This window comes from Pipistrellus hanaki (assembly GCF_964339955.1).
Source record: "Pipistrellus hanaki genome assembly, chromosome: 18".
NCBI classification, from domain to species: domain Eukaryota; kingdom Metazoa; phylum Chordata; class Mammalia; order Chiroptera; family Vespertilionidae; genus Pipistrellus; species Pipistrellus hanaki.
The window spans coordinates 1,685,630-1,736,520 of NC_140520.1; the positions used below are offsets into that span (position 1 = coordinate 1,685,630).

The 50,891-nt window shown below is 56.9% G+C and overlaps 1 protein-coding gene across 1 annotated transcript; it reads left to right on the forward strand.

The window, feature by feature from the left end:
• The first annotated feature begins 8,663 nt into the window (after positions 1-8,663).
• PLPPR4 (phospholipid phosphatase related 4) lies at positions 8,664-25,922 on the forward strand. The gene is made up of 7 exons (XM_084865341.1): positions 8,664-8,768; positions 14,911-15,096; positions 19,648-19,777; positions 21,400-21,595; positions 22,114-22,171; positions 23,008-23,181; positions 24,419-25,922. Exons 1-7 carry the CDS (start codon positions 8,691-8,693, stop codon positions 25,784-25,786), a joined length of 2,190 nt encoding a protein of 729 aa, XP_084721467.1. The 5' UTR covers positions 8,664-8,690; the 3' UTR covers positions 25,787-25,922.
• Positions 25,923-50,891: the final 24,969 nt, after the last annotated feature.

The window sequence follows — 50,891 nt, forward strand, 5'->3', positions numbered from 1 at the left end:
CTTCAGAAGCGGCCACGGCTGATCCTTTGAAATGAGAGCCACGTGGACAGTGCACACCCATCAGGAGGCAGAGCTGAAAGGACCCTCATCCTCATAGAAATCATACACACACCACACCACACACACCATACACACACCACACACATACCACACACCACACACATCACACACATCACAAACACAGACACCATAGCACACACACAATACACACACCACACACACATGCCACACATGCAACATACATGTGGGCATACACCACACGTGCAGACACACAGACGCACACACAGGCGCAGAGAGGGCGCAGCTTTCTGAGCCTGAGCTGGCTGTCATGCCACCAGTGCCCCTTTGCCAACATGGTCCGAACGTGACCCGTGGACGTGCCGGCCAGCGTGCCGGCTCCCTGAGCCACCTGTGAAGCCTCCGGACGGGGCCCAGCCCCGCCCGCTGCGCCTGCGCCCCTGCGTGCTCGCGTGTGAAAGGCAGGCCTGCTGGTCTCCACCACCCGTCACTCCAGGCCGTTGGGGTCCCCCCCACACCCCACCCTCTACCCCACCCGAAGGCACGCCCAGAAAGTCAGGGAATGCCACCCTCACTCAGGGCCCTTCCCCGGGGCGGGGGCCACAGGCCGCGTGGGCACAGGTGATGGGGTGAGCGACCTTCGAGGGGCCACCCCGAGGGGCCCCTTCTCCCACCCAGGAGCGTGGAGAAATCACTCAAACCCCGGCCGCCGGCCGCCCTCCCCGGAGCGGGCCCCTGTCCTGGGGCCGCAGGAGCCGCTGCCCGGCCACAGCCCGGCCGGGCACAGCCAGCCTCCCGGGCACGTGGCCGCCTGTCCTGGCAGCGGGCGGGCGGGCGGGCGTGGGGCAGGGCAGCACCGCCACGAGGGGAAGGCGTCTTGAGTCTCTTACCTGGGCCTGCGCCTGCCGCTCCCTGGCCGCTGCCCAGTGCCAGCCCCGTCACGCCCGCGGGTGCCAGGCAGCGCCATTAATACTTAAAGGGGGACGGACAGGGAGGGGGGACGGGGGCTGGGGAGTCATCTTCTCCTCTCAGCGGCCGGAGTATCGTCTTTCCTGCTCCAATGACTGATCATCGCTTCGGAGCCGAGGACTGAAAGCCGAGGCCTGAACAGCTTCTCCACGTGAGCGTGGGCATTCAGAGGGAGCGGGGCGGCCGCTGTGGCTCAGCGGGGAGCGTGGACCCTGGGGCCAGGAGGTCACGGTCTGATTCCCGGTCAGGGCACAGGCCCGGGTTGCAGGCTCCATTCCCCGTGGGGGACAGGGTGCAAGAGGCAGCCAACCCATGATTCTCTCTCATCACTGATGTCTCTATCCCTCTCTCCCGTCTTCTCTCTGAAATTAATAAAAACAGTTTCTTAAATCCCTTTAAAAACTCACAGGATAGTTGGATAAAAATGGTGACTCTGAAGAAAAAGGAAAGTTGGAAATAAAAAGAGGGTATTAGGAGATGCCCGCCATAGAAGGAAGAGAGAGAATCGGGGAAGAATCCTTTTTTAAAATATATATATTTTATTGATTTTTTTTACAGAGAGGAAGGGAGAGGGATAGAGAGTCAGAAACATCGATGAGAGATGAACATCGATCAGCTGCCTCCTGCACACCCCCTACTGGGGATGTGCCCGCAACCAAGGTACACGCCCTTGACCAGAATCGAACCGGGGACCCTTCAGTCTGCAGACCAACGCTCCACCCACTGAGCAACACCAGTTTCGGCAGGGGAAGAATCTTTGATCATCTAATTTTATTTCGATATTTCTCTGATGATGTTTATGTCTTCTCCAAAATGGAACCTCGTTGTTCAGGAGAACAAAGGCAGCAGCTTAATTGTCTTTTTATGTCCTAATTCTGAAAGTGCTGTTTCCCCCCCAGTTTCCCAAGCGCAGCCATAATCTCTGCCATCCAGCCTTTGATTGAAGGATGATGAAGCAAAATCTGCCACTCTTGTGTCTAACACGGTCATTACACGCTTGGAGATACAGTAATTGCCTTTTGTTGTTGTTTTTTCAAGTGTTAGTGATGTCTGGGCTATAAATAAATGGATGTTCTCTGCTCATAAACAACTTCCATCTGGGACCCAAAAGGAAAGTGCTTTTGGCCTGACATGGACGCACGCATTGCCAGCATCTGAGATTTATTACAGAGAGAGGCTCCATCGACGATTAACTTGTTCCTAGCCACATGCTCCTGAGCTTTCAAATAATTCAAAATGTCTTATGTACTCAGATGCCCTTTGTGCAAATATATCTTTATAGCAACCACTTATTTTTAAATTTATTTCCCACCCTACAGAAGCCCTAGATGGCATTATCGCCGTGAAGAAAACCTCACAGGTGATACACTAGAAGAAAAGTACGGTGACGACAGAGACTGCATGAAGGAGGGTACCCCCCACGTGTGGGGTTAAAAAAAAAAAAAGTTCAGTATTCCTATCAATTTGTCTGATTTCTCAGGAATCTGTGAGTTAACGGAACACCTGAGAGCTAGGACTGCCAACGGAAGTAAGCAAGCGTGTCCCCCAAATTAGGGCATTGGAAATAAATGCGTTGTTACGACAGCCCTCTCGATTGCATACAAAGCCCTCCGGAACCAGCTGAATCAAGGCTTCCACGTGGAAAATACAGGGGGAAAGCCAGGTGATTGGTATCAATTGGATGTTAATTGAAAAAAGCCATGTGATTGGTATCAACCGGATGTTAATTGAATGAGAAAATGTCCCCAGCGGCCTTTCACACGTACACACTTTTCATCGTGATTTTCACGTGTTCTAGTTCCTCGCTGAAAACAGCAGCGTATGGAGAAGTAAAAAAATAATAATAATAACAATAAAATTTCCTTTTTGAAAGTCAAGAGGACAGATTGGAAACCCAAGAAGGCAAAATCAGTGTTGCTTTCACCAAACCAGAAGAAAACGCAACGACACCGAAACCGGTTTGGCTCAATGGATAGAGCGTCGGCTTGGGGACTGAAAGGTCCCGGGTTCGATTCCGGTCAAGGGCATGTACCTTGGTTGCGGGCATATCCCCAGTAGGGGGTGTGCAAGAGGCAGCTGATCGATGACTCTCTCTCATCGATGTTTCTAACTCTCTATCCCTCTCTCTTCTTCTCTGTACAAAATCAATAAAATATATATTAAAAAAAAAACACAACGAGATTGCCTTGTTTCGAGGGAGAGGAGGAACCGGGGGGCGTGCTGACGGTGAGGAGTGGTGAGGAGTATGGCCGTCGGACAGAGCTGTCCACATGCTGTGGTCCTATCCGAGGCCGGTTCTAAGACCTTATCCACGTCCGCGGCGGCAAGGTTCCGAGTTACAGAACGCTGACCATGGAGAGCTGCGGTGGTCAGTAACACGATCTCAGATGAGGGAGGTTTAGGATGGAGCCGAGGCGGAGCGAGCCTGGGGAGAGAACACACACACACACACACACACACACACACACACACACACACACGCTCCGCACAGCCCTGGTGGGAACAGGGTGCCGATGGCCGGTCGCTGTTGGCTGGAGACCCTGGCGGCGGGGCCACACCTGGAGGGCTCGGATGAAGGAGGGGAGAGACGGCGAAATGAGGCAAAGGCTGTGCCATGAAGACGAGGGAGGCTCCCTTGCTCAGCCAGGGCCTTTGGGGAGCGGAAGCCCTGTCTCGGAGGGAAGTGTCCGGGAGATGGACGGGCCCGCTGGTGGAAGTCCGGCCCCCGGGGGGCCTGGCCTCGGGCTGCCCGCCCCCACAGCCCAGACACAGCGGGACTCCCACCACTGGTGCTCGAAACGGGAAATGTTTCTCTGACTCCGGGGGCCTTCTAACCCCCTGGGGCCTGTTCCAGAGAACAGCACCCCTCCTCCCGTGGAGGGCCGTCCCTCCCCCCCAGGCCATCCGTTAGCCAGGGGGCTCGCAGGCCCTCCGGGGAGCCTGTCTAGCGGCATCTCTGTCCTCCAGTTCCAGGGACAGAACAATGGGTTCGCATCTAACGAAAAAGCCAGTGATCCCTTCCTCGCGACGGGCTGAAAGGCAATTTCACAGCACCTGGCTCCAGAGCTGTTTCTGAGCACAGCTGGTCTGAAAGCTGTGGCTGAGCCCTGGCTGGTGTGGCTCCGTGGATAGAGCGTCTGCCTGCGGACTCAAGGGTCCCAGGTTTGATTCCGGTCAAGGGCACGGACCTTGGTTGTGGGCACATCCCCAGTAGGGAGTGTGCATGCGGGAGGCAGCTGATGGATGTTTCTCTCTCATCGATGTTTCTAACTCTCTATCCCTCTTAAAAATCAATAAAATATAATTTAAAATAAATGAATAAATAAAAGCTGTGGCTGAGCATGTACGGCCATGGGAAGGGTCCCCGGTCTATCTCCGGGTGAGTAGGGCAGCAGACAAAGTAGTGTGCCACGTACAGGGGGGGAGGGTGCAGAGTAGGTTTACATGTGCGGGTGCACGAAACAACTCATTCTCATGTCATTACGTATTGATTCCCGCATCACTTCCCATATGGACGGCTGTCAGCCTGTTTGCCCACCGCGTGAGACCACGTGATAGCAGAAGGACTCCTCAAATGATTGGTCTTTCGGTAACAAGAGTTGTGGTATTTTTCCTTTGTGACTTTTCCGGTGTGTGTGTGTGTGTGTGTGTGTTTAAGCAGTATTTTTGCTGTTATATTGAGGATTCATATTGAAATGTTATGTCCATAAATAATTGAATAGAACTAAACCATCCAAGATAGGAATCGTGTACAAGAGATGCGTTTATCCCTGCGTGTGGGTGATGTTTACAGAACAAAATAGTCCTGACACTCTAAGACCTGCCGTTTCCTCGGGGATTGGAATGTCTACCTTAAAGGAATAAGATGGATCCGGGACAACACGTTCGCCTCCGCTGAGGGAGAAGGACCGAGTCTCTAAGATCCGATCCGGAAAGCACGGGTGCGTCCTGGTCCGGGGTGTCCCTTGCCGATGGGCACGGAGATCAAATAAGGCCGAGCATCCCCCGCCCCCCGCTTCCTCCTTCCCCGGTTGCCATGGGCACCTCCGCGGCCCCGCCTGGCTCTCCCTGCTTCAGATCGGCAGATGGGGAGGAGGCAGAACGTGCTGCACCACACGCCCTCCTCCCACGCGGGACCGGAGCCCGCAGATGCTCCGGCATCCTTCACTCCGGCTGCCTCCGAGCCAGGACCACCGCGGACCCGCCCGCCGTGCGCAGACAGGGTGGTGGGTCACGTTCATGGCGACGGCGACCGCGCCATCTTCTTCCGAGACCATCACTCTCCCTCTGTGCCAGCCGGGACCGAGGGCGGCGGAGAAGACAGAGAATGGGATAAACTCCCCCTCGTTCTGAATTTCTTCTCCAGACCTTCATTGCGGTGCAGTTCATCTGCTCACCTATAAGTGAGCTTATAACCCGGGGTGGGGCAAACGCAGGGTTACAGTGTTTGTTTGGGAAAGAATACAATAATTAACAAATAATAATAGGCGAAACCGGTTCGGCTCAGTGGATAGAGCGTCGATCTGAGGACTGAAAGGTCCCAGGTTCAATTCTGGTCAAGGGCATGGACCTTGGTTGTGGGCACATCCCCAGTAGGGGCTGTGCAAGAGGCAGCTGATTGATGATTCTCTCTCATCGATGTTTCTAATTCTCTATCCTTCTCTTCCTCTCGGTAAAAAATCAATAAAATATTTTAAAATAAAATAAAAAATAATAATACCAGAATAAACCGTGTTTTTGCATGCTCACAACTGGAAACCGGCCTTTGCTCCCCTGTGTACTAGCCACTTTGAACAGAAGACGGGTCGTGACATGACATAAATGACTGGAAATAAAAATGCCCTCGAATTTTGACATCCCATCTCGGTCCCAGGGTGCCCGTCAGAGTCCTTGGGTTCCAGCAGCAGGAACTGGCGTCCAGCCGGTGTCAGCGGGAAGGGACGTGCTCTGAGGCTGTGTGACAATCTCCGGGCGTCGCCAGAGCCAGCGGGGCTGGGGGAAGAAGAAGGAGGAAGGTTGGACAGCCAGAGTCCGGGCAGCAGCCGACAGCGGGCACAGCGCCGGCTGCGGGATGAGTCGTTCCGATCTCCAGCGGCAGCCGGCGGTCCGGCCTGCGCTCCGTGGTCTGCCCGCGTGGACGGGCTCCCTCTCGGTCTGCGTTCAGTGCCCACCAGCTGGCGGCCCCGCTTCTGGACCTGGGCTGCCACCGCGGGCCAGGCTGTGATGCCCGCCACACAGGGGGCTCGTCTGGCCCATCCACACCACCGCTCACGGCGGGTCCCAGCGCGCGAGAGACGTGCCCCCCCGAGGACGGGGGTCACTGGTCACCGCCCTGGACTCTCGCTGTGTGGTATCAGATCCCAACACGCAGTCCAGGATGGGACGTGTCAGGATCAATGCCTTCTCCTGGGGGGGCGTTAACGCTGCTTGGGTTCACAGTGTTAAACGCAGTGAATTTTAGCCATAAAGAAGCATGAAGCGATGTCTGTGTCATGGCCCTTGTGTCCATGCCTCTGCTCCTTTGTTTCACAGGTTAAAGAATTTTGGCCTTTAGATTGGCACAGACGCCTACATTTCCACTTAACACTGAGGAGCCAATTCCAAAAAGAAATAATTCTGGTTTTATAGCGCTCCTTCTACTCCTACGTCAGAGACATTTCTCTGGAACCCAACTCACCATTCCTTGGTGCATGGGACCAGGGCCCAGCCCACTGGGCCACCCGGCCAGGGCTCGGCATGCTGGGTCACTGGCCAACAAGGGGACACACTGTTATTTTCGCCGAGCCCAGCATGTTCCTCACTAATCAGGGACCAGTTGGTGTCCGTGTTCCAATGGCATGGAGACCGGCTTCCAGCTGTTTCCCGGTAAAATACCGGGTCGTTCACTCTCATCGGCCGGCCACTGGGAGCACCTTTGGGAGGACTTAGCACAGATTGAACAAACGAAAGCTATCTGTGTCACGTGGCTCTTGCCATTTGATGACATTTCAAAGCCTCAGTTTTTCTCTGAATAACATTTGCAGAGGCAGGTGGGTGTCTGAATTTTAAATGTGGTATTAAAAATATCACTCTGCTGCCGTTTATGGCATATTAGGGGAGAGTTTTCACGTCTGTCAAGTCTTTTTTAAGAAATATCTTTTATTGATGTCAGAGAGGAAGGGGAGAGAGAGAGAGAGAGAGAGAGAGAGAGAGAGAGAGAGAGGAATATCCATGATGAGAGAGAGTCATGGACCGGCTGCCTCCTGCATGCCCCCCACTGGGGATGGAGACTCCAACCCGGCCTGTGCCCTGACTGGGAATTGAACCTGGTTCATAGGTTAATGCTCAACCACTGAGCCGCGCTGGCTGGGCAGCTATACACTCGTTGTCACAGCTACTCAAATGCCAGTGTCCTGCCCAGCAGCCCCCGGCATTCCGGAGGAAACGGGTGTTCCTGTAACATGGTTACAATGCAGCCTGGACTGGGCCCTGGTTGCTCAGTCCCCATCCGTGCTGCGCAGCCAAGGACCCCAGCGGCTGGCCGTCACCACACCCTGTGCCAGGAGAGAGACTCGGAAGCTGTGCTGCCCCTTTGCTGCCCCCGGACCCCCACAGGCCAGGCAAGCTCGGGGGCTGCTCCGATCCTCCCGGTGCGGGGCACCTGCCCAGGCTGCGGCAGCACCCTCGCTGGGACTACGGGTCCGAGTTCTCGCCCCCCAGTCGCATGCGCATCCATGAAAGGAAGAACGGGGAGTGAGGTGGACAGACTGGCGAAGGGTGGGCCAGGGCAGCCCTGGACGCCACGCTGGAGACGGAACACAGTTTGTGGGCCTGGAGCACCAGGAGCGTCTGAGCATGAGGCCCAGAGGGGAAGGGTGGGGGGGAACAGGATGGAGGTGACACACGTGGTTCCTCCGACCACTCCTGCCAGGGAGCGACAGGCACAGCCCACCCGAGTGTTCGGGGCGCCCTGCAAAATAAGGAAAATAAGGATCCCCCCACACCACTTTGCCCCCCCCACCACACACACACACACACACACACACACACACACACACACGCCGGCATGCTCAGAGGTTGAGCACCGACCTATGAGCCGGGAGGTCACCATTCGGTTCCGGTCAGGGCACAGGGGCACATGGGCATGCGCGCACCTGGGTCTCCGCCCGGTGGTTGGTGGGGGTGCGGGCTGGTGGGGGCGGGGCCAGGCTGTGCGCCCCGCACCCTGAGGCCAGCGCTCCTGGGGGACCGGGCGCCTCCTGGCAGTGCCCTGGCTCCCAGGCAGGCGCGGCGCTGCAGAATCCGGGGCGCGCCCCTTTCGGGTCCTGACGTCAGGTTCCCACAGGCGGAGGAGGAAGGAGAGAAGAGGAGGGGGAGGGAGGAGGAGAGGGAGGAGGAGGGAGGCGGGAGCCGGGGCCATTGCAGCAACAGTTTGGAGCGGGAGCGGGCCTCTCCGCGAGGATCGGGGCGCGGGCTGAGCGGGGAGGGCGCACGGAGAGGCGGGGACCGGGGCGGGGACCGGGGGACCGGGGAGACAGGCGGCGGGGAGACAGGCGGCGGGAACCCGGGGACCAGGCGGCGGGGACCGGGGGCCGGGGAGACAGGCGGCGGGGACGGCGGGCGCTGCGGCCCGGAGCTGGGATGTGACATCAGCGGCGGCGCAGGCGGCTCCTCTGCCCGCGGAGCTCGGCGCCCGGAGGACGGGCCGGAGGACGGCCGGCGGGATGTCGGCGAAGGAGCGGCCGAAGGGGAAGGTGGTGAAGGACAGCGTCACCCTGCTGCCCTGCTTCTACTTCGTGGAGGTAGGTGGCCAGGCGGGCGGCCCTCCCGGCGGCTCCAGGAGGGGGGACCGGGGCCGGGGCCCTGTGTGCGCCCCGGGGTGCCCATCCCCTCCCCCCACCTTCGGGGAGCCCCGGTGTGCCTGGGACCACCCCCCCCCCCGTCATCCTCCCCTCCCCCATCCCCGCCGCGGGGGCTGCGGGAGGAGGTACCTGTGTGAGTGCCCGGCTGCTCCCGGCCCCCGGTCTGTGTGCACAGCCTCCAGCCTCCGCGCTCGCAGGGCCACGGGCCCGTACTCCGGGGTTTGTGCAGGGCACAGCCTTCGCGGTGCCCCTAGGATTCTGCGGGGGGTGATCAGGAACTCAGATGCACACAGCCATCTCCCCCTCCCCAGGGCGTGTACAGAGCACCGGGCTCTGGTGGCTTTATCACCCCAAACACCCACAGACTGTAAAAGCCTTCCCCTGGCTTAGCCACCACAGTGCTCCCGTCTGCTTCTGACACCGGCCTGCCCTCTCGGCATCAACCGCTGGTTAACCTTTCCCATGGTTAGCAAAAAAATTATGCATGCACACGCACACGCATACATGGACAGTGTGTCTGCATGCACACATCTATGCCTGTCTGTATGCACACATCTATGCCTGTGTGCATGCATCTATGTCTGTATGCACACATCTATGCCTGTATGCACACATCTATGCCTGTGTGCACGCATGTGTGGGAGAGGTGACATCATCCGGTCTTAGGAGGTCTGTCCAAGTGCATTTGTCCTGAGCAGGGTTAGAGGAGCAGTGAACCTGCGGGTGGGTACCCTTAAGGAGCCTCACTCCCCGGGATGCAGTGCCCTGGGGGAGGGGAGGGGGTCGGAGGGGAGGGGAGGGGGGCGGGGAAGGGAGGGGGAGGGCCCTGGAGACTGACAGGTGCAGTCTCTCGGGGAGCCATTGCTCCGGTGACAGGGCGGGCGGGGAGATGCGGTGCTCGGCTGAGGGAATGCGGTGGCAAGGGCCTGGCTGTGCTCTGCGTGCTCAGAGCCGGCGCTGCACGGCGGAGGGAAGATGGTGCTGAATTATACATCCCCCGCCGCCGCCAGCAGCTCGGCCAAATATGGAGGCTGCGCGGCGAGGACAGATGGCAGACCCTGTGCTTGTTGCGGGGCTGACGCTTGTCGGTGGCGGGGCAGGGGCTGAGCCCCGACATTGGGGGAGGGACTCGGTCACGCTGTCTCCGGGGAAAGCAGTACGTTTGCAAGTGCTGTCTCACAGACAGGGTTAAGGGGACTCGGTGTTCAGGGGATTCGCTGGGAAGACAGATGCCAGTGGTTTGCATTAAGTGCCAGAGGAATGAAGGCTGACCCTCACCCACCGCCCTGGGGGAGAGAAATTGTCCTGTTTATTTAACGTAACTCACTGCCGCCCTTCCTCCGCCCATGAGGGACTGTGAGCCGTGCTTTAGGCGATTTTTCCAAAAGATAATAATTTCCTAAAGACACATGTGGGCAGCAGAAGACGCCCCGGTGAACAGAGCAAAGGACCCCGCCTGTGTGGCTCAGGGGGTGAGTGTCGGCCTAGGAACCAGGAGGTCAGGGTTCGATTCCCGGTCAGGGCATAGGCCCGGGTTGAAGGCTCCATCCCCAGTAGGGTGCGTGCAGGAGGCAACCGACCCATGATTCTCTCCTCATGGATGTTTCTCTCCTCCCTCTCCTTCTCCCTCTCCCTCTCCCTCTCCCTTCCTCTCTCTGGAATGAATGACACGTTCTTTGTAAAAGGGTAAGAGTGAAAGGATGGTACCTGCTTCTGGGTTAAACCCTGCCTGGCCCGCTGTTTGGTGGGAACGCGCTTTCGTTCCCGTCCGGACGGACTCCCTGAGTCTGGGGGGATGGGTTGATGGCGGGGGCCCATCCCCCGAGCAGAGCACAGGGAGGTCAGCCAGAGCTGCTGCAGGCGGATGGGAGCCTCTGAGAGCCTCGGAGCCCCGGGCTTCCAGGAAAATGCCCCCCTTCCCCTCGCCCCCAGCGAGGGCCGCAGCCGGGGTGAGCGCTGTGCCCTGGCAGGGCCCAGGCGTGCACTTCGGAGGCACCTGGACCGGGAGGGCAGACCCCGCGTCTGGAACGTTCTCAGTGAGCTCACCCACGAGGCGTCTCAGGCACGGACAGCGCCGGAGGCGGCTGCTCTCCGCGGTCGGACCCCGCACCACGCGTGCGCCGGACCCGGCGGCTGCCCTCCGAGGACGCCCCGCTCCTGAGAGCATCCGTGGGAGGGAGCATTCATGACGCTGTGTCTCGGGGTGCCGGGAACAGCCACAGGCCTGGCTTGCGAATGGTCTCCCTGAAACTTCCATGCAGGCTTCTACCAGCCTCAGACGGAGGTTAATGATAATGAGGACGATGGGAATAAAAATAAAAAGTAAAAGAAAGAAGCCCGGCCGGTGTGGCCCAGGGTTGAGCATTGACCTATGACCCAGGAGGTCACAGTTCAATTCAGGTCAGAGGACATGCCTCTGTTGGGGGCTGGATCTCCGGGGCTCGGGGGCAGGAGGGGGGCAGGTGTGCCCCAGGCACCGATCCACGATTCTCATCATGGATGTTTCTGTCTCTCTCTCCATCTCCCTTTTGCTCTGAAATCAATAAAAATATATTTTTTAAAACAAAACAACAACAAAGAAGTATCTGAGGTGCAATCGTTCCTGTTTACGCTGGAAGCGTGTTACCATTATTACAGCGTATTTGAGTACCACCCAGGCTATGTCTCAAGCAACCTCTCTCTTTTTTTAATATATTTTATTGATTTTTTACAGAGAGGAAGGGAGAGGGATAGAGAGTTAGAAACATCGATGAGAGAGAAACATTGACCAGCTGCCTCCTGCACACCCCCCACTGGGGATGTGCCCGCAACCAAGGTACATGTCCTTGACCGGAATCGAACCTGGGACTCTTGAGACCACAGGCCGACGCTTTATCCACTGAGCCACACCAGTTAGGGCTCAAACAACCTCTCTTGAAAAAAACAAGGCAGCGCCCCACTCCAGAGTGAAGTCTGCTGAAATCAGAACATCTCCTTTGCTCCTTTTTTTTCACCAGGAATGAGCAGGTGAGGGCTTGAAAAGGTTAATGAGTCCCCTGGGGACAGGGCTGATACAGGGTAAGCATCTCTAGAATCCCATCTACTAGAAAGCTTCCCCGGATCACCATGCTCAGAGTACATGTCATTCTCCTGCGACACGTGAGCACATCGGGCCGCTGTGCGAAGCTTGACCTAGACACCCAGCACCCGGGCTTCCTGACAGCACATGGCAGTCAGTCACATGCTGAAGCGGCTCTGAGGGGCCCTCCTGCTTTCCCCAGGGCTGGGCTCTGTGAGAACCACGTGCCTGGCTAACCTCAGGAGATCAGCCTGCCAGGAATCCCACCATCACTTCCCCTGACAGGAGGTCTCTGACAGACAGGAGGGGAAAGAGGTAACATGGGGAGGTTAGACTGCCGTTCACATCATTCGTAGTAAAAGAACTCCGCATTTCCCGTGGCAGTTTAATGTCATGTGCTCACACACGTTCTCTCACTGGATCCTCAAACCCAGCCCAGGAGGAGCTATGGCCTCTGCTAACAGGCTCGGGGGGGGGGGGGGGGGTTCCCAGGACTCGCCTCCCCCATGCTGGCCACAAGAAAGGATGGGTTGGAGCTGAAGTTTCTAACAATGAGTCCCTGCTTTCTGTAGCTTCTTCTAGAATAAAGTAGCTGAGAATTTATTCTCCCTGTAACTGCGGAATGGGGCGGCTTTCTCGTGGTGACGTGAGTGCTGGAACACGGGGGGCCAAGGGCAGACGTGCTCGTTGGGACCCAGTCCATGTTGAGATGTTTTTCCTTCCCACGAGCTGCACATTCTTCTAAGACTGACACTAGGCCGTGTGGGTGGAAACCAATGCCTTTGAAGAAAAGATAAACCAGGGTGTCCTTTGGGTGTAGGACCCAGATACAGGGCGTCCCCCAAAATGTGTGCCCGCTCTGAGTGGTTCTAAAGCCGGTGTTTATGAGCACACAGCTCATTTTCAGCACGCGAGAGAACCTGCAGAAATGAACTTTTTTTTTTTTTTTGGCGAACACGTTTTCAGAGGATGACGTGTGGTCCAGGCTCCGGGTGACAGAAGCAATGGCATTGCGAACATCAGGAATTATTCTGTATTCGGTATCTGGGTGCCCTCCGTTCCTCAGTGGCGGCCGGTTTGGCAGGGTGAACGTTATCATTTAGGTACCCCCATAAAGAGAAAAAAGTCAGCCCGCCCTTCAGGACAAGTTTTCTTTGTTCAAGGCTTAGAGCCTGGCTTCACCCAATATTTCAAACCAGTTAAAATAAATTAATAAATAAACTGAAAGGGAGTGAAAATTAAGGGAGTTATCAGTTGTTAAAGTGTGTATACATTTTGGGGGGATACCCTATGTTTCTCTCACTCTCAAATCAGTAAAACCATATCCTCAGGTAAGGATTAAAGAAAGAATAATAAAATAAAATGGACCACGCCTTCGCCCTAAATTATAAAATAATAATAATAAAATTGGTGTAAAAAAAAATCAGTCTTATCTAGCATATGTAATCGTTTGGATTGCATTTCTTTTATTGTCCCTGTTCTCGAAGACTGCTCCAGTGTTCTCTTTACAGAGTGCTCTGTTATTATTGCTCACGAGTCCTGAACAGATGGTAATTATAAGAGTCAGTCTTTTCTTTCTGAAACTGGTTTCCAGTCCAGGTAATTCTCCTCCCCTGTACTAGTGCAGAGACACAGTGTGGCCCATCCTGTTTTCTGAGACTACAGCACAAGTAGAGGATGAAATTCCTAATGCATGATTACATAAGCCTCTTTAAAAGACTTCTTAAATCTCATTTAAGTGCGATGGAAAGATGCCGGTATGATTTTATTGCGTTGCACATCTATTCCAAATTTTGCACATGCCATCTGCGAAATTTCCGAAGTTCTGCTATTGAGCATTTCAAAGATGAAAGATGTCTTTGAAGATATATATGTTGGAGGTAAACATTGTCATTTAATTCATTACACTGTCCAGCATAAGATACGGCACAGGAAAGCAATGGATCAAATCGTTTTTCCCCAAGCGGTACAAATATTTTGTTCGAATTCACTCTTAGGAACAAGTTGATATAAAAGACAGAGTAAAAGAGACTTTTTAAGACAAGTTAGAGAAGCAGACATCAGAAAGGAAGAAAAATGTGATTCCTAGTTTGAAAACAAATGAAAGATGAACACCTGGGTGGGAAAATGGTGTATCTGGGAAACTGGCAATTTCAAGCAGAGGCTTGTCTGAGGGAATTATTTCATTCAGATGTTACTTTCTTGTATGTATACTCTGAGTGGTTAGTTATTATGATCTCTGAACGCATAATAATCTGGCCACTCAATATATATATATATATATATATATATATATATATATATATATATATATATATACACACACACACACACACACAGACACACAGGCCCAGTGCATGACTTTGTGCGTGGGTGGGGTCCGGCCAGCCTGGCCAGGGCGAGGGGACATGGGTGGTTGCTGGTGGAGGGGACAATTTGCATATTAGCCTTTTATTCTATAGGACACACACTGAGTGGCCAGATGATGATGCGTTCAGAGATCCCCATCATCTGGCCACTCGGTGTATGTGCGTATGTGTTGGAAGGCTCTCTGATGTACAGTCACGGCGGAAATACAGAAATGGCGCGATCAGGCCCGAGCCTTCAGGAGAGTTTTAGGTGGGAAGCCGGGCCAAGACTGCAGCCAGCCCGCCCCAGGCCTGGCGGGGAAGACCAGGGGCCCAGGACCTCCCTCACAGGGCCGGCCGGGGCTCAGGAGGGAGGAGGTCACTCTGAGGGTCGCCAGGGGAGGTTCTGAGAAAGGGACGAGGGTGTCGCTGACCGTTTTAACAGCCACGACAACAACAGTGAGACTCACACGCGTGCACTGTCCTCCTCCCAGCTGGCGTGGCGTGTGGCTGAAGGCAGAGGCAATAGCGCTCATGAATGACGTGAGCTCCGAGCTGGGCAGACTGGGGCGGGGGTGGGGATGGGGGGGGGGGACACGCTTGTTTCCTGCTTCACGGTGGCAGGTTCCGTGTGTGACCTGCGGGCCCGTCACCCGGCCCGTGTCCCTCCCCCCAGCTGCCGATCCTGGCCTCGTCGGTGGTCAGCCTGTACTTCCTGGAGCTCACGGACGTGTTCAAGCCGGTGCACTCGGGGTTCAGCTGCTATGACCGCAGCCTCAGCATGCCCTACATCGAGCCCACCCAGGAGGCTATCCCGCTCCTCATGCTGCTGAGCCTGGCCTTCGCGGGGCCCGCCATCACGGTGAGTGAGCATGGTCCCAGGCTGGGGGGGTCGGAGCCAGACCCTGCGTGCGGAGGCCCACGCCGGCGTAGCCAATGGGCTCAAAGCAAAGGAAAGCGAATCCCAGCCCCAGGCCCGGAGGAGGGCGTCTCAGAGGCCTGGACGGCATCACGTGGGAATGCATCTGGTTTAAGACCACCGGCGTGGATAACTAAAGGGGATGTGGTTGCACATAGGAAGGCTCAATAACGGTTTCTAAATCATTTGGGGGGAAAGGCCTGTAACTGCTTAACCCTGAGTTGCTGGCCCGGGGCTTCTGGTCCGACATTCATGCATTTCCCACGTGCGTGTGGGCATCGGAGTGTGGGCAGCGCAGGGAAAGCAGGCGACTGTGTAGCCAACAGGTTAGACCCTCTCCTCAAAGGGGCATGCTGCCATCTCTTAGCATTTCCCTTTCCAGTAGATTGGCACTTTTCACTGGTTCTGAGCTCTGTGGCCACCAGCTCTAAAGAGGGCATAGCTCATGTCACACACACACACACACACACACACACAGAAAATGCTTCAGACGCAGAACAGGCGCTTGCATTTAAAAATATGTAACATATAAAATATATTTAAACAAAAATAAAAAATAAAAAATAAAAATATGTAACATAAAGAAATGCCCTCCCTGCTGGAACTGAATTAAAAGCGGAGTTCTTTCCAGGTTGCTAACAGACACGTTGTGAATAACACTCTTTTTTTTTTAATTCTCACCTGAGTATATGCTTATTCATTTGAGAGAGAGAGAGGAAGGAGGGGCTGAAGACCAAGGGAGAGAGAGAGAAAAAAAAAAAGAGAGAGAGAGAGAATGGATGTGAGAAAAAAAAATCAATCTCCAGTATGCACCCTGATCGGGGATCGAACCTGCAGTCTTTTGGGTCGATGCACCAAGCCACTGAGCCACCCAGCCAGGGCAATGGCATGATTTTTGATAAACTCATTCATAAATAAGACTGGCCAACCCTCCCCCAGAATCCTAATTACCGGACAACAAATACGTTCCCAGGTGGGTCCTATTCTTCCTGCAGGAGGAGCTGACTGCGTTCCTCCGGCGCAGGACCGCGGGGGAGGGTGTGTCTGTGAGCGGGCCGCACCCCTCTCCTAAGGAGCGGGCCATCCTGCTTCGGCGCGTCAGCAGTTTTAGGAGAGTCCCGGCATTGACCTTCCAGAGTCTGCGCTCGCACCGGCTGTGAATTTGTTTTCTAAAAACGCCCCCACATTAATAATCATAACGTGCTATTTGCACTGCACATAAATCACACCAAACGCTCTCCGCAGATGGAATTAGAACCTAATTTCCCAGAGAACCTCATCACGCTTAGGAGATCGCAAAACACTTTGAAAATCGATGAGCTGCTGGGGCGCCAGGGACTCCGGCGAGCCGGGGACTAACGAGGCATTTGCAAGGAGCTGAGACTCGGACGAACAGGACACGTTTGAAGTGCGACACCACATTTTTTCCCTGCCCCCTCTGTAAGGGCCTACGGGAACGCCACCCGCCCCTCCTTCTATCGGAGCAAAACGAATATACGCGTCCACACGACTGCACCCGGAGGCACGTCTCCTGCTTGGGGCGCGATGGACAGATCTGTCGATGGGTCTGTGTGTCCATGAGCCTGCCCCGAAGGCTGTTTTTGATATTCCCAGCTGAGGAAGTTGCTTTTCTGTATCCGGGTCTTTCTCCCCCGGCATGGTTTATTCAGCAGCGAGGAAAGCAAGTCTAACTGTATCTCCACCGCCCAACCAGAGCCATGCCCCTCCCTCCCTCCCTTTGCCGACACTTCCATGGACTGGGGACCGGGACCTCGGCCTCCTCTCTGTGCTTCTGCTTCTCTGGCCCCCTCTCGTGCCATGAGTTCTTCATATGCCGAGGAAGGGTGCTTCCTGGGGGTTCTGGGTCAACGTTTTCCTTCCTGAGCCCTGAGAAATGGCATGGACACAGGCAGACGCGTCTAGGATATATCAGGGAGCTCCCCCGCCCCCCCGCCCCCAAGGAGAAGTCCGTCTTTAAACCGAATTAGATCATCTGAAAACCCGTGCAGTGACAGAGAGACCAAGGGTGAATGGAAGCGTGAGAAAAACGTTGATGTTCTTAGAGAGAGGGACCGTTAGGTGATGTCAAAATGTGAACCAAAAGCCCTAGCTGGTTTGGCTCAGTGCCATGGTCGGCAAACTCATCAGCCCACAGAGCCAAATGTCAACAGCACAATGATGGACATTTCTTTGGAGAACCACATTTTTAAACTTAAACTTCTTCTAATGCCACTTCTTCAACACAGACTCGCCCAGGCCGTGGTAGTTTGTGGAAGAGCCACCCTCAAGGGGCCAAAGAGTGGCATGTGGCTCCCGAGCCGCGGTTTGGCGACCAGTGGCTCAGTGGATTAGAGCAGCAGCCTGTGGACTGAAGGGTCCCGGGTTTGATTCCAATCAAGGGCACATGCCCTGGTTGTAGGCTCCATCCCTGGTTAGGGTGTTTGCTGGAGGCAACCAACCAATGTGTCTCTCTAACATCGATGTTTCTCTCTGTCTCACCCCCTCCCTTCCACTCTCTCTAAAACGAATAAGATAAAATACATTTTAAAGGTTAAAAACAACAACACACCACTCTATCTATACTCAAGCCGAATAGCCGGAGAGTGGGGTGTTGACATAGGCGCTTCAGCATATCAAGCAGCTCTAACAGAAAACTCCTGAACCCCCCAGGCCAGGGGTCTTCAAACTACGGCCCGCGGGCCACATGCAGCCCCCAGGGGAGTCTGATCCTGCCCGCCAGGTTTTTTGGGCAGTGAGCGCAGCCAAGGTGTTACAGTAGGGATTAGTAGTTCATATAGTCCGGCCCTCCAGCTCTCTGAGGGACCGTGACCTGGCCCCCACTTTAAAAAGTTTGAGGACCCCTGCCCCAGGCCATTGGAGACAAGGGCTGCTGTGCTGTGTGGTGAGAAGCCATTTCCGCATGGCGTTGTACCAGCACGCTCTTACGTAACCTCGCACTCGCCGAGAAGAAGTGCATCATCAGTGCAGATGCGATTAAAAAGAAAGAAACAAAACGACCCACAGAACTGTTATTGAAGAAGTGGAAATGACTCAGTCTCTCTCAGCCCCACGGCGATGCGTTTCGGGCATGAGTGGGTGGTTTTCTCGCGATGATCAGTTTGAGACAGCCGTTATGCTCCTCCGTGCGCGTGGGGCACCAGGCAGAACACAGAGCCTTCTGTGTCTCCATGCCTACCTTAAAGAGACAACGTAGGATGGTATTTTTCAAGACGTATAATGAACTCAACGCTCAGTGATTTGGGCGGAAAAAAATCCTTTCGATTCTTTCTCTGTGATTGACCTTAAAAGCCTAGCACGTGTGCCTCATGATTTTCACACACATGTGGTTCCTGGCAGAGTCTCATTAAGGAACTTGATTTTTGTACAAATGCAGACCCCACAGAACCTACAGAATTAAATGGAGCAGAGCCAACATTGGAAGCAGGAGGCCATGGGGTCCCTATCACGAGTCTTTAAAGCCTGTCACCTTAAATAGTTCATAAAATGTATGCTCAGACCTGGAACTGGGACGTCTCCCTGGAAGAATCTATTTTAGCCCTGACCACGGTCATAATCCTTTTAAAGGGACATGACGACTTACACTGAAGGGCTGCCGGTATCTCATGTACCCTACTTCTCTCAGATCTGCACGTTTACACAAGTCAGTTCTAATTTCACAACCATCTCTTAGGCACAGTGACCCCAAATCCAATGACCTCTCAGGCACAGTGACCCCAAATCCAACAACCTCTCAGGCACAGTGACCCCAAATATTTTAGATCTTTTTTTTTTAATAAATGGAACTCAGGATTTCAGATCTTGCTTCCCCATACAGAGTGACCAACAGCCCAGACTCCAGGGTAACTAGCCAACGAGAATCCCCCAGGGAAGGTGAACTTTGGAAAATAAAAGAAATCCAGATCGCCTTACATTTTAAATAATTAAATACGATGAAATGAGATAAAAACCGAGCCCCTCAGCTGTGGCGGCTGAACCCCAGGTGCTCAGCCAGCACAAGTGGGCAGCGGCCCTGCCATGGGCAGGCGCAGGGTGAAGGGTGCATCCAGGCCGCAGAAACCCCCACAGGCCACTCTGTGCGGGCAGCACCCTGCTCCCCCTCGCGCATGCTCTCTGTGGGGAGACCCTCCTGGGCATCCCGGCTGCTTCATTGCTGTAATCTGCTGGTAAGCGCTCCTGACCCTCCCCGGTGCCTAGTCCACTCTCCCCGCGGGCATCTTGTTTTCCGGGGCAGAGAAGCAAAGGGCCAAGATTTCAAGAATCAGGGCAGAACCCGCCCCCGGGGGGTTCGTCGGTCAGGAGTCACTGGGTGAGCAACGGGCCAGGACTGGTGCTGCCACGTGCCATCCCGCCCTGGGCCAGGGGCAGGAGCTCAGAGAGTCCTCCGATGCCCTCCCCGGGGGCCTGGCTGCGGGAGCAGCGGGTCACATGGCCTCGCTGAGCCCAGGCGCCCACCGGCCCCTCTCGTCCCGGCAGATCATGGTGGGCGAGGGCATCCTCTACTGCTGCCTGGCCAAGCGGAGGAGCGGCCTGGGCCTGGAGCCCAACATCAACGCCGGCGGCTGCAACTTCAACTCCTTCCTCAGGAGAGCCGTCCGCTTCGTCGGTGAGTGTGCGAGCCCCAGGGAGAGGGAGCGGTGGTTTCCGACAGAAGGGTTCTGTTTACTGACAGACATTCGGTCTCAAAGGCTGTGATTTAGCATGGGCATGTCAGCGTGTTTTTGTCTGAGCTCTGGGAAGCATGCCTTTACTTTAAAATGGTTCCGTTGGGTCTGTGTTCATTTTTTTTTTTTTTTAATATACTGTTATTGATTTCAGAGAGGAAGAGAGAGAGAGAATCATCAATGATGAGAATCATTGCTCAGCTGCCTCCTGCACGCCCCCTACTGGGGATCAAGCCTGCAACCCAGGCCTGTGCCCTAACCAGGAATCGAACCGTGACCTCCTGGTTCATAGCTCAATCCCTGAACCACGCCGGCCGGGCTGTGTCCATTTTTAAAGTGAGAATACGAGTCAGCAGGCCAGTAGGAACGAACGGCTCCTCAGCAATGACTGTGGTCACATCAGTGATTCCGTGTCAATTGTCCTACAATGTCTTTGTCGGGAAAGTCCTGCACATCAGGTGCCACCTTCCAGCGCTGCATCGTCACTCTTCCTCCTTGGCTGCCCTCTCCCAGTCCCCCTCCTCTGTTCTCCGAGCCCCACAGAAAACCCACCAGCCTGGCTAGCCAGCCTCTGCATCAAATCAGCGTCTACACCTCCATCTCTCCTGGTTGGCATGGAAACCTCTTAGTGTCCTTTGAGTCACAGGTCTTTTTTTATCTGTAAGTGGGTTGGGAAGGGAAGCCACGGCTCATCACACCGACATGAACGCAGTACATCTGTCCCCAGTAAGTCAGGAGGAAGTTATTGAACCTGCAGCCTGCCATCTCCCAGGCCCGGGTCCCTCAGCGCCTCGTAGGTAATGAAACACAACGGTCTCCGCGCCGAAGGGGAAGTCTGGTCTGGAAGTCTAGACCGCTGATCGGCAAACTCATTAGTCAACAGAGCGAAGTGTCAACAGTACAACGATTGACATTTCTTTTGAGAGCCACATTTTTTATCTTTTTAATTTTTAAAAAAATATATCTTGTTGATTTTTTACAGGGAGGAAGGAAGAGGGATAGAGAGTTAGAAATATCGATGAAAGAGAAACATGGACCAGCTGCCTCCTGCACACTCTCCACTGGGGATGTGCCCACAACCAAGGCACATGCCCTTGACCGGAATTGAACCTGGGACCCTTGAGTCCACAGGCTAACACTCTATCCACTGAGCAAGACCCGTTAGGGCAAGAGCCAAACCTTTTAAACTTAAACTTCTTCTAATGCCACTTCTTCAAAATAGACTCGCCCGGGCCGTGGTGTTTTGTGGAAGAGCCACCCTCAAGGGGCCAAAGAGCCGCACACGTCACCTCCACATGTTCCCGGTCCTCTGGGGACAGGGTCCCAGGGTGAATGCTATTGGGAATTGGCCTTACTGAACCAGCCTGCCCGCAGTCCCTCCCATGGCTCCTTGGGAGATCCTCGCCGCCATTCCCTTGCCCTTAGGCGTCTGGTTAGAAGTTAGGGCTGCCCTCTGTGATCTCCTCGAAACAGAGGGAGCGACGGCCGCAGGTTGGGAGGCCGGCGGTGACCGGCGCCGCGCTGGCCGCCTCCTGGTGACAGCCCGCCCTCCGCCCGCACACAGGTGTCCACGTGTTCGGCCTGTGCTCCACGGCGCTCATCACCGACATCATCCAGCTGTCCACGGGCTACCAGGCGCCCTACTTCCTGACCGTGTGCAAGCCCAACTACACCTCCCTCAACGTGTCCTGCAAGGAGAACTCCTACATCGTGGAGGACATCTGCTCGGGCTCCGACCTCACGGTCATCAACAGCGGCAGGTAGGGCGGGGCGGCCGAGAGCCCGGATTTTTTTGGGGAAAAATCGGGACTTTTTTAAAAACGCCTCGGGACGCGGGACAAATTGTTGGAAATCGGGACTGTCCCGCCAAAAGTGGGCCGTCTGGTCACCTTAATTTAGGAACTTAGGGGGGGGGAAAATGGGAAGCTTTAAAGTCCTAGGCTTTATGAGCTTTGGCTTTCCACCGACATCATCCTGATGCCAAACAGCAGTCAGAATGTCTCTCCGTCCCTGCCTGCGTCCCACTGTCATTGCCGTGGGGCAGGGAGGTGACCCTGGCACGGTCAGCACCTGCTGGGCCAGGGCGTCCCATGGGCCTCGGCACCGGGCGGTTCGCAGTGCCCTCCTCACTCACGTTTCCCGGAAAACCAGACACGGAAAGGCACTGCTGCTCCTGCCTGTGGCCTGGGAGCTGAGCATCCGGCCACGCGGGGCTGTGCGCTGGCGGTGGGCGGCGGGGCTGAGACAGAGGCATAACGGGGCCGTCTTCCTTTGGCAGGAAATCGTTCCCATCCCAGCACGCCACCCTCGCCGCCTTCGCCGCCGTGTACGTGTCGGTGAGTAACGGGTGCTTCTCGGGGGTCCGTGCCCCAGAAAAGGCAGCAGTGAGCCTTTCTCCCCCCGTCCATCATGCCCCCGGGGAACGACAGAGCAGCGGCTGCAGCCAGGAGTCCTCCGACACCGGCCCCGAGAGCGGGAACCAGGGCTGCTAGAGACGGGGTGAGAGGGCAGCCGGGTTACCCACTGGGCCTGGCATCCCTGAGCTGAACAGTGGGCTCCATGAGAGGGGGGCTGTGGACTGCGGAGGCCGTACATTCTGAAACTGAAAGCAACCGTTACATCTACACACACGCAGGCAAGCACGCACGAGTTTGAGCTGCTTTGTTCCCGTAACTGGGAGCTCTAAGTCAGTGTTGATTGGACAAGTGCTCTATTATGAGTTGCCAATCATTGCTCATTAATACACTGGTTCATGAGACAGCTGAACTGGAATGATGACAAACTAGAGGTCCAGTGCAAGAATTCGCGCACAGGTGGGGTCCGCTGGCCTGCCCCGATTGGGGCCGATCTGGGGGGCAGGGCTGTGAGTGGTCGGCCGGCTGGCCCTGCCCCCTGATTGAGGGGGCAATTTGCATATTAGCCTTTCGTTATAGAGGACTAGGGGCCTGGCCCAGGGGAGGGGACATGGGCAGTTGGCCAGCCTGCCTGCTGGTGGAACTCCTGGCGGAGGGGACAATTTGTATATTAGCCTTTCATTCCATAGGACAGACACGGAGTGGCCAGATGATTATGCATTCAGAGAGCATCATCATCTGGCCACTCCGTGTGTATAGACAATGTCGTAGGAAAATGCCCTCCCTCCCCTTCCTGACCTCCCCCCTCCGTGCGTCAGATGTACTTCAACTCCACGCTGACGGACTCCTCGAAGCTGCTGAAGCCGCTGCTGGTGTTCACGTTCGTCATCTGCGGCATCCTGTGCGGCCTGACGCGCATCACGCAGTACAAGAACCACCCCGTGGACGTGTACTGCGGCTTCCTGCTCGGAGGGGGCATCGCGCTGTACCTGGTGAGCGGCTCGCTGTCCGGGTGGGATGAGCCACCGTTTGGCACGGACAACCCGCACGGGCTGGGTTCCACGGTGAAGAGTTACTTAACGCGTAGTTTCTGTCCATGGCACATAGCCTGGCTGCCTCTCCGTTGTTGTTGTCCTTCTTCTTCTTCTTCTTCTTCTTCTTCTTCTTCTTCTTCTTCTTCTTCTTCTTCTTCTTCTTTTTAATATATTTTATTGATTTTTTTACAGAAAGGAAGGGAGAGAGATAGAGAGTTAGAAACATTGATGAGAGAGAGTCATCAATCAGCTGCCTCTTGCACACCCCCTACTGGGGATGTGCCTGTAACCAATGTACATGCCCCCGACCGGAATCGAACCTTGGACCTTTCAGTCCACAGACCGACGTTCTACCACTGAGCCAAACCGGTTTCGGCTGCCTCTCCGTTCTAACCCAAAGCACACAGCCCAATTCCAGCCGAGTACGTTATTCAACTCTCACTATGGGCCAAGGGTATGCACCTCGGCTGCGGCTGGAAACCCAGCCCAGTCTGGGGAGGCACTGGATGTCCCTCTCTGTGTCTCCCCCTCTCCGTCCACTCTCGCAAAATCAGTGGAAAAACATCCTGGGGTGAGGAATAACCCCCCAACGTTTTTAAAACTCAAGGGATCCATGTTTCTGAACAGTCTGCGGCTTGCGATACAGCTTGCTCACTATTCATTCCCCCGGTAACTGGTTTCCCCAGTAACTGGTTTTCCTTGTTTCTGGGTGTGTGTTAGTCTGCGGTGCATAGAGCGTGCACCTCCTGATGTGGTCAGGGGTCCTGGGAGGGGCTCCCGTGGCCTCCTGTCCCGCTGCATTCACACCCCCTCCCCGCATTCACACCCCTTCCCAAATTCACACCTCCCCGCATTCAAAGCCCCTGCATTCCCATCCCCTGCAGCCACCCCTCCCCGCATCCCTCCCTCCCCGCATCCCCCCTCCCCGCCTTCACTGTCCACCCCTCCCCGCATCCCCCCTCCCCGCCTTCACTGTCCACCCCTCCCCGCATCCCTCCCTCCCCGCATCCCTCCCTCCCCGCATCCCCCCTCCCCGCCTTCACTGTCCACCCCTCCCCGCATCCCCCCTCCCCGCCTTCACTGTCTCCCCCTCCCCACATCTCCCCTCCCCGACTTCACTGTCCACCCCTCCCGCCTTCACTGTCCACCCCTCCCCACATCCCCCCTCCCCGCCTTCACTGTCTCCCGCCCGCAGGGCCTGTACGCGGTGGGGAACTTCCTGCCCAGCGAGGAGAGCCTGCAGCAGCGGGAGGCGCTGCGCGGGCGGGCGGACCTGCACCCGGACGCGGGCGGCGCGCTGGCGGCCAAGGCGGGGGCCTGCGACGGCGTGGCGCACACCGAGGGGCTCCTGGCGCGCGCGGCCCGCGACCCCGGCGCGCTGTCCGGCCTGCAGCGCGCGGGCGCCGCCGACGTGGAGATCATCACGCCGCGCAGCCCGCGGGGCAAGGAGGGCCTGGTGACCTTCAGCAACACGCTGCCCCGCGCCGCGCCCGCGGGGGCCGGGGCCGGCGCCGGGGAGGACGCGGCGCGCCGCCACGCCAGCGTCCACGCGTCCATGGACTCGGCGCGCTCCAAGCAGCTGCTGAGCCAGTGGAAGAGCAAGAACGAGAGCCGCAAGCTGGCGCTGCAGGTGCTGGAGGCCGAGCCGGGCCAGTCGCCGCCCCGCGCCGTGGAGCTGCGCTCCGGCTCGGAGCCCGCGCGCGTGGGCGCCAACGGCGAGCACCCCGGCCCGGGCGCCCCGTCGTACCTCAAGGTGCAGCCGGGCGCCGGGCCCGCCGCCGGCAACAGCAGCGTGCCCGGGGGGCCCCGCGTGTCCCTGCAGCCGCGCCCCGGCTCCTCGCAGCTCGTGCACATCCCCGAGGAGGCGCACGAGGCCGGGGCCGCCTCCCCGCGCGGCGGCTCCGCGCGCGCCAAGTGGCTGAAGGCGGCGGAGAAGAGCGTGGCGTGCGGCCGCGGCGGGCAGCCGCGCATCATGCAGGTCATCGCCATGTCCAAGCAGCAGGGCCTGCAGGCCGCGGGCGCCGAGCCCTGCGCCGCGGGCTCGCTGCGCTACAAGGCGCTGGCGGAGCTGGAGCCGGGCGGCGGCGGCGGCATCGTGCGCGTGGAGGCGCACCCCGAGAACAGCCGGCCCGTCATCCAGATCCCCGCGTCCACCGAGGGCGAGGGCAGCGGCTCCTGGAAGTGGAAGGCGCCCGACAAGGCCAGCCTCCTCCGCCAGACCTACGAGCTCAACGACCTGAACCGGGACTCGGAGAGCTGCGAGTCGCTGCGGGACGGGCTCTCCGCCGGCGCCGCGGACCGGCCGCGCGGCAACATCGAGGGCGGCGGCGGCGGCGGCGAGCACCTGCACCACCTCCACCACCACGGCGTGGCCACCATCCGCGTCACCCCCGTGGAGGGCAGCGAGGGCGGCTCCGAGACGCTGTCCGTGTCCTCCTCGCGCGACTCCACGCTGCGCCGCAAGGGCAACATCATCCTGATCCCCGAGCGCAGCGGCAGCCCCGAGCACACGCGGAACATCTTCTACAAGGGCACGTCCCCCACGCGCGCCTACAAGGACTGAGGGGCGCCGGGCCGCCGGGCGGGGACCCCGTGCGCCCCCAAGACCCACCCACCCCCAAGGCGGACCAGCCTGGGTTCTCCTGATGCCCTGTCCCCGCAGATGGGGGAGGGGAGGTAGCCTCGCATCAGACTGGCTCCTTCTGCAGCAGCTACTCATGCACCTGTGGGAAGGGCTGCCCTCAGCACTTGGGGTCCCCCCACCACCACCCCGGGAGGAGAAGCACAAGGCAGGACCTCAGCGAGGACCTGGCTCTGCTCCAGGCTCAGCCGCTCTGCAGACGGCCAGCTCAGAAGACAGCGGTGGCCTGCCCTGTGTTCTATGTCACCTCCTGAATGTGCCAACGTTGGGGATCCCCTCTCCCCCCCCCTCTTTCTAATTAGCAGTGGGGGTCCAGGACTCGGTCCCCCAGGCCCAGGCCACGCGGTTTTATATATCCCTCCAGCAGCGTCGCATCCCACGCCCCCGTGGGGGTGCTGGCTGGGAGTGCATCTCCCACTCACGCCCTCTCTCCCCCGCCCTCCCGCCCCCGTCCTACCTAGCTGTGCAGTATGGTGTGTAGTCCTCATCGAAGAAATGCCCCTGGGGGAGAGGACGGGACACCCCGCAGCTCCCCGCAGGGGCGGCCGCGGGCCACACATGCAAAGGTTTGGTGTGTTTTTTTTTCTTCAAAATTACGCTTTCTGCAATGGCAGCAACCACGCGGTGTGTTTTCCGTAGAAGGGAATCGCTCCGTGCGTTGGTGCGTCGCTTTTATTTCTTTGCGGCATGCTTTTTATTTAGGCGTAGGCACTGCCGATGGAGAATCCGGCTGCCCGTGAGCACATCGCATCCCTTACAAACACCTTGTGTTAGGCAGACCTTTGGCATGGTTGTGGTCCCACTCGGTGTTTTTTACGGCTTGTCCTTTATTTATTGATTTTCTGTAGATATTTTTTTGACGTCATAGATAAGCTCTTCTGTTTTTAAAGCGAAAACAACCTACTGACCTGTCTTGAGCGAAACACATTCAGGTACTGCTGTGAGTTTATGAACCAGAAACCTGAACCGCACTTGACCTTGGGGGCTTAGGCTGCTCTCTGGACAAGTAACCGAGAATGCCTGCTAGTTCCGGGCTGCCACCTTTTCCCACGTCCTCACAGCCAGGAACCTAGGGCCACACGGGTGGGTTCCGCCTTCTTCCTCCTCTTTGTTCACTCGACACCGCCAGGAAGAAGGTGGAACAGATGCAGATGGGACCCAGGGGGTCTCCCAGGATACAGGAGGCTGGATTTCTTTAAAACGTCTAGACAGGCCCCGTCCTGGTGCTGGGTGTGCCCACGGCAGTGGCTGCTCTCTGTCCTGAATGGGCCTTTGCGGAAAGAGCATCGCCGGTCAGAACAGGAAAACAGCGTGCTGAGGTGTGCCCCACGCCGCCTCTTATAGGCGGAAAGCGGGCTTTGGGTCTGTCAGGAGTCCTCACCTCCACGCATGGCCACCCGGGGCCCCCAGCGCCCCCAGGCCCGCCCGCCTGACCTGGGGGGTCTCGGTGGCACAGCGGCCAGAGGCCTTGTCTGGAGAGGAGGGTGCCCGTCATCACCACCTCCTGCAGGGAAGGGGTAGCCTCTAGGAGCCGCCCGCCTCCTGGAGCTGAGGGACTCAGCCGAAACCAGCAGAACCGAAAACTCTGGCAATAAACACAGGTTCCGCTCCCTCCCTTCTGGAAACTTCCTTCTCGGAGTGGGAACCAAACACTGCCTTGCCCACTTCTCCCCGACACCCCCGGCCCGGCCCGCCTGGCTTTTGCCGGTTCCTAGGGAGCAAGGTTTTAGTACTCTGAGGAAATAAAACACGCACACGCGTGCGCACACACACACACACACACACACACACACACACGCCACACATCCTGCAGTGTTTCCGGCGCAGTGCAGTGTTTCCTAATCTTTCCTACTTCTCGGCAGAGGATTTTAAAGAACTTCTCTTGTCACTGACGTTTTGTTCTTTACATAAATCTTGATACTTTCTTTTTGTACTCCAAGTGCCAAAGGCGACCGTTTTTAAAAACTTCAGTTGTACCACGTGGTTAAGGAAATCCAACGACAGCCGCGAAAACTCAGACCTCTGCATGTGTATTTGATAACACATCTTTTGTAAAAAAAAAAAGATAGTAATAATAAAAAAAAATTGTTTACATTCCATGGTACCTTAACGTAGAATAGTGAGACCGACAGGTGGTGCCCTCCCTTCCAGTGCTCTGTTCCTCCCTTAGCCCTAAGGCTGTGCTTTCCGGAGAAAACCAAGTATCGAACCAAGAGAGTTAATTATCTTTTTAAAGTAAATAAAGTTATGGAAATATATATATAATATATATATATATCAAAGTATCGTGTTTAATAAAACGTTACGCAGTGATTTCCAAACTGACAAAGTTTGTAAAGTGCTATAATGTATTTTGTTAAGTACAGATCAAAGCTATTGTGTGAGTATATTGTGCTAACATCCTAGAAATAAAGATTTCATTTCTTCATCAGAAGTGGGCTAGTTTGGGTGTTTTTTGTTTGCTTTTTAACTTCAGAGCATGGGTGAATGGTCATGACCTGGCTTACAGGAACGCAGATGAAGAAATAAGACATCAGATAACTGATTGTCCTATACACTGAGTGGCCAGATGATGATGATCTCTGAACACATAATCATCTGGCCACTGTGTGTGTGTGTGTGTGTGTGTGTGTGTGTGTGTGTGTAGAGGCCCAGTGCATGAATTCGTGCATGGGTGGGGTCTGGCCAGCCTGGCCAGGGGGAGGGGACATGGGCGGTTGGCCAGCCTGCCTGCTGGTTGAACTCCTGGTCGAGGGGACAATTTGCATATTAGCCTTTTATTCTATAGGATAGACACTGAGTGGCAGGATTACTATGCATTCAGAGATCATCATCATCTGGCCACTCTGTGTATAATAAAGAGTTAATATGCTAATTAGACTGAACAGCAGAAAGAGCACCCGGGTGACCTGCCAGGCCACCGTCTGGATGACCTTCCTGACGAAGCCGGGGCTCTGAGGGGCTGCAGGGCCGAGCCTCCTGCACGAATTCCGTGCACCGGGCCTCTCGTATTCGTAATTGCTTAGAAGAGCCCGTGGCCGGGGAAAGAAAGACTTGTGGAACGGCATTTCCTCATCACTCAGCATTTGTACCTGTGCTTCTGAACGGGAGCTCTCTCAGACTTCTTTAGACGTTGCCTGTGAGAGGAATCCATCTGGACTCTGATGTTAGCTTTCAGAATACTCCCGGCCACAAGCAGACTAGTGAAGGGGTCAGCAAACCGTGGCTCGTGATCCACATGCGGCTCTTTGGCCTCTTGAGTGTGGCTCTTGCACAAAACAGAGAAGCCGGATCCCTGATACATTGCCGGTGGGTGTGAAAAATGGCTCACCGGCTCTGGGAAGCAGTGTGCCAGCTCTTCACTTAAAAATAAGAATCCCCCCAAAAAATAATAAAGTAAGAATTCCTGTCCCAACTGGTTTGGCTCAGTGGATAGAGCATCGGCCTGCGGACTGAAAGGTCCCGGGTTCGATTCCGGTCAAGGGCATGTGCCTTGGTTGCAAGCACATCCCCAGTAGGAGGTGTGCAGGAGGCAGCTGATCGATGTTTCTCTCTCATGGATGTTTCTAACTCTCTATCCCTCTCCCTTCCTCTCTGTAAAAAATCAATAAAATCTTTTTTTAAAAAGAATTCATTCCTGCGCTGTACCCTTTGACCCCAGAATCTCACTCTTGGGCATCTCACGGATGCCCACAGAAACCCAAACGTAGGTCCACACGACAAAAGGGTGCCTCTGTGTCCATCTCAGTCCCACTCATGAGAGGCAAACGCCAGCTTGTAGGTTCCAAGAAGCAGCGCTCAGCACGGCGGGGGCTCCGTAAGCAGAGGAACTGGGTGAGCGCGGCACGTCCTGTCGCTGTGAGTGGGAGAATGAGGGATCAAGTAAATAACGGGACTCGGTGCTGGAGGAGCGTGGGAAGGGCCTGCAAGAGAAGGACAGGGGCCTGTTTGCGCCCCACATGCCGCAGGGCTCGGGGCCCCCCCTCTCATCCCCCATGCCCCGCCCCCCCAGGCTCCGAGGGGACATCTGCTCCTGGCGATTTCCTCCTTTGAAGTGTCCTTCCCCGGGTCAGCGAGGTGCCCCGGGTCCTTGGAAAGGCCGTTCCCAGCGGCTGTGTGTCCGGCCCTCCCACCACCGCCGTCCACTCGGGGGCAGCGGCCCAGACAAAGGACCGCCTGAGTCTTTCTGCTTCTCAGAGGCCTCTTTGGAGTCAGCGTTCACAGTTCTTTTCAAGTTCAAAGTCAGATATCAAAGTCCAGGGGCGACAGAGAGTTCTTTCTATTGAGCGTATCCACCGGCCTTGTCTTCCCACAGGACTCTTCCCTAGGATGTCACAGTGACTTTCAGGGTCGGGGGGATCCCGCCCGTGTCCCCATCCCCCCCCCCCCCCCCCCCCGAGGACTCTGCGACGTGGGGACTGAGTCTGAGACGGTCCCGTCGCCCGGGTTTAATGACAGGAAACGCCGGGAAAGGCCAGTTCCCGCCCCGTTCCGTCCCTTCGCCCTCCACCCCGTCCCGCACAGGCGTGAGCAGCATGAGTGAACGTGGGCGCAGCCAGGTGGCCACAGGAAAGCACTGATGTGGGAGGAAAGCGCTTTTTAAATATTCTTTTATTGATATCAGAGAGAAAGGGAGAGAGAGAGAGAAATGTCACTGATGAGAGAGCATCATGGGTCGGCTGCCTCCTGCACGGCCCCCACTGGGGATCCAGCCTGCCATCCAGGCCTGGGCCCTTGACTGGGAATCGAACCCTGACCTCCTGGTTCGTAGGTTGATGCTCAGCCACGGAGCCACACCTGCCGGGGCTGATTGTTAATCAGCGGGGAGCAAGGCTGAGCCTGTTCCCACTGCCCGGAACCCAACTTCCAGGGGCAGCCACCGCCGCCCAGGTCTGCTCCCCGCTCTGACCCCTTCCCCCCACGCCGGGCAAGACCCTGGCGCGCGGGCCCTGGGATGAGCCAGAGGAAGCCTTCAGGGCCCGCGCTCGGCGGTTAGGCGTTTCTAACTCTCCCTCCCTCTCCCTTCCTCTCTGCAAAAAATCAATAAAATATATTTTTTAAATAAATAATAAAAAAATGCCTCTCTGCCAGGCCCCAGGGCATTGCATCCGAGCGAGGATCGACACGGGAGAGTGACAGCTGTTGGCCTTAGGGTACAGGCCTCTCCGAGTACACCAAAGCTTCCTGTTCACCCAGTTTTCTTCAAAAAACAACAAAAAAACAAACCGATTTCTTGACCGGTCTTAAAGTGAGAGCATGCCTCGCACATGAGAGTTGCACACATTTGTGCTAGGAGATAAACCACAATTGTAAACTGTTTTCCCTTCTGTTATCCTTCGGGGAAAAAATCTATTTTGCATCTTCCCAATAATCATGAGGAATTTTGAGTTTTATTGCTGTCTATTCACACGGCTCCCATCTTTACTTACACTCTCCCGGGTTCTGAATTGATTGCCGTTTTGGTTTCTATGGCAACTGCCCGTTGCCTACTATAAATAGACATCTTATAATAATAGCACAAGCATCTAAAAGTTCAATTTTTGGATACCCTCCTGCAGCAAGAAGCACTGTGAGGAGAGAAAATAACCTGTGAACCACGGTGTGGGGAGACAGACATGTCCCGCCCGCGGGGGGTAAAAACAGACGCCCAGAGGTGGCAGTCTGTGCAGATCCTGTTGGGGGGTACATGGGAGAAGAAGGAATACGCGGGCGCCTAAAAGCAGAAATGCACCCTTGGGACACACGTTTAATTCTGCCCCCGTTGGAAACAGTCATGGTCTCCTTTTGAGTCACATTGATAACCACGCCTCGAGTTGCTGAATCAGTCAGTCAACCCTTAGCACCCCGAGCCCTCTTTGTCAGCGGAGAGAGCCACCGTTTGCCTGAAGCCTGAACATTCCCCTGTTCTGTGACAGTCTTGTACTTGTATGCCTCTTGTGGCCTTGTCCCCAAGGGCTTTCCACACTGAGTGGCCGGATGATTATGATCTCTGAGTGCATAATGATCTGGCCACTCAGTATATATATATATATATATATATATTAGAGGCCCGGTGCATGAATTCGTGCATGGGTAGGATCAGGCCAGCCTGGCCAGGGGGAGGGGACATGGGCGGTTGGCCGGCTCTTCCGGAATCAGATGGCAGCGGTCATTGGCATTGTGCTTTCTGGGCAGATGCATGGCTATTGCCTGTGCCCCTCTCGCCTGGGAACCGCTCGTTGGCACAGACAAGTGGAATGGACTCCTGGCAGTTCCAAGTCTTGGGAATCACCCTTTTGAGGTTTCTGCTGGGAATTGCTGGAAGAGCATCAAGAGGCTGCAAGAAAGTGACTTGATCTTCTTGCATCCCATGCAGTGGTCCACTTGTGGACGTGGTATTTGCAATCATTTCGGGGTTGCCTGTGTGATGAAATGTCTGTCAGACACTCGGTGTCTGTCAGACGCCAGAGCTGCCTGGGGGATAAGAGCATAAGGGGGACCTCCTCAATGCCTGAGTGAAGCACGGGTGCCGTGTCTTAATCAAAACATCCTCCATGACAACTGAGATGGGGCCCAGCCACACAAGGAAGCTATTGTTTCTGAGATACCAGCACTTGGGACTACATGCATTTCTCTGATGCTGAAGAAACCCAGCCTTTTCTCCCGTCACATTCGGAATGCCTGCCACAAATGATGCTTTTACACCGTGTCGTCGCTGTCAGTCTGAGAAAGAAGGCATTGTGTCCAAAGTCAGAGCTCACCAGTGCCTTTCCTTTCTTGATCTATTCCAACGAGGGCACCCAGAGTGGAACTCAGTCATCTATGCCCACAACAGAGGCATTTTGGTTGAATCAATGATCAGAAAAACAATGATTAAAAACATGGTTTGTGATGCTAAAAAACAACACACACACACACACACAAAAAAAAAAAAAAAAAAAAAAAAAAAAAAACTGCCCTTAACATCGGTGAGGAATAGGTAGTTGGAGAAACTATATGTCATAGGCATGTCCTTACAGAAGGAAAGAGAGAGAGAGAGAGAGAGTGAGAGAAAGATTTTAGGCTGAACGGTAGATGCAGAAAGAAACTCATGCAAAAAAATAATAATGGCCCAGGTAGCAAAGCAGGTTAGTCTGGTGAGGCAGGAGGAAGGCCACCGAATGGAACATGGGCGCGCGCTGCCCCCTGGTGGCGGCCTCGCCCCGGGGGGGGGGGGGGGGGGGGCAGCTCCTACAGAAGCTCTGCAAACACCTGGGGTGTGAGGACAGTCAGGGACCCCTGAGAGCAGCAGGACTCCCTGCAGGCATGCATCCCAGAACAACCTCACCCCCCCACATGCCTGCCCTTCGAGAGCTCTGCCGTGGTTACATTTTAAAAGCTGCTCATCGGCCGAAACCGGTTTGGCTCAGTGGATAGAGCGTCGGCCTGTGGACTGAAAGAGTATGTGCCTTGGTTTCAGGCACATCCCCAGTAGGAGGTGTGCAGGAAGCAGCTGATTGATGTTCCTCTCTCATCGATGTTTCTGACTCTCTCTCCCTCTCTGTAAAAAAATCAATAAAAATTTTTTTTAAGTTTGGTCCATTTTGTTTAATTTGTTTTCATTGTGTGTGTGTGTGTGTGTGTGTGTCTTTAATTTTCAGAAATAATTTTGCCAATGGCTACCAACCAAATTAAGGTACCCCAATTGTTCCTTGGTAAAAGTCACATTTTTAATTTCATAGAGATCTGATCTTTTTAAAAAAACTAATTCTGATTCTTTTGCATGATTTTAAATTCAATTTAAACGTGTTATTTCATTAAAGTTTAATTTAAAATTCTGATTGACTTTAGTACCTGTGAGTTTAAATTTAAAGTTTAATCGTAAGGTGTAATTTTTTCTTAAACTTTAAATGCTAGGTATATAAAAGGAAAGCTGGCATGTTGAGGAAATGGCAAAAAATTAAAGAAAAAATAGGAAAATGCCTAAAGGGCAGGGTGTGCATCTCTGTGGGGCTGTCTTGACTCGGTCATTTCCCGACCGCCTCCTGCCAGCCTCTGTTCATTTCCTCGCATTTGGACAGGGCAGCCCCATCGCCACTGTGCGCATCCGTTTCTTTCTCAGCCAGAAGAGGGAGCTGCTTACAAGGAAGAGAGCCTGTGCCTCCCTGGCTGGTGTGGCTCAATCGATAGAGCGTCAGCCTGCAGACTAGAGGGTCCCGGGTTTGATTCTAGCACATATGGGGGTTGTGGGCTCAATCTCCAGTAGGGGGCGTGCAGGAGGCAGCCAATCCATGTTTCTCTCTCCTCATTGATGTTTCTCTCCCTTCCTCTCTGGAATGATATATATATATATATATATATATATATATATATATATATATACACACACACACACACACACACACACACACACACAAACACTGAGTGGCCAGATTATTATGATCTCTGAACGCATAATAATCTTGCCACTCAGTGTGTGTGTGTGTGTGTGTGTGTGTGTGTGTGTGTGTGTGTCTGGGCCTCCGTGTGCCTATGGCTGGCTATGGCTCCAGGAGGGCTCATGTTATCATCATTAGTGACAGGTCCCGTGTGCTGGTTCCGAAAACTCAGAGGACAGGGGACGTCTGGAGGGAGTGGCTGGAAGGGACACGTCCTCAGGGGCCAGAGTGAACCAGGTAAGTGCGCTCCTGGCGACATGTAAGGACGCTGAGGTCGGTGGTGAGGACCACGGGCTCTGAGGGCACCGACCGCAGGGCCTCCTGCTCCAGCCACGGCCCTGGTTCTCAGAGGAGTGGGGAGGGCGGGTTCCACCCGGTGGCCTCCCGTAAGAGCGGAGTTACTGCCAAGTTCATCTTTCTACCGCCAGGCTTCTTGGCCAAGAGCACACAGGCTCCACTCAGGGCCAGAAAAGTGGGCTAGGAAAAGGAATACGTCAGGCAGGCATCTCCCCGATTAAATGGGAAGCCTCACCTGCACATTGCAGAGTCAGCTGCACATTGCTGAGTCAGCTGCAAATTGCTGAGTCAGTTATGCATTGCTGAGTCAGCTGCACATTGCTGAGTCAGCTGCAAATTGCTGAGTCAGTTATGCATTGCTGAGTCAGCTGCACATTGCTGAGTCAGCTGCACATTGCTGAGTCAGCTGCACATTGCTGAGTCGCCTGCAGTGTGCCCAGGCCCCTCCTGAGCACCCGCCCTCCCGGGTTGCAGGACTAAGAGCCCTCCGTGCTGTAGGCGTTGGGGAGGTGGATTCCCTTCACGCATGCCCACTGTCTCAGGGTGCTGAGCGTCGAGGGCCGCCCTCCCTTGTTCCCCAGCCCCGGCCCTGTGCGCAGGCGGAGCTGACGCCCCTGCTCCCCTGCCCAAGGCTCAGGGATGCGGGCAGCACCGGGGAGGGCTCCCGCTGAGCCGGCTGGGATGCTCCGAGGGCACATCTTCCTCTGAAGCCCCGGAAACTCCCGTCTCCGGTGACGAGCCACGGCTGGCATCTGCGTGGGCTTTCTCATTCCGGCCACGCCGGTGACACCAGGTTCCGGCACCCTCTGCCCCTCCACGGTGTCCCAGCCACGGGACCCCCCAGGCAGCTTCCTGTGGAGACGGGAGCCCCAGGCGGAGCGGCAGGGAGCCTGGCTCACACACCAGCGCTGCCGTCCCTGAGCCAGGCCTGGGCCCTCGGGGCACCTGCCGGGGCCTCTGCACCCGGAGCCACAGAGGGAGTGGCACCTGCCTCCTGCACTCAGCCACGGGCAGCGTGGCTCCGTGGTTGGGCGTCGACCTGTGAACTCAGTCACGGGACCCGGAGGCTCAGGGGGATGTGGGGGGAGGAGGAGAGAGCAGAAACGCCCCGGATCTGCCCTGCCGTTTGAGAATTGCCGGGAGCTCTGCCTTTTCTATCGCCAGCACCACTACCGTTAGTATTTTCAGGCGTGGCTCCGTGGTTGAGCATCGGCCTATGAACCAGGTGGTTGGGGTTCAATTTCCGGTCAGGGCACAGGCCTGGGCTGCAGGCTTGATCCCCAGTGGGGGGTCCATGATCCTCTCTCATCATTGATGTTTCTCTCTCTCCCTCTCCCTTCCTTCCGGAAATCAATAAAAATATATGTTTTTTAAAAAGATTTTCGTTTCTCCCCATCCTGTTTTTTCCTAGACCCGTGGTCGGCAAACTGTGGCTCACGAGCCACCTGAGGCCCTTTGTCCCCTTGAGTGTGGCTCTCCCACAAAACACCACGACCTGGGCGAGTCTACGTTGAAGTAGTGGTGTTAGAAGAAGTTTAAGTTTAAAAAATTAGGCTCTCAAAAGAAATTTCCACTGGGACCGGTTTGGATAGAGCGTCAGACTGCGGACTGAAAGGTCCCAGGTTCGATTCCGGTTAAGGGCATGTACCCTGGTTGCGGGCACATCCCCAGTAGGGCTTGTGCAAGAGGCAGCTGATCAATGATTCTCTCTCATCGATGTTTCTAACTCTCTATCCCTCTCTCTTCCTCTCTGTGAAAAATCAATAAAATATATTAAAAAGAAAAAAAAAAGAAATTTCCATCATTGTGCTGTTGATATTTGGCTCTGTGGACTGATGAGTTTGCCGACCACTGCCCTGGACTACGTGTCCCTGCGTGTAGGCACCTGTACAGATTTGTTTTTAATGCAGGCGTGTTTAGATGACACGCTTCTGCATTATATCTGCGTCTAGTGTGCCAGCCCGGACCCAGATCCCTGAGCTTCGTTCCTGAGCTTCTGAAAAGCCAGCTCCCGTGGGGAGGGCGGACGTGCTGTGGCTGAGGCGCGGAAGCACTGAGCTGTAGCTCTGGCTCAGCAGGTGGTCTGAGACACACCGGCCGTGGGAAAGGACGGCAGATAGCGTAACCAGGACTCAGGCGCCAGGGTGGTGAGGGCCTTGTGGGGGGAGATGGAGTGGGCTGGGAGAGGTTAATGGGGGGGGGTAAGGAAGGTCCTGTGTAATACTTTCAACAATCAAGATTTTTAAAAATAAATAAGCAATAAAAATAAAAAATAAGAAAGGAAGGAACCCACAGAAGGAGCCCTGCACTCGAGGGCCCTGTCTGCCTCTTCACAGAGACGCCGAGATGCTGAGCGGAGGTCCCAGGAGCCGTGCGGGAGGAGAATAGGGGTGCAAACGTGTTCTAGGGAGACACCCCGTGCTTGGGGCTATGACCCCAAAGGCTGAGCCCTGGGAGTACAGATAAGCCGGGCCTGAAACCCAGCTCGTGTCCTGCTGATTGCTATAATTAGACGGCGGCGACCTGGGACCGAGAGTGTTCCTACGCTCTTGCCAAACACACACACACCAGCCGACAATGAGAAGGCCGGGGAGCTGTCAGGTGCTTCGAGTTAATCTCTCGGTGCTCCCTCCCTCACTGCTCGGCCCAGTCAGACGTCACCGGACGGTGTGGCTGAAAACCAGGAGAGGCCGGGGAAGCAGACTCGGAGCTGCAGCGGGTCCAGAGGAAGGCGTCTACCCAGACCTCACGCCTTATCGATCCATCCGAACAGCCACCGTCCACCTCGGGTTCTGACCGGGAAACAGACGCTCCAAGCGCAGAGATTCTGCGCTTGAAAAATACCATAACTGGGGGCCCAGCCGGCGTGGCGCAGGGGTTGAGCATCGACCTATGAACCAGGAGGTCACGGTTCCATCCCCATCGGGGCATGTGGCCGGGCTTCGGTCTTGTTCCCCAGTAGGGGGCGTGCAGGAGGCAGCCAGCCCATGATTCTCTCTCATCATTGGTGTTTCTAACTCTCTCCCGTTCTCTTCCCCTTTGAAATCAATAAAAATGTATTTTTAGAAAAAAGAGTAAGTAGTTCCTCAGAGTCTTCTTTGTTTTAAATATATATATATGTATATATATATATATATATATATATACACACACACAATAACGAGTACTAAAAGCTCAATGGATGATCTAACGTGAGATGTTATGTAAATGAGTTCGACATTCCATAGAAGCTGAAGAGAACCATCCATGAGGGAAGGAAACAGAGGAGAGGGGGAGGGGGACAGGAGAGGCAGGGAGGAGGGCTGCCTCCTCAGAGAAGGCACAGCCAGCGGGGCAGAAAGAAGGGTTTCCACCCTGGCCGGTGTGGCTCAGTGGGTAGAGTGTCAGCCTGCAGATTGAAGGGTCCTGGGTTCGATTCTGGCCAAGGGCACAGGCCAGGGTTGCAGACTCCATCTCCAGTGTGAGGCATGCAGGAGGCAGCCAATCAATGATTCTCTCTCATCATTGACGTTTCTATCTCTCTCTTCCTCTCCTTCCTCTCCTTCCTCTCTGAAATCAATAATTTTTTTTTTTTAAAGAAGGGTTTCCATGCAGCCCAGAAAGTCTCTAGTGTCCCGGCATCTCCCGCAGCCACCCTGCCAGAGGGCGGTGCGAGGGTGGCTTTGCCCCGCAGCCCAGGACCCCTGCAGCGAGCTCCGCGGCCGTCCGCCCAGGCTCCTGAGCAAAGGGGACGGCTGTTCCCCGGGGAGACGCCCGTGGACGGGAACGGGGGCCGCAGTGCGGGCGGTGTGCGGTCCGCTCTCCACGGTGAGGACCGTGTGACGTGTTTTACACCTGCTGCTGATCCCCCGCTTCCAGCCACAGACAGCCAGCGCCCCGAGGGCCGCCCCGCTCCAGGCGCGCTGTGAGAGACAGCTTGCATCTCCAGGAACGTGCCCCACAGCCGTGCGGTGCGCCCCGCATACATTCCTACCAGCGCCCTGTGACCGGGAGGCTGGAGCCCGGGGGGCGGGTCTGCCCAGGGACGTGGCGCTAAGCACTCAGGGAGGGAGGAAGCCGATCTCGGGGGATCTTAGTTGTGAAATACACGCGCGTCGCCCAGAGTTCCTGGTGAGAGGCCGCTCCCCGGCGTGAAAAGAGGGGGCTCCTGGGGAAGCCACGTCTCCGAGGCTCCTCGGACCCCCCTTCGCACCCCGAAAGCCGGACTGATTGGCCCGGCTTCTGACCTTCGGGGAAATCTGACCGTAAATCACTGACTCCTTTAGGATGTCAGCTCCGCATCCTGCTAGGGGCCTGAGCTGCCCGGAAGAATCCGTTCACGTCTAAGCGGTGAGCCGTTTGCCGCCGCCCACTCGCCGGTCCAAAGTGGTCGATATTGGTAAAACTTTTCCAACGTTATCTCAGGAACAGTCCCTCCCCTCTCACCGAGAGGTAGAAAATTTGATTTGGTACACAGTGCTTCTAGATCACTGTGCATTCTTTTTTAAAGTATATTTTTATTGATTTCAGAGAGGAGGGAGGTGGGGGGGGGCGGGGGGGGGACAGAGAGAGAGAGAGAGAGAGAGAGAAACATCGATGATGAGAGAGAACCATGGATTGGCTGCCTGCTGCACGCCCCCGACTGGGGACCGAGCCCACAACCCGGGCCTGTGCCCTGACCGGGAATCAAACCGTGACCTCCTGGTTCACAGGTCAATGCTCCCCCCCTGAACCACGCGGGCTGGGCTATCGTGTTTTATCTTATCAAGCTTGATGAGTTGTGCTCCCAAAAAACCCACAGGAATAACACACAGATGAAATGTCTTCCCCATTCCAACACGCAGTAGAAGGTCCCAGGCCGCCCACAACCCTCACAGGCTGGCCTGGCGCCGAGGGGCCCGCTGGGTCCCGGGCGCAGCCGCAGCGATGAGGACGATGGGTGCAATGCGGGGATAATTACAGAGGCCTGGCCCGGTAACAATCCCTCAGCAAAGCCTTCCCCTGGAGGAGCTATCTTTCCCGAAGGCCCGGCGGGGATCAAAGGGGGCAGAGAGGAGCGTGCCGAGCCAGGAAACACAGACATCAAACCGGCCGCAGAGCGGCGGCACCGGGGCCAGCTGTGCGAGGCCAGCCCCGCAGAACCAGGATTCCAAACGGGGTTCCCGCCTCATGGCGGGAGGCAGGCCGGCAGCTGGGCGGCCCCGTCATTTCTTTCTGTTCTAAGAGAAATCACCCGGGTGTGCTTAGCCCGGTGGCAGCTGTTGTGAGGTCGACATCGGGCTGCGAGGCAGATCTGCATGCCCGCTGCCTCTGTCCGGGCTGGGGAGGCCCGGGGATGGCGGCCTGGGCGCAGGGAGCCCTGCCGTCCGGTCTGTGACGGCGTGACGGGCTGCAGGGACACAGGCGCCACCGCCCCTGGAAACTGTCGTCACTGACGGTGACAGAGGCCAGCGTGTGCGTAGGACGGGCCGGGACGCGGGGCGCCTGCTCTCCCCGCGGACTCCCCTGAGCTGTGAAGGGTGTGGGCAGCTCTGCTGGGGAATATTCCACACAGACAGGCTCGGCCAGCAGGGTCTGCTGCGTGACGCGCCTGGGACGGCGGGGGGGAGCGTGTGGAAGGCGATCGGCCCGCGGCCACGCCATGGGGAGGAGAGAGCAGAGGGCAGCCAGGTGCCCGCGCAGCCTCGGAGTCTGAAAGCGGTTTGCAGTGTGTGTGCTGCTGCCGAGTCACGCGTTCTCTCGCGTCTGACAGCCAGGCACCCGGGCCTCCCGCGTCCATGGCTGCGCCTCCCGCGGAGCCAGCTCCCGCAGCCTGAGTGGGAGCCGGGAGTGGCCGCCGCCGTTTCACGTCATCGCTTCCAAGCAGACCGCGCCCGTCCCTCCCGCCCACAGCAGCACCCTCACCCTTTCCCCGCCAACCCCGCACCTGCCTGAGCCTCGGGTTATAGTCCCCCCGCCCCCAGTCACTGGAGAAAAGATGAAGTCATCTGGCCAAGCAGGTTTGTCTCTTCCCAGACGAGAAAAGCCGGGCCGGCCCTCCGGCAGGACCGGACTGTGTGCTGGTGTGCGCTGTGGCCGTGGAGATGGCTTATGAGTTAGGAGACCTCGGAAACCGGCCAGGAGGGCAGGCCCGTGGCCGCTTCTACTCGCCTCCTCCATTGTGGGGGGCAGGGAGAGGGGGAGGGAAGGTGCAAGGTCTGTGGAAACTCAGGTGCTCAGTGCCCGCAGCCCGGTCACGGGCACGGAGCTCACACCCGAGCCCGGGCCTCCGAGGGCGGGAACGTGCGCCCAGTGGGGGTCTCCTGACTCTTGTGGGAACCTGGAGCCGGGAGCGTGGCCCCCACGGCCTGGGGCCTCCAGTTCCGTCCGGATTACGGGGGGACGGCGGCGATGGGGACACGGCGGGGAGGGCCAGGCCCTCTGCAGAACTGGGTCACAGCATAGAGCCCACCGCAGCCTGGGCACCTCCCTGCAGGCCCCGGCGCACCTCCCCCTGCCTGCTGGGCGCACGCCCTCCGCTCCGAGCGCGCCTCCTCCCCGGGGTGGGCCCGAGCATCACCGGTTCCATTCCCTCCCCCGAGCACGCGCAAGCTCGAGCCCCGTGTCAGCTGCTGCTCCAGCCCAGGCCTGCCCTTGGCCTTGGCCGCGGGGAAACCTGGGAGGCGGCGGAGAGGGCGCCCTGCTCACGGAGTGGCCACGCAGGCAGGTGTCTGTCTGCCCTCCCTCCCACCCCCACCCCCCGAGGCCGGCCCTGGACCCGCCGGGGCAGGGGCAGCGAGGGCATGTGATGGCTCGGGCTGTTTACACAGATCCTCTGACTCAGAGGTCACTGGCCTCCGCCCACGTCCCACACGCACATGTGACGGGCGGCCAGATCCCCTTTCGGTCCCCGTGAGCCCGGGATCATCGCTCCGTGCCGGCCCAGCGCTCAGCCAGCTCAGGCGATGTCCCCAGGCCCGTCCCAGCGGAGCCGCGCTGTCCTCATCGCCTTCCAGACAGACAGTGAGCTCCACAGGGCCTGCCGGGCCCTGGCTCCGCCCGGCGCCGTCTGGAACAGCCCTTGGGGACAAACGTGGCGGCAGGCGTGGTCCCTGTCCTGAAGGAGCTTAGCACCCCATCCGGGGGACAGAGCACCCCCAGGGCCCTGGGAGAAAGGCCAGCCGTGGTCACGGAAATAGGGTGGACGGCACGGCCTGGGTGGCTCAGTGTTGGTTCCATTCCCGGCCGGGGCACAGGCCAGTGGCAGACTCCACCCCCGGTGGGGGCCGTGCAGGACGCAGCCAATCAGTGATTCCCTCTCCTCGTTGATGTTTCTTTCTCTCTCTCCCTTTCCCTTCCTCCCTGAAACCCCTAAAAACATGTTTTTAGACAGTTTGGGATGTGCTGCGGGTATCGGCGGGCGGTGATGTGAGTGAGCTGGCTGCCTGGGGAATATTCGGGAAGGAGGGTGGGCTCAGATGGACGCACAGCGCTTTGCTTTGCAGAGAAAGTCCGGGAGAAGGAGCACGGAGGCATCGTCAGGAAAGGCTCCGATTCAAAGACAACGGGCCGGGAAGCGTCTTCCGCCAAAGAGCGCGCTGAGACGCGACAGTGCGGCCCCCCGGGAGGAGGGCGGCTGGATGCCAGGCGTCCGGGCGGCTGCTCTCCCCGGACACGGCTCCGCTCCCGCCTCACCCGCTGCAGACACGCCGCCTCCTCCTCGGACTTTCCCGCCGCCCGCGCCCGCCTCACCCCCAGCTTCCCTTTGGCAGCTCACGCCCCGGCCACTCCGCTCCCGGTTCCTGCACCACGTGCCGTCAGGAACCCTGGTCCCACGCACTCACGTGGCTCTGGCCAGGCTCGGACGGACAGAGGCCCCATGGAAAACCCACGGACACGTCTGGGCCAGTGATGGCCACAGGGCCCTGTCCGGCCGGGCAGGACGTGGGGCACTGGGCACACAGGGCTCTTCCATCCCCGCAGGGCCGGGCTGGGCCGGCCAGCCGGGAGGGAGGTGGCACTCAGCCGGGGATCAGCCTCTGCTGCCCCGAGGGCCGCCGCCGGCTCCGGCAGAGCAGGCGTTCGCTTTGTCTGTAGACATGCCCCCCAGCCACCCCGCCCCTGGGCAGGACACCCCTGAAGCAGGGAAACGTGGAGCCTCACGGAGAGAAAGTCTTCCATGGCCACGGCCCGACCTTCAACAGCCCTGCGGCTCCTCCTGAGCCCGGAGGCGGGGACAGCCACACCCGGTTCACACGCCATCCGTTCACAGGCCATCGGACACCCCCGGGAGCCGCCCGAGGGCCCGAGGCCGCGGTGTGTCTCCGGAACCAGGACAGCAGGAGCGCTGGGGCGGAGCCTCCGGCTCTGAGGACGACACAGGCGGCTTTGTTCCCGCCGGCCGCCGGGACAGGGCACGCTCCCTGCCCGACCGCCGTGCCATACGACGCCACCTCCCCACCCTGCCAGCAGGCAGCAGCCCGAGCTGCCGCCGCCCAGACGTGCCCCTGGCGCTCTGAACCCCGTCCCCTCCTCCCAGCCACACAGCCAGGCCCGGCCCGTCTCCTCTGGGACTAGAGGTGTCTCCGTTGTGCCCGGCCGGCGGGCGGGGCTCAGGGGCTGAGCGTCAACCTATGAACCAGGAGGTCAGGGTTCCATCCCTGGTCAGGGCACAGGCCCAGGATGTGGGCTCCATCCCCAGGGCAGGGCGCGCAGGGGGCAGCTGATCAACGATTCTCTCTCATCATGGACGTTTCTATCTCTCTCTCCCTCTCCATTCCTCTCTGAAATCAATAAAAATGCACACTGAGCGGCCAGATGATGATGATCTCTGAACACATAATCATCTGGCCACTCCGTGTATATCCTATAGAATAAAAGGCTAATATGCAAATTGTCCCCTCCACCAGCAGGCAGGCAGGCCAACCGCCCATGTCCCCTCCCCCTGGCCAGGCGGGCCGGACCCCACCCATGCATGAATTCATGCACCAGGCTATATATATATATATATATATATATATATATATATGGCCAGATTATGATGCATTCAGAGATAATCATAAGCTGGCCACTCCGAGTATATTTTTATAAAAAGAAAGATGTTCTTTGTTGCAAAATAAAGCCCCCAACATGTGAAGGCCACGCCCCAGCCAGAGCCTCCTGCGAGGATGAGCTGATGCCGCGGAGGGAGGGCTGGGACGTGGCCGTCAGGTGTGGGGGGGAGGGGCGGGGTGGTCTCTGGCCCCGCCAGCGCTGCGGGAGAGACAAAGAGCTGCTGACACACAGCCTTCGCCTCCCCGTCGTCCGCCCAAACCAGAGCTGGACGGGACCCTCCTGTGACGCGGGGCTGGCAGGTGGCATTTGTGAATGAAACGGTGCGTGGACGTGGGACACCTCAGACCGTCCTGCCAGAGGGGTCAGCTTAAGAGAAGGCCAAGGTCCAGGATAGGTCACCGGCGGCCTCGCCCACTACTGTTATCCGTTTCTATTTTACTTTGTTAAAGCTTTACCGAGTTCTAAAAAACATGTTTTTATCGATTCCAGAGAGGAAGAGAGAGGGAGTGGGAGAGAGAGAAACACCCATGATGAGAGAGGATCATGGGTCAGCTGCCTCCTGCACGCCTCCACCTGGGGATTGAGGGGGGACAGAGAGCCAAAGTCCCCCACACACACACACATGGTCCCCCGGAGGGTGTCCACGCCCGCAGGCAGCGTGCTGTCCAGGGAGCACGTCCCTTTTGGGTAGGAATTCTCCTGATGACAGAGGGCGGTGTTCTTTCTAAACAAGCGAGGAAACGCGGGAAAGTGTTCTCAACATGAAACGGTGTTACCCTCGGAGCTCTTTCCCCACAGCTGGCCCCGCGGGCCCCGCTCCCCGGCGTCTCTGTGCCAGGCCTCCCGGAGGCACCAGGCGTTCGCAGTCCCATGTGTGCTGGGCACGGCCCTCCCTCCGGCGCTCCTGGAGAGCCGGGTTATAAACCCCGATGGAGCTGCGGCTCCTCAGCATGGCTTCCCGTTCGCACCTAACACACTGCTGTCAACAGGACATGTTTTTGTTTGTTCGTTTTTAAGTATATTTCCATTGATCTCAGAGAGGAAGGGAGAGAGAGGGAGACAGCAGAGATGAGAGAGAATCATGGATCGGCTGCCTCCTCCACGCCCCACCCTGGGGATCGAGCCCACCACCCGGGTCTGTGCCCTGACCGGGGATGGAACCGTGACCTCCTGGTTCCTAGGTCGACGCTCAGCCCCTGAGCCACACCGCTGGGGCAAAAGAAAATGTAATGAGGCAGCAGACTGGTCTTCATGTCCTCGGAAATCTAAAGGTTAGAGAGAAGCCGGCAGCCAGGAGGGAGACGCTAACTGGGTCAGGCAATGCTGGCCTTGGCCGCGTGCCTTCCGTTAATGACGTTCATGAAGAGAGAGTGCGGGTGGCTCCCTGCGTGGGCCTGGGCCCGTGTGAACACGCAGAACACCCGAGAGGGCGCCCATGAAGTAATGACACGCTCTCTGAAAGCGATGAGTGACTCATCGGCCCTTGTTCCCTGAAGGGCATGGGGCAGGCATGGGACAGGCATGGGGCAGGCACTGGGAATGGGGCCAGTTTTGCACCAACCACGTGACCCCGAATACAGCCCCTCGATGCAGATGATATGTGACCTTGACGGTGTTATTAAAATTCCCTAGGTCTCAGTCACCTCGTCTCTAACAAATTGGATTGCAACACCGCCCGGCCACGGGATTGCTCTGGGACGAAATGAGACGCTACCTGGAGGAAACGCCCTACTACGCGCCTGGCACATAGTAGGTTCTCAGCAAACGTTGACTGACACGCTCCTCCCAGGGGCGCCCGGAGTTAAACCCTGCCTTCGCACCTGCAAGCCGTGCGGTTAACCTTGTTCTTTGCCTGGTGAGTCCCTGGTGAGGCCACGCTGCTTCTCACAAACACCCTGGCCTCGGCCTCCCTCCCCTCGGAGGGAAACTCACGTAGGCCACAAGCTCAGGAAGGGCAAGAATGTTCGCATTCCCGGCAGGTCCTTGTTCTGAATTCCCGGCTCAGGAGAGGAAACGAGTTAGTCTGTGCACCATCAAAACCGAAAGAGAAAAGCCCCCCTCCCCCCCCCCCCCCCCCCGCCCCGGTTCCCTCTTAAGAAAGCTCCTTAACTGCTCTGCCAGGCTTCCAGGACCAGGACGAAAAAGGAAAAGGAAAAAATAAGAGCTGTTTCCACACGTCCGATCCACGGGAGGATGCAGAACGCGCCGGTAAACAGCGTGAGGAAGCCAGTCTCCCCGGGGCCTGATTGCCTTACAATGAGCTCACCGGGAGCCGTGCCGCCAGGGGGCTGCTGGGAGATGTTTGAGGGCTGAATGAATCTAGTGATTTGCCGGAGCTCCATAAAGGATATAGCGGGCCCCAGAAAGCACGTCCCCCTGTGCATAGTGCCAGGACTGCTCTAATGTGCCATAAACAGGGAGGGTGTGGTTTGCTCTCTTGTGGATATTGTATTTATTTAGGATGTTCCAGTTAAGGTAACGGAAGTCAAACCCACTTGTACAGGTAAATCAGTGTAACTTTGGAGACTGGGACAATTCCCAGAGTCACATCCGCCCTCAGAACTAACTAAATAATAGCAGGAGATGGATGGATAGATGATGATGATAGATAGATAGATAGATAGATAGATAGGAAGATAGATAGATAGATAGATAGGAAGATAGATAGATAGATAGATAGATAGATAGATAGGAAGATAGATAGGAAGATAGATAGGAAGATAGATAGATAGATAGATAGATAGATAGATAGATAGATAGATAGATAGATAATAGATGGATGGATGACAGGGAGGAGGGCTAATATAAAAAGGAAGCGAAGTGTTGGTGAGCACCCGGAGAACCTGGAACCCCGATGCAGGCACACCTCCAGAGACTGCAGGTTCGGTCCAGATGGCGGCAGTAAAGAAACAATCAAAGTGCCCTACTCGGTGTGGCTCAGTGGATCGAGCGTCAGCCTGCAGACTCAAGGGTCCCAGGTTTGATTCCGGTCAAGGGCACGTATGTTAGTTGCGGGCACATCCCCATTAGGGGGCGAGCAGGAGGCGGCTGATAGATGTTTCTCTCTCATCGATGTTTCTAACTCTCTCTCCCTCTCTGTAAAAAAATCAATAAAATATATTTTAAATTAAAAAAAAAACAATCAAAGTGAGTCACACACACACACTCACAGACATACACACGGACGTGACCTATGCACTTGGGCCGACTGTCCCACGGTACAGGGGGCTTTCTAGGCAGGGATTCCTCTTTTGAGCAGACATCGGTAGTCCGTCCTTACCGAATGGCAGAGGATTAACGGTGGGATTGGCTCCATTTCTCAGCGGCTGGTGCCTTCACTGTGTATTTCTTTCCACAGAAGGGGAATTAGTATTCCATGAGACCAGAGCAGCCCCGCCCATGGTCCCTGAGGGTTAGGGTTAGGGTTAGGGTTAGGGGTAGGGTTAGGGTTAGGGTGAGGGTAAGGGTGAGGGTTAGGGGTAGGGTTAGGGATAGGGTGAGGGTGAGGGTGAGGGTGAGGGTTAGGGTTAGGGTCAGGGTCAGGGTTAGGGTTAGGGTTAGGGTTAGGGTCAGGGTCAGGGTCAGGGTTAGGGTTAGGGTTAGGGTTAGGGTTAGGGGTAGGGTTAGGGGTAGGGGTAGGGGTAGGGTTAGGGTGAGGGTGAGGGTTAGGGTTAGGGTCAGGGTCAGGGTTAGGATTAGGGTTAGGGTTAGGGGTTAGGGTCAGGGTTAGGGTTAGGGTTAGGGTTAGGGTTAGGGTTTGATGGAGTGCTGCTGGAGTCCTGAGCCAATGAGTGCATCATCTCCCCTTCCCTGGTGCCGCGTGCAAAGGCCGGAGGCTCAGGTCCAGGAGATGATGTCTGCAGGACTCCAAACGCATCGGGGCATGAGTTCCAGGAGGCAGGCTCCCCTTCGAAATAAAAAAAACTTTATAAGAAGAAGGTCCCGCGGCCGGCGTGGCTCAGGGGTGGAGCGTGGACCTATGACCCAGGAGGTCAGGGTTCGATTCCCAGTCAGGGCACAGGCCTGGGTTGTGGGCTCGGTCCTCAGTGGGGTTGTGCAGGAGGCAGATGATAAGTGATTCTCTCATCATTGATGTTTCTATCGCTCTCTCCCTCCCCCTTCCTCTCTCTGAAATCAATAAAGACCTATTTTTAAAAAAATAATTTCATGCTAATATCATCACCCAAGGATGTAACTAAATTCTGAAAGGGTGCCTTCGCCAGTGACATTCAATGTCAAGTTTGTTCAGAGCAATGTGTAGTGAGGTGCTGGCGGCTGAAGGTCATCAGTAAACGCCCGGGGCAGCACAGAGCGGCACGCGGCCCTGAGAAAGCTGGATCCCGCCGCCCCCCCTCTCAGCGGCCTTTCCTTCCCGGCCCTGCAGGGACACATGCGCCTGTTTTCTTTATCAGCGGCCGGAGCCCGCTGCCATGCCAACGAAGGAAGCAGCACTACGGCCAGACCACTGGGCGTCTGCCGTCAGACGGAAACAGGAGAAAGCTCTGGGAAATAACAGGAAACTCGACGCCTCGTCCTGCCGTGCCCGGTGCCAGCGCCTGTCCGTCCCCCACGGCCCTCGGGGCGCTGCAGCCGGCTCTGGCTGTCCTCCCCGCTCCGGCCACAGCAGCCGACCAGCGACAGCGTGGGGCGGCTGGCAGAGAACGGAGGCCCCACGCTTCAGAGCTGTTTTCAATTCCTGCCCCGAAGGTGTGGCTTAGGGGTAGGGCGTCCACCGAGGAGCCAGGAGGCCACGGTTCAATTCCCCAGTCTGGGCACAGGCCCGGGCTGTGGGCTCCATCCCCAGTAGGGGGCGTGCAGGAGGCAGCCGCTCCATGATTCTCTCTCATCACTAACTAGAGGCCTGTTGCAGGAAGATTCTTACAATGAGGCTTCCAGCTGCGGTCGCTGCCCGGCCTGCTTCCCTCCCCTCTCCGCCGCCCGCTCGCTTGCTTCTCCACATCTCCACTCCCTTCTGCAGCACTTGGCTTCCTTCTACACCATCTTCAGTTTTCGCTCTGGCCTGCAAGGTATGCAAATTAACCGCCATCTTTGTTAAGTTCATTTGCATTCTTGCTCTGTTTGGCTTGTGGGCATAGCAAAGGTACAGTCAATTTGCATGTTTCTCTTTTATTAGATAGGATGTTTCTGTCTCTCTCTCCCTCTCCCTTCCTCTCTGAAGTCAATAAAAATATATATATATATTTTTAAAAATACTTTAAAAAGAAGAGGAGTAAAATATATCCTTAACAGCGCACCTGTCGGCAATGCAGGAGCACCCGGCCCCCTGAGGGCTGGTCCCCACGGCAGTCTGACCAGCGCTGTGCTCAGCTCGCGGCTGGGCCTCGGCAGCCAGAGTCCGGAGCCTCCACACGGGTCCCGGGACCCGGAGCTTGTCCCCCTGCTTCGAACGCCTCTTCTTAGAACACGCAGATTTCACAGCCTCCCGCAGACTCACAGCAAGGCCACGGGAGCATGCGCGGTGACACACGCCCGCCGCGGGGACGCATCAGCGGACAGAGTTACCGGCGGGAGCACGTTCCCTCCGGGAGAGCTCCTCTCAGGTGACTGCACCACAGCGGGAGCCGCGCCCGGTCACGCGGCGGCTTCATTTTTAACACGTGTCCCTGCCACCTGGGGCCGAGCTCCTCCCTGCGCACAGACATCCACTCGGACTCCCAGGAGGCAGCAGGCGGCTCCCTGCACTTATGTTTTAGGTCCATTAGTATCGATGTCAGAGAGGGAGGGAGAGGGAGAGGGAGAGGGAGAGGGAGAGGGAGAGGGAGAGGGAGAGAAGCATTCATGAGGAGAGAGAGAAACATGGATGGGCTGCCTCCTGCACGCCCCCCACTGGGGATGGAGCCCACAACCTGGGCCTGTGCCCTGACCGGGAATCGAACCCTGACCTCCTGGCTCCTAGGTGGACGCTCAGCCCAGAGCCCCGCCGGCCGGGCCCGCAGGCTTAGTAAACGCTTACATGGTGGCAGCTGAACCGCCCGTCCGCTGAGCCGGAGCAAATGAGAGCTGGAGAGGCCCTCGGCGGGGTCCGCGGGCACAGAGCGGGCGAGGCGAACTGTAAGTCAGAAAGGTCCCCGGGCCTTCAGCGTGGGACACAATTCACCCTCTGTCTGCTGGGAGAGGCTGGGGCGGTGAGCTGGGCACCCCCCCACCCACACCCACCCCACGGGCCCTTCTGAATGGCCCTTTGTGCCGCCTCCGCCTTCACACCCCGGGCGGCCGCGGGGTGTTTGCTTTTCCCTGCGGTGTCACCGGGAAACCCAAGACCCGGAGGGCAGAGGGCGTGTCCGTGCGGCTCCGAGCCCAGCGCCAGCCCCGGACAGGGCCCGGCGGGGCGGGGTCCTCGGGTGCAAATCTAAGACACGGGCCGTCCCCCAGGAGCCCCCGCTCCCCATCGGGTGACCCGTCTCCTAAACGGAGGGGCAGGTGCGTGTCTGCAACAACCTCCTGCATTCAGAGGAGGTTCCTGGCGGCTCCGGGCGCTTCTAGCGTTTTCCGGAGCCTCGGAGGCAGAGGGTCAGCTCCTCGGCTGTCTCCCCACACGCAGACCCCCTCCCCCCGAACCCCAGCACCCCCAAAGGTGCACCCGGGGGCTTCCCCCACCTGCACCCCACCCTCCACCTCCGCCCCTCGCAGGGAAACTCCGACGTGGTGAACCTGGAGCCTTTGGAACAAACGGGCTTAGCAGCTCAAAGCTCCTCTTTGTTCACGGAAGGATCTTAGCCAACGTAGAAAAACACCATACTGCAGAGAAAGAAGGGGAGGGGAGGAGGGAGGAAAGGAGGGGGTGAGGAAGGAAGGGAAAAAAGGGAGGGAGGGAGGGAGGGAGGGAGGGAGGAGGGAAAGAGGGAGGGAAGGAGGAGGGAAAGAGGGAGGGAGGTATGGAGAGAGGGAGGGAGGGAGGGAGGGAGGGAGGGAGGGAGGAAGGAAGGAAGGAAGGAAGGGAAGAAGAGATGGAGGGAGGGAGGAGGGAAAGAGGGAGGGAGGGAGGAGGGAAAGAGGGAAGGAGGTATGGAAAGAGGGAGGGAGGGAGGGAGGGAGGGAGGGAGGAAGGAAGGAAGGAAGGAAGGGAGGGAGGGAGGAAGAAAGAAAGGAAGGGAAGAAGAGATGGAGGGAGGTATGGAGAGAGGGAGGGAGGGCGCACTGAAGTGGGTGGTGTGGTGCACAGTAGCCACAGAACCACAGAAGCCTGCCTGACCGCGGACACCCAGGACGGCTCCGGGGGAGGGAACAGTCTCCCTCAGGAAGGAGAGAGGCCAGTGGCCACCTGATCCTATTCAGTCCGCGGGACACGCTGCTCTTTGGGA

What these genes read in the sequence shown, in the direction of transcription:
- PLPPR4 (XM_084865341.1), top strand. Translation starts at nt 8,691, where the DNA reads ATGTCGGCGAAGGAGCGGCCGAAGGGGAAGGTGGTGAAGGACAGCGTC. An exon ending in CCTGCTTCTACTTCGTGGAG is followed by an intron (nt 8,769 to 14,910) that starts GTAGGTGGCCAG and finishes CCCTCCCCCCAG; the next exon opens with CTGCCGATCCTGGCCTCGTC. An exon ending in TCGCCGCCGTGTACGTGTCG is followed by an intron (nt 22,172 to 23,007) that starts GTGAGTAACGGG and finishes TCCGTGCGTCAG; the next exon opens with ATGTACTTCAACTCCACGCT.